Source organism: Bombina bombina, chromosome 5, assembly GCF_027579735.1.
Source record: "Bombina bombina isolate aBomBom1 chromosome 5, aBomBom1.pri, whole genome shotgun sequence".
Classification (NCBI taxonomy): domain Eukaryota; kingdom Metazoa; phylum Chordata; class Amphibia; order Anura; family Bombinatoridae; genus Bombina; species Bombina bombina.
Window position 1 is genome coordinate 626,793,887 of NC_069503.1, and position 72,089 is coordinate 626,865,975.

Genomic DNA, 72,089 nt, shown 5'->3' on the forward strand with positions numbered 1-72,089 from the left:
CTCCTTTTGCATATGTCCACCATCACAGTATGCAGGGAACTGTAGTTCCCCGGCTGCAGAGCAGCTAACAGCTTCAGATATTGCATGCCATAGTGCTGTGATGGATATAATAGCAATACCAGCACAAGTGTTGCACATATATAATAAAAAAATTAATAAGTAAACAGTCATGAAAAAAAAGGGACATCTCTTCATAAAGTTCTGGGGACAAAGGGACAGTGTGTTAAAAAAATGGGACAATCCCATTAAACATGGGACATCTGGTCAGCCTAACTTAAATACCCTGATGAATGTACTCATACTCATTAAGTTGTATAGCCACTATACAAAAAGAGTTTATACTTTCGGTTATTCTAGAAATTATTCTTATATAAAAAAAACATCATCTTAGAAAGGAATAACTGCATATGAGTGCACCAAATAACGACACCAGAAACCACTGCAGAATGATAAAACTTTTGCTTGATTACTGCTTTTTTTTTTTTTTGTAATTGATGCCTGCTGTACAGCATTTATAGACAATTTTGAAACTCTATAAATGACCAGTTAATCTTTATTATGGGAAAAGTGAGAGCATTATCAGTAAGCTTAATGTTTCCACTAAATTCTTATTTTCCAGTACCTCACTCTAAAGTTCATTTGGAATTGGTTTGGGCTCAATTGAAATCTTAATTATGAAGAATTTTTGCTTGACAAGATATGACAGCATTCTGCCTTTGATTGCATCTTCTCAATGTTACTATATATTGATCTTAGTCCATCAGTCCATTTAATGTGCGCTATTACCATACCTATTTTTTTTTTTAGATGACAGAGTATTACTGGGACTAAGCTGTAATGATAATATTTCTGAAAGCCAACAATTCTATGGGCAGACATTTCTGTGAATATGAAAGCAGTATGATATGTTAATTTAAATTAGAATATTCTAAAGGAAAGTCATACTGGGGAGCCTCAACACAATTAGCAGGACATTTGCCAGTGATTGAAGGTTACATGTGTATGTCACTCCTTATAGGCTCATGGACCATATTCAGATGTTACAATGTGTTACAGCTCTAGGGTTGGAGTTATTTAAAGGGACCTACATTTCAAATTTTTTCCCTTTATGATTCAGATAGAGCAATGTTAAAAGTAAGGACAAAGTGCATGTATATTTTAACACTTAAAGGGATGTGAAAGTCAAAATTAAACTTTAATTATTCAAATAGAGCATGTAATGTTTAGCAACTTTACAATATGCATCTCCTATCAAATTAACTCTGTACTCTTGGTATTCTCTGTTGAAGAGCATATTTAAGAAGTAGTTTTGCAACAAGGCTATACATTGTGCAAACACTGCTGCCATCTAGTGCTCAAAATGTATAAGATCGTTAAAAACATTGTTATAAAATTCCTGCCATAAAATATAATTTAAAAATATAATAAACCCCTCCAGACACAATCACACTCCTGAACCTACCTAGGTATGCCCCTCATCAAAAGATATCAAAATATGTTTATAATAGCAGTAAAATTGTACATTTTTTTAATTTGTACACTCAGTCTGAATCATGAAAAAAATATTTTGAGCTTCATGTCTCCTTAACTCTTTTGTGTTAAAATAAACTTGTTATTATAGGAAACCTTTTACTTAAGCTCTTAAAGGGCCACTAAACCCAAAATTTTTCTTTCATGATTCAGATAGAGAATAGAAATTTAAACAATATTAAAATTTACTTCTATTATTTACAGGGCCGTCTTTAATATTGACTGGACCCTGGGCAAAAATGTTCTTGCCCCCACCCCATGCAATTTCGCTCTCCACCCCAACATCCCAAAAAACAACTAAATCAATTTATTTTAAAATTGTTTTCAAAATTATTAGCCCAGCAGTGGATCATCACTGCTGGGCTAATCATTTTAAAAAAATGAAATAAATTGCAATATGTGAAACTGGACCTAAGCAGTATTAATAAGTAAATAAATATATAAATTCCTCCACTGTGGAATCATTTAATATTCTTTTGAATGTGATTCTGGTGTGAGTTTAGCTGGTTAAAGAGATTTAGGGCAGCCAACAGGAGCAAAGCAAGTTAAAGACTGAGGAGGAAGCATGGAGGTGCAGACAAATATAAGTTTACTGACTGAAACAGCAGAACTACTATGGGATGCTGTAAAATCTGAGACAGAGAGAAAACAAAAACTATAAAAATAAACTTTACATTAATGTGTGAAGTATTAGCATGACACTATACATCAGCCACAGCAGCACATGTCACTTCTTTGCTAGGAACAAGTTCCCTCTCACCCTGCACTAGACAATGCTGCATGGGGAGGGGCGTGTGTGAACTCACTTATTCTTCCCACTGACACCTTTCTACAAAGCACTGTTCCCCTAACAAACTTCAGTTAGTTGATCTTAGGGCCACGGCAGAAAGAGCAGGGCTAATGGGACCAGCAGACTGGATGCTGTCTGCCCAAGGCTGCATGGATACAGTGAGAGATGTGTCATACAGCCTCAAGACCGAAGAGAGCAGTGTATGCAGCTGCACAGATGCTCAAATCCTCATGTGTCTGCTGCTCCAGCTTTCTGCTGCATGCGCCTACAGTCAGCCCTACCCAGAAACAATCCCCACCACCAGAGCAGTTGCCTGGTAACAGTGGTAACCCCAGTAGGACCTTTTCTGATGCAGTGGGAATGGCTGGATGCCAAGTTAGGGCTTTGCATTCAGTGCTGCACAGTGCACATCTAAAACAGCACATGGCAATAGCTTGGCATGTCACATGACACTGGCACCGTTTTTTAGGACTCTTTTTTTTTAGGACTCTTAGGACCCTCAACAGAGACTGGGCCCTGGGCAGCTGCTCCTTTTGCCGTGTGTTAAAGACGGCCCTGATTATTTATTTTGATTCATTTTTTAGATATCCTTAGTTAAAGAAAAGGCAATGCACATGGTGAGCAAATCAAACAAGGCTTCTATGTGCAGCAACCAATCAGCAGCTACTGAGCATATCTAGATATGCTTTTCAGCAAAGAATATCAAGAGAATAAAACAAATTAGATAATATAAGTAAATTAGAAAGATGTTTAAAATTGCATTCTCTTGAAGGGTGAGGTTCCGGAGGAGGAGTCTGAGCACAGGTCTGCAGGTCGTGCTCTAGCTCTAAGCTCCTACTACTGCTGTTGGCGGGAATAGCCGTGCTCAAACCCTGAGACCTGGGGTGGCTAATATTAGACCATTAAAGTGTCACTGGAACCGTGCTGGTGCCCTAACAACGCGCCAAAGGAGTACCCTAATAAACCTAAACCAAGAGTGCAATTTCCCTGGTCGGTGTAACTAAAGAGACTCCTCTCTCTCCCTGACTCTCCCCCTTCTCCCACCGGTGTTGCGCGGGAAGGGGGTGTCTGCCGCAAGACATGAGTAGTCTACAGGAGAGGGTTGACATCTGAAGGCTCCCAAACCCTGTTGCAGAGCTTAAAGAAGGCAGAAAGAAGGAAGAGCTGCTCGTGGGGCAGCGACCCGCTCACCGGACCATCTCCATAACAGGTGGCTGTACGGAAGCATAAATCTTACCTCATTGTCTGAGGGAGCTCCTGCCGTTTATCTTGCTTTCTGATCCTTGCGGCTGACTTGAAGAGGGAACCCGCCGGGCGGACCCGGCCGCTAACTCTGTATCCCTGCAGTGGCTGTCTGCGGCTCCTCAAGTTCCCTGCGCCCTAAGAGTGACGTGGGTTAGCTGCGCCGACGTCCAGAGCAGATTAAGTCTGAGCGCCTGAGTTGCGCGGCCACGGAGAGGCTCCACAGTATTCCAGAGCAGGCACAGCAAAGTCGGGAAAGTAACGGACGGCGTCTCGGATCCTCCCCCCACCGGTGCTGCGAGGGGAGTTCCGAGGGAGTCCCAGAGGGGGTCTTTCTGTTTCCTTTATCTATTCGGACAAAGTCGTGTGAGGCCCCTTCCTTCTCTGCCCTGAAGACTTGCTGTCCTGGGAATCAGGAGTCATCTTGCCAAGGTACCTTTGGGAAAGGGAAGCAACAAAAGTCTTTTCTCCTTTTTCTGCCATACTAACAGTAAAAGCTGATTTTTGCCTCAAAAGTCCATTTACTTACTAAGGGGGCTCTTAAGCTGCTGGGAATAAGGGAAGAGAGAAGTTCTGGGACTTTGGCTGTTCTTGACCTCTACCTAAGGAGAGGGTGGAAAGAAGAGTAAAAGACTAACTCTGTTCTGCAAATAAAAAGTAGTTAACCTTTTGTCCCCATTAGGTTTCTTGTTGCGAGAGGGCAAGAAAGGGAAAACTGAAGTAACTACAGCCAAAACTTTGATATAACTTTTGCCATTAGTGATAACAAATCGTGTAGAGCTATTATTTTGCTACAGTGTATATTGTAATTTATTCTGCCCTCTAAGATTCCTGTAAGTGCACTATCCAAAGTGAGAAGCTGAAACAAAATCAGTGTTATTAACATCAATGAGAGGTTTTGGATTGTCTGGCTATATTGTACAATATATTTCTGCTAACCAATTCTCTGTTTAACTATAATCTACACTTGTGAAACCCTGAGTAGAGTAAGTGAATTTCTTAACACTCTAGTTCCTATTTCATATGTTTAGGGGTTAAAGGTAAAAGATACTGAAGGGGCTATTTAATTTTAAGCCATGCCTTATGTGAAGCAAACTATATTTTTATAAAACTGTAACATTTACCTAAGAACATAGGTCTGTTCAAGTGAAGGGAGGGAAGGGGTTGGAAGCTAAGACCCCAGGAAGAGGGATAGGGGAGAGGGAGGGAGAATTATCTCCTCTTCCTCTTTCTTCATCTTTTTTTTTTTTTTTTTTTTTTTTTTTTTTTTCCCTTTTTCTCCTTTTTTTTTTTCCTTCTTTCTCCTTTCCCCCTTTTTTCCCCTCCTTCTCGATACATTTTCTCTTGACAACCCTTAGTTAGAGTTTACAAACAGTTAATTGTAACTTAGGAGATTCCACGCAGATGCACCTGTGGCTGGTTTAGTGATTCCCTAAACTAGTGAATTGCGCACTTCACATCACGTCAAATTGTAAGTATCTGATTTAGGCACTCGATATACGTTTCCTTCACCCCCTCCCTCACTGAGGCTTTCTCCCCCCTTTTTTTTTTTTTTTTTTTTTTTTTTTTTTTTTTCACGGCACATTGTTTTTTTTTTTTTTTTCTTTTTTCCCTTAATAGGTTTGTCACTCATTTTCCAATTATTTTTGGTCATTCACTTAAACTATCACGGTATATGGATAAATTCCTTCACAGTCACTCCCGGACTCCCTCACCAGCCATGGCTGCAAAGCCAAGAGATAGAAGAACCAAAATCACAACAGATCCCTTGATAGACATCCAGTCAGTTCCTGTAAATGTATCAGCTGCCAACGAGATGACTAACATACAGGTACTGGTAACAAGTATTTCGGAGGCCCTAACTCCTAAATTCGACGCACTTAGAACAGAGATTAAACAAGATATCACTTTGCTAACACAAGAAATGAGACTCTTCACCAACAGAATCAACGAGGTAGAACAGAGGGTTTCTGATCTTGAGGATCTCACAGTCACCCATAGCTCAAGTTTAGAATCTACTAATGCAACTATATCCAAAATGCAGATTAAAATTGAGGATCTTGAGAATCGCGCTAGAAGAAACAACATACGAATCATAGGAGTCCCTGAGGGGAAACAACGGGAAGATCTAAGTCTATTCATTTCAGAGACATTAGTACAGCTCCTCAAGATCCCCTCTACTGATCATAAGATAGTCGTGGAGAGAGCACACAGGATAGGGAAACTGCAGGATGATAATAGAGGAATTAACAGACCTAGGCCAATTATTGCAAAACTTCTTAATTTTCAGGACAAGGTAACTTTACTCCATCATTTTCGTAAGAATCAGCCCATCATTTTTAAGGAAGGTAGGATTCTCCTTTTCCAGGACTACTCAGCTGAAACAGCGTTTAAAAGAAGGAACTTGGCCCCAATCTGCACCAAGTTCATTCAACAAGGCTTTCAGGCACTAATTATCTATCCCTCTAAACTGAAGGTCCTGGTTAAGGGAGAAGCCTACTTCTTTGAGAATGCTCAGGATGCAGAAAAGCTCCTGCGGCAGCTAAACTCTCCTGAGTAAAGATGGGTCAGTTTAAAGAATTATTGCTCATCTCTTTTTTTCTTTTTTTTAAATTTAATAACAAACTGCAGGGACTTATATTAGATAGTTCAGGGGGTAAATTTTTCTGTCTGGGTTTTTTTTTTTTTTTTTTTTTTTTTTTGTTTTTTTTTTTTTTCTCCTTCCTTTCTCTCTCCCCTCCGCCTCTCACCCCCTCTTTTCTCCTTTCCTCCCCTAGATAAGATAAAACCTTATGGCTAATTTCAAAGTAGTATCGTGGAATACTGGAGGTATCACCACCCCCATTAAAAGGAAATCGATTCTTACTTATCTAAGGAGAATCAACACAGACATAGCATTCCTTCAGGAAACACATTTAAACATGGGGGAAACTCTAAAACTAAAAACATCTTGGGTTAAAGAGGTCTATGCTTCTCCAGGCCCCGGGCGAAAGAGAGGGGTGGCTATTTTGTTAGGGAAGAAGCTTAACGCAGAAGTGCTTTATGTGAAGACGGATCCGGAGGGGAGATCAGTGATTTTAAAAATAAAAATAGATAAAACGATTTTTACGCTTTGTAATTTATACGCACCTAATATCTTGGATCTCGAATTTTGGGACCAGATGCAGACTAAAATCCTCTCTGTTTCTGAGGGCTTCTTAATTCTAGGGGGAGACCTCAATATGGCCCCACACTGTCCTCTTGATAGACTAAGGCAAGACGCGAAGCAGAAAAAACATAAAAAAGATCATTTGGAAACCAAACTACTTGCCAGAATTATGAAAAACCTAGGTATTAGAGATATTTGGAGGATACAGAATCCTGACTCCAGAGATTTTACATGTCTATCTAAAGCCCACAAAACACTATCAAGAATCGATTTGTTCCTAATTGATGAGAGGCTATGTACACCAAAGGTTAAAGCAAAAATTTTGCCTATCTTTTTATCAGATCATGGGCCAATTTCTTTAGAGCTCCAACCGAATGATTTTAATTTAAAAACAACGCGGTTCTTTTTCCCTTCTTTTCTAGCATCAGACTTAAAATTTAAGAGCTGGCTTAGAAATAAATTCAATGATTATAATCACTATAATCACGAATACAGAGATCGCCCTATTCTATTCTGGGAAGCCGCAAAAGCAGTGCTAAGGGGCGAAATTATTGCATATACCGCCATCCTAAACAAGAAATTGAAGCGGAGAGAGAAAGAGTTAACAAACGCAGTAATTAATTCATATAACCGACTTCTTCTGGATAAAAATTCGGTTAACTGGGCGAAATATATCAGGGCTAAAAGCAATAAAGATGCGTTTGCTTTATATCGAGAAACACAGAAAGACTTAAAGCTACAGTCGAAATTATATAAATATGGAAACAAGTCCGGGAAACTACTGGCCAAATTGGTCAAAAATGACAAAAAGTCATCGTTAATTGAGAAACTATCCTTGGGAGGGAAACACCTTTCTAAACATGAAGATATAGTTGAGGAAATGGTTAAATACTATCAAGGAATCTACTCTTCCAGAAATCTTGATCCAGCCCAGGCGGAAGACTTTTGGAGCAAAATTTCCTGCCCTAAAATACCGTTGGACTCAGTGGAGCTTCTTAATGCTCCAATTACTGAAGAAGAAATAAAAAAAGTGATTGCCGATTTAGCTTTGAATAAGGCATCTGGCCCGGATGGGCTACCTAATGAACTCTATAAAATCTTATCTCCAGAAATCATAATCCATCTGTGTAATTTATATAATTATATGTACATCCAAGGAGAGCCTGTGGCAAAATCTTTTTCAGCCTCACATACAGTCTTAATTCTTAAAAGCGGGAAAGATCCAAGTCTTAGAGAGTCATATAGGCCAATAGCCCTATTAAACTCTGATTATAAGATCTTTATGTCAATTTTAGCTCAAAGACTGCAAACACTATTATCTAATATCATCCATAAAGACCAAGCAGGGTTTTTAAATGCCCGGAATTCATCAGCAAAAATAAGAGAGGTGCTGGTTATATCAGAATATTTTTACAATGTGGAATTGGCAGGACAGGGGAGAGGAGAGTCAGTCCATGATTTAGCTGTGATCTCAATCGACGCTGAGAAGGCGTTCGATTCAGTTCAACATGAACACCTTCTCTCCACGTTAGTTAACTTTGGGTTTAGTGGAAGATTTCCTAGTTTCATTGAAAAACTATATTATCAGCCCTACACGAAATTAATTGTTAACAACATACTGTCTCCACAAATCACGCTGGGTAGAGGAACACGTCAGGGCTGTCCTCTCTCCCCTCTCCTTTTTAATCTCTGTATTGAACCACTAGCAATTATGATCAGGCAACAACTAGATGGTATTAAAATAGGCAAATCGGAGCTTAAAATAGCCCTCTACGCTGATGATATCCTCATTTATATGTCAGACACTGAGGTAAATATACCTAAACTTCTTCAGATTATTAACCAATTTGGCTCATTCTCAGGCTACAAAGTAAATACCACAAAATCAGAACTTCTATGGCTTAGAAGAACTAATAGCTCTTCTTCTCATATTCCTTTTCGAGTGGTCAAAGACTCATTTAAATACCTAGGGATTTTTATCCCAAGTAAACCAGAGGACCTGTATAATCTTAACATACCTCCAATCTTATCAAACTTTAAGGATAAGCTTAGAACCTGGGAAAACTTACCACTGTCTATCTCGGGGCGAATAGCGTTATTTAAAATGGTGCTTTTTCCTAAGTTACTCTACATTTTACAGAACACTGCACTAATGCTGTTAGAGAGAGATATCCGAGCATTGAATAGTATGCTTAGTAGATTCATATGGCAGAATAAAAAACCTAGGATCTCTCTTGCTAAGCTATCACTCGCAAAGAACTTTGGAGGTTTTGCTCTTCCTGATATCCGCCGGTATAATCTGGCTTTCTTGGCAAGAATCGTGGCAGACTGGATGTTTGGCAATGATTATGTCTTGAACAACGCTCTTGAGGAGAACATCTGCGATCCATATCTGCCACGAGCACTGATACATTGTGAGCCAAAAGAGTGGCCGGCTGGCATCAGAAAACTTAAAATGTTTTTTAACCCATTAAAGGCCTGGCGGAAGATAGGAAAGCTTTTATCAATTAACTGTCAGGCTTCGCAATACCTACCTCTCATTGGGAATCCAAAATTCCAGGCAGGCTTGGACTCCCCAGTTTTTAAAAACTGGCATTTAGTAGGATTGAATAGGGTTGTAAATCTTGTTGACCGGGAGAGAAAATGTATTAAAACATTTGAGGAACTCAAGAATAATTTTAACCTTGCTAACAAGGACTTCTTTGCATATTTGCAGGCAAGGCATTTTACTCTAGAGTTAATGAGGGCAGCAAAGTGGAATTGGGAGATAGGCAGCCTAGAGGGTTGGCTAACTCTGGTAAAAAAAGGGCTCATGTCTATCACTCCATGCTACCATATCTTGGGAGCTGGAAAAGGGAACCTCTTTTTGGAAAAAATTACTCAGGAGTGGAATTTAATGCTACCACAAGAGAATCTAGAGACCAAACTTATACAAACTTCTATTTGCAAAGTGTCACAGGCTACTCTTTCAGCCACCTGGAGGGAAGCACATCTTAAACTTCTTCATAAATTCTATTACACCCCCGAAAAAGGGTATAAATTAAGTAATCCAAACTTTAATAAGTGCCCTAAGTGTTCTCTTTTGGCTGCAGACTTGGTGCACATGCTTTGGAAATGCCCACTGATTAGGCAGTTCTGGAGTAAATTAGAATTTTGGATGAAAATATCACTCAAGATCTCTCCTCTGGACCTTTCACTGGGCCAGGTTGTGTTTTTTTTAAAAGAACAGGAAGCATATCAGCCCAATGAAAAATTAATAACTGTATCTCTCCTGGCAGCCAGGTATGCAATCTTCAAGAAATGGAAACTAAGAGACCTACCAACCATTTCAGAGATTAAAAACTTTCTTAAAAGGCAATGTATAATAGAACAGCGTGATACTAATATAGATAAGGAGTCTGATATTAGACAATTCTTTAGTAAATGGGCAGCATTTATTAAATCACTCCCGGCCCCAGAAATTGACTCTATAATATTCCCTTTCCAAAATTCAGAACTAGTACTTTTGGGGATGTGGTGAGAGGGTCGGGAGGAAGGAGGGGATGAGGGTGGAGGGGAACTTTTTCCCCCCCTTCCCTCTCCCTCATTTTTTTTTTTTTTTTTTTTTTTTTTGTTTTGTTTTGTTTTGTTTTGTTTTGTTGGTTGTTGTTTTTGTTGTCTTGGTTTATGGTTTATAGAAGGGTCAGGTAGGTATGAGCAGAGGGATATTTTGGTAGGGAGGTAGGTTCAGTAAGCACAAGCTATAATTAAGGATATAATCAAATAAAATTTAGGCTGACTATAAGCGGGGAAACGTCGAGAGGAAGATGAAGGGATTTAATTGGCAACTATTTAATTAAGAATTTTTCTTTGTATCTACAAGATAGCCAAGCAGAGGGCCGAACTTGTTTTTTTTTGGTAAAAGTAATAATCGGCTAGATGATAAGTTACATATACCAATAATCTCTTCTCTCTCTTCTTTCTTCTTCTTTTTTTTTTATTTATTTATTTTTTTTTTTTCTCTTCCCTTTTTTTTTTCTTCTTTTCCTTGCGATTTAACTTAATCAGGTTTAATTCATATTGTACTTAACTCTGGATCTAAATAATGTTTATGATTAAAATGTGTCTTGTATGATGTAAATAATTGTTTGAATGTAAAAGTAATGAACATTAATAAAAAAGAATATAAAAAAAAAAAAAAAATTGCATTCTCTTTCTAAATCATGAAAGAAAAAATGTGGGTCTCATGTCCCTTTAAATATATATATTTCTTTAGCAAATAAGCTCTACAGAATAACATAAGAATGGACAAAACTAAAAAAGATGATATATGAGAAGAATGTGAGACAATAGCCATTTTGGCCGTATTATTTTTTTTCTTTTTATTTTGACTTAGATGATCTAGTAAGAAAGTACAAACATCAAGAGTTTAATGCTACCCAATAACTTCACAAGGATCCAGCCGTATGGAAATGGTCCCTAAATGAGTCCCATAGAATCCTTTCAAATATAAATATGATTGACACCCCCTGCTAGTGGTCGATTGGCCGTGAATCTGCAGGGTACACTATTGCACCAGCAGTTCACAAGAACTGCTGGTGCAATGATAAATCGCTGTCGGCATTTATCGATGTGCAGCGGACATGATACGCTACATTGTATCATGTCCGCTAGCACATTAATAAATTGACCCTAATATCTGAACTAGAGCACAGGTGAAATAATCAGCTGACAGGAGAGTGCATATTTGTAACCATGATTACTGATCAGCTGATTATTTCATCTGTGCTCTAGTTACAGTATCCTGAAAATTTGTCATGTTAGCTTACTTAAAGGGACACTGAGCCCAAATTATTTTCTTTCTTGATTCAGATAGAGCATGTAATTTTAAGCAACTTTCTAATTTGCTCCTATTATCAATTTTTCTTCATTCTCTTGCTATCTTTATTTGAAAAAGAAGGTATCTAAGCTTTTTTTTATTCAGAACTCTGGACAGCACTTTTTATTGGTGGATACATTTATCCACCAATCAGCAAGAACACCCCAGGTTGTTAACAAAAACCTGGGTTATGCTTGCTTATTGGTGGGTAAATGTAAGCCTCCAATAAGAAAGCACTATCCATGGTGCTGAACCTAAAATGGGCTGGCTGCTAAGATATACATTCCAGCTTTTAAAATAAAGATAGCAAGAGAATGAAGAAAAATGATAATAGGAGTAAATTAGAAAGTTGCTTAAAATGTCATGCTCCCTTTAAGGACTGGAGCTGAGAAACACTGTTATAACCCAGCTACATTACATTCCAACAGTTTTATGTTGTATCGTATTGAAAAGTCACATTCAGAATGTAGCGAGCTTTAAAATTTTGGAATCAAAATGGGCTATAATTATCCAATGGCTGCCAAAAAAAGATGCTGCACAATTCATTGCCACCCTCTCTGGCAGCTGAGAGTTAACACAAATTTGACACATTTTAAATATGACATTTGGAAGAATATGTTTGGCTACATTTTTTTTTATGAATTAAAACAATAGGAAGGTAAAAAAGAAGGCTAAAATAAAATGAGACAATATATTAAAGTGTGTTAGTATGTGTTAAAAATGTTCACCATTTAAGAAGGTGTGTGATAATAAAAGTAGATATTATATGTATTACAGGTTCTTTTATGGGCCTATACAATAACACACAGTTACAACTTCTCTTAAAGGGACATAATACTCATATGCTAAATCACTTGAAACTGATGCAGCATAACTGTAAAAAGCTGACAGGAAAATATCACCTGAGCATCTCTATATAAGAAAGGAAGATATTTTACCTCACAATCTCCTCAGCTCAGCAGAGTAAGTTCTGTGTAAAAAGTTATTCTTCACCTGCTCCCAGCTGCAGGTAAAAATAAAAAAAAAAATGAAGAAATGAACTGCAGCCAATCAGCATCAGCAGTGCTGAGGTCATGAACTCTTACTGTGATCTCATGAGATTTGACTTAACTCTCATGAGATTTCATAGTAAGCTTCCTTTACCTGATTGGTGAAATAATATGAGAGTTCACGAGGCTCATCCTTTCAGCTGTCCTAGGACAGACACACTAAAATGCTGCTTAGAAATCCTTTACAATGGGAGGTGGCTACTGAGGAACTTTTGAGGTAAAATATCTTTCTTTTTTACATAGAGTTGTTCAGGATATATTTTCTAGTCAGCTTTTTACAGCTATGCTGCATCACTTTCAAGTGTTTAAACATTTGGGTATTATGGCCCTTTAAGATTGAGGCAATCCATTTTGAAAGATTTGTTAAGTCATTAATACCACTTTTTTCATTGTGGGATGTAGATGTTGCAAACTTAATTATACAAATTTCTATAGCTGGTATTTTGTCCAGCAAAAGTTGTAACTCTTAGTCCCAGCAAAAAGGGACCATCTTTTGTTTTCTTCTAAAAAAGTAACTAGTGGTAAACTTAATGTTGTGACATGTAAAAACTATAAAAAAAATTAAAACAATTATCAGTATTCTCTAATTAAATTTGAGGAAAGCCCATTTGTGCATGCAGTTTCATTACTGTAGCACCCCCGATTAGGTTCCATTTGCCTTGAATCTGATAAGGTGCTGCCTTTTATGCACCACTGTTTTAACCCATTTGCAGGGGTTCAGCCATTGATAGTGCTTCCTGGGCTATAGGAGGCAGTCAGGCATGTCGAAATAGTGTGGTCTCACTACTGTTGGATAGACCCTCACTCTTTCAGCCATGGAAGCACAAGCGCTACAGATGGCCGGCGTGTGAGATACTTCACCATTGTAGAGCAAGGAGAGAGGTAAAGGAGGGACAAGATAAGGTCCCCCACTTGCACTTAGATGGAATGCTGTAGTGTGGGACCTAGAGTATAACTATGATGGCTATACACATACAAGGCTGCTCTATAAAGGAATAGATGGGTTTGTCACTTCCTTTGTTCTAATGCATGCTGTCAGTCACATTATGCAAGTCACACTCCTATGTTCCTTTGCTCATACTAACACTGTAAAGAGTTTTCAACTCTCTATAAATCAACTATTAAACTTTGACTACAATTGGATAATGTCTACATATAGTTAAATATAGTTATTTGTACTAAATGGGCATTTCTTAAACAGATGACTATTTTTAATGTATAAATAATTCGACTTATAAGGTTTATATTGAAGGTTTGGATTCATGTAGGGAGACACACAGCATTTTTTTGTTAATTCATTTGTTTACTGTTTTTAACAGTAGTCTTTTAAATTAAATAAGTTAATATCACTTTGTAGGTTGTGTAATCCCTAGCTTTGAGCACATTTTCTATTTTTTGTTATTCTTGTTATGTTTTCTATATCTGTGTGAAAAATACAGGTATTGAGAACATAGGCAGTAGGGTTTACTTGTATTGAGCACAAAACACGAGTAGTTCACTTATTTCATTACTGTACTCTCAGATGACATAATGGTTTTATGTTACTTGTGAGTGTTCAATTTTATATTGAATGCTACTTCCCAGATACCAAACTCTAGTGTATAACTAAAGCTTTGATGTAGTAATGATATGCAGAAAGTTATATTTTTATTCTTCTTCTACATTAGTTCAATTGCACTTTAATTCCACTGAATGCTATTTCTTTTGAAGATCAGAAACACATCATTGATTCACCAGACTTTCCATGTTGTGCATTGTGCAGTTTTCTTTGAACGTGAAATACTGTTTTTTTTATACATTATTAATTATTATTATTTTTTCTGATGTCATATGAATTGTGTTTAGCTATCATGTTATCTTTGTTGAATAAGCCAATAGAACCATGTTGCTGTATTTTCACCCAGCTCCAGCTCAAGGCATTCTGGATCCAAAAATGAAATGTGGCTCCCCCAACTCTACATGCACTACAATCTAAACCCAGCTACCGCCATCAATTCCAGCCTGGATCCCATGGCTTTATAGCCAATATTCTTAAATGCTGTTTTGTGTGTCAGATCAGTGCAAAAATTACAAAAAATAACTTGTTAAAAATATCTTACAAAATAGAAAGTTTATTTTTCAGTATAATTTCTTTTTAATTAGTAAGAAGCAGGAGCTAGCTAAAACAGAACAAAACGTAAATAATAATAAAAAAAATGGAATTAAAACATTATACATATACACTTTTGTGTAAAAATTGTGCTTGTCCCACACTCCCTAGAGAAGTCAAAAGAAGCAATGTCTGTAGTTTACATTTTCTTCAAAATATTATACATTCCCTGAATCAGCTATCTGATTTGCAGCATTTTGAATTTGCTTTTTGACTTCTCTAGGGAGTGTGAGAAAAGCACAATTTTTACAAAAATGCAGGGTGAGTTTAATATCCATTTAAACAGAGCATTTGATGATATACTACAGTGTTACATGCTGTGAAACATTCTTTTACTGAGGTAATTAATTTCTCAGTTCTCCTTTAACATAAATGGACGGGTCATATCTAAACCATCCCAATCCCAACATTACTTCCGAATATAACATTTTTCATTTATGATAAGTTTTTGAATAATTATTAGTATGTTCTTGAAAACCCACAGTCTCAAAAGATTTGATTCAATAGCAAAAGAAAATAATAGATGTTGATCATTAGCAAAGTAATTGTGTGGCATGATATTAAAAATTGTATTGAAATGAAAGTAAATTTTACTGAACATTCACAAATGCCTGACACTTTTCTTTGTCTAATAAATATCAACTATATTAGATCCCTCATTTAATATTTTTTTTACATGCATTCATTTTAGTCACGTCTTTGTCATCTTGCATTTAGTTTGAATACATTTATTGTAATGATTTAGCCTCCAAAATATAATTTTCTATTTGACAAACTGATTTTAACAATTAACTTCTTTGTCTCTTTCAATGGAATTGAATAATAGTTTTTGTGCTTTCAATTCAAACCTAATGACTCAAATTATATAGCGAAAATTGAACTCAAATTATATAGCAAAATTCGAACTAAAATTGTGCATTTTACGTATTAAGCCATTTGTCTCATATAAACATTGTTCTGTGACCCAGCACATTATCCCAAGTCCAAGAAAGGTAAACTATGTAAGTACATTTATAAAATGATTATTTCTTCATTCCATAAATCAGATTTCCATACTTACAGTTAATTGGCTAATCATAGTATCTATATTTAAAAGGATATTTAACCCTTTAAAGCAGTTATGGAATGTTAGTGCCACCCGTAGGATTATCAGAGTCTTGGGCAAGACAAATTTGTAAGGCACAATAACCCAGCCCCCTCACACCCTGTATGCCCATTCCCCTGTATGGCCCATCCCTGTCCCTAAATTCAGTATATCCTAAATAAAGAATAACACTATATATTACACCTCCTGATACTATAAACACTTCTTCATAAACTATATACAGGAGGTACATTGCACCCTCTTATATTCTCACCCCTACTGACAGTGCAGGGCCCCCTGATTCACAGGGTCCTGGATTGGTGCCTTTCTTGCACTGCCCAAGGTGTAGTCCTGTGCTGTGTATAAAAATATTTTCAAGCTACTTTAGCACATTACTGATAAGCAGCACAATTGGAATTATTAAGATGCAATGGTTGGAGCCAATGTACCCATTGGCAGGTATTCAAATCAAGAACCTACTTATAAAAGTGTCCTTGCTATAATGTTATTTAGCACACATTAATCTCCTGTATGAATATAGTCTGCTTTACCAATTCTAGGGCACCCTAATCCCCCATCTGCCGTGCACTACTTCCTGGTGTTCCTAGTATCAGCTTGCTGCACTAACTTTCCTGCGGGTAGCACTATTTAAGGCTACTTGTTGCTCCAATTAGCAAACATGCATTAGATTCAATTCTGGGTGCACTTTTTCTGAATGAATGAATTACCTTCATCTATACTGATTACTGCCTAAATTTCACGTTGATTTTGGACTGTGATTTTTCTGTTTTTACTGCCTGATTGATACTGACCTATGGCCTGAATCTCACCTCTCTATTGGATCCTGATTTTGTTTTTGTCTTTGCCTGCCTGTTGCTGACCCTTGGCCTGGACTTTACTATTTTCTTGGATACTGATTCTGTACCTGCTCTCCCAACCTGTTGTCAACTCTGTTAGTCAACTTTGCTATGGCCACTCTCCTGGTCACTTCCTGGGTCTCATACAAGGTCAGTGTTCAGAGTCACTTCCCAGCCATAAGGTCCCTTCTTGGATGGACACTATGGTCCCTAACATTAGGTATACACAAAGACTTACATTACCCTATTTGTCAAAAAGGATGTAAAATATTTCAGCATAAGCCTTGAAAAAAATATTTGCGATTTGAGCCTGTGACACACACTATAGGCGTTAGTTGCTCTATCTCTCAAGCTATCTTGTCTACATTAGTTTTCCACTTAATAATGGCCTCAAAAAATTAATTGTAAACTTGGCATAGATCCTATGGTTGTCACTAATAATAATAAAAGAGTTATAGCATAAATAAAAGCCTTTAGCAGCTGGCCAGAATCATTCTTGAGCCAAAATAAATTGTAGTACCAGGTGCATTGCCACTATTCCCCAGTAATAAAAACATTACTACTATCATGAAAGATAAGAAAACAAAGAGGGTGTCCCAATGGTGCAGGATCCCAACTATGGAGCATATTTATCAATGTGCGAGTGGACATGAAATGAAGTAGTGTATCACAGGGGCGGAACTACCGGGCATGCATCGGTTGTGACTGTGACAGAGCCCGTGAGCTCCCCCTTAAAGGAGGGGCAGCCTCAGAATTTTTTTTTCTTTTTAACTTTTATAAAAAAAACATTTTTTTTTTAATTTAAGCACAACGTTGACCTGGCTGCCACAGTGTGCACGTTCAGAATGTGTCCTCTCTCTGACTAGGGGTTTAGAAAGTGCTGTTAAACTTTTATGATACAGGCTGCATGGAACATGAATGATCCCATTCCCTAACTGTGACGTCTGGTGCATTGGCGGTTGGCGCCTCCTCCGCTTCTGACTGACTGCACGTGTAGTCAGTCAGTGAGAGAGAGCAGTGCAACCGTGCGGAGGCAGCAAGCTTAGCAATGAGGGGCCTGAGGGCAGCTATAGATGGTCACAGTGAGTAAAGTGCGAGTGCCTTACTGACCTGTACACTAATGTAACAACGCCCATACTTTACTGGTGCAGTACAGGAAACAGCCATAACTAATGGCTTATGGCACCGTGATTTAGTGTGTGAAACCATTAACTGAGCTCATTTGCTCAGTGCAACGCAGACCTGCAACTTAGTGCTAATTGATAGTAAACATGACTGGTGAGTGACGGTGTATAATAGTAAAAAGTCTTTACTATTATACACCGTCACTCACTGGTCATGTTTACTAGTAATTAGAACTAAGTTGCAGGTCTGTGTTGCACTGAGCAATTGAGCTCAGTTCAAATGTAAACATGACCGCTACCCGCATATTACCCTCAGAAGCCCATACTGGTAGAACCTACAGACAGCCCTTTGTATAACAGCAGGTTGCACAATGCCACAAACATAACCTGTGTTAAACCCTTTGTATATGTTAAAAGGGCGATCTGTAAATACTATAATACACATGAGCTGTATAAAGCACAGTGACAGGCTTGTACTTACCTCTGATGAAGAAGTAATCCAATACTTCGAAACGCGTAAGGAATAATTTATTAGTGGGTGTACAGTTTTAACTTCCACGACAGTGATACCGGCATTACTGGACTCTTTGTCACTTTTAAACAGCAAGCTTTCATACCGCAATCAGTGCCTAGCTTGATCTCTTTGAATACTGCTTAGGACTTGTTTGCAAGTGCACTGCATCACAGTCAATAGAAACAGGGTAATGAGAGATTAATTCTGAATGCATTGTATTGCTGTTAAGTTTGCACCCTTTTTAGAATAAGATATCTGCAGTTTTGTATAAACACAGAAATATGGTGCAAGTTTTATATTACTGGTTTTAAAACAAACTTGAATTTTAAAGAAGATACATGTGTTTGGGTCTGTTGCTACATTAATTGAAAAAGTGGAGAATTATCTGCAACATCAGTCAAGCATAACTTCATATATGTATATAAGTCTGAATGCTTACCTCATCAAGGATTGAGGGCAATAAATGTAAGTGCATATCGCTGCATTTTTTATAATAAATATTTTACTCAACAGAATTACGCTATGTGCCTTTTCTTTGTTTCTTTCTCTATATCTTGCTGAAAATTGGTGACCAGAGAATATCTATTAGAAATACCATACTCCTATGAGACACCAAGACAATACATCAGAGAGAAAACGGGAAGTTTCTACCAGCAAAGCGGCTTGAAAAAGACTACAGAGATATACAGATTAAGAGGCTCAGAAAAATGTCCTACTCAAAAGGTGCTACGGAGGATAACAACTACAGACCAAGGGCTGGACCAGTATTGGTTTTCCTATGAACATACATTACATCATATGATTGGGGTAATTTCTGGTAAGAAGAAAACCATCTACTAATAATGCTATTGTATAAATACATTTTGGACTCTATATGCATTACACACTCTTAAAAGTTTTTTGAGGATTTATATGGAACAATAATAATTGGTGATCTAATAACCTAACTGTATATTTTTGCGCTGAAGCATTATTGATTTGTTCTCTTGTTTACTAACAGGCTTATAAATGCCAAACAATCTGTGTAAAAACAACATTAGCTACTGGCATGGCAACTAAAGACAGGTATATTTCCTATTACTGCCCAATTACATGATCCCTCACCCTATAATTGCCCTGCCCTGTATCTATCACTGCCCTATTACATGACCTCTCACCCTATAACTGCCCTGTACCTATCACTGCCCTATTACATAACCTCTCACCCTATAACTGCCCTGTACCTATCACTGACCTATTACATGACCCCTCACCCTATAACTGCCCTGTACCTATTACTGCCCTAGAACATGATGCCTCAACCTATAACTGCCCTGTACCTATAGTTGCCCTATTACATGACCCCTCACCCTATAACTGTCCTGTACTTATCACTGCCCTATTACATGACCCTCACCCTATAACTGTCCTGTACTTATCACTGCCCTATTACATGACCCCTCACCCTATAACTGTCCTGTACCTATCACTGCCCTGTTACATGACCCCTTACCCTATAACTGTCCTGTACTTAGCACTGCCCTGTTACATGACCCCTCACCCTATAACTGTCCTGTACCTATCACTGCCCTGTTACATGACCCCTGACCCTATAACTGTCCTGTACATATCACTGCCCTGTTACATGACCCCTTACCCTATAACTGGCCTATTACACAAATCCTCTCCCTATAACTACTTGTACCTATTGCTGCCCTATTACAGGACCTGTCACACTATAAACTGTTCTAATAAACGGAGTAGCAACACTAAACAAAGACATTCTGGTATAAAAAAAAATACTTTAGAGAGCACAGGTCAAGCAAGGTCCATGTTATTTTCTCAAACAACAAGATATTACACACACACCACTTGCAGGAAACGTGGTGTCTGGTGGTGTGTGTCTGTGTGGGGGGTAACTATTCCAATAACAAACTCTTTACTAAGCACACAGGTAACACACTTTTGGCTCCTATAAACAAATGTGGAGTTTATAAATTTTGTCATTTAGGGTCACAGAGTGACAACTTCTGATTTTCTACAATTTTATGCGAAACAAACAGTTACTGAACTGCAGGCAAATCTATTATTACACAGTTTCTCCCACAGAACCTTTGCTAGATATGGTTCATGTTTCGGGAAGGTTCAACCAAATACCAAATGCTTTCTTTAAATTGGCATTGTAGGTTTAAAATTACAGTTTTTTTGTATGCATGTTCCTATCCAGAAAAAAAAAATTCTTCCCAGGCTTGCAAAGGTAGTATTGGTTATAGAAAAGCTATATACACCAGAGGCGGCCACTGAAATCAACCTCCCAGTGTGTGGAGGGAGAGAGCCCAGCCCATTTAAATGGGTGTTCTCAATACTTATGCTCATGTGCTATCTGCTAATGTTCATGTAGACATTTTCCTAATGTTGTGTGGCTATTTACCCACTAGTTCTTTCATTCTGGTCACTTTTTTGTGTTGTGATGCTTTTTTGTACTTCTGCTTCTGGTATGTAAATACAGTGCCAGTGTACCCAGATAATTGTATGTGCAGTGACCTTGGGCCCAGGTGTATAGTAATATTCTTGAGGGGAATGAGGTGGGTGCTTAGTGTACAGGCCTTGGGTTTTAACCAATAACCATCAGTTGGCTTTTCCTGGATCTAAGCCAGCAAACAAGCATTTACATTACTCTAAAGTGTGTGCGTATGCAGTGTGTATGCAGTATGTATGTAGTGTGTGTGTGTGTGTATGCAGGGTGTATGTAGTATGTATGTATGTAGTGTGTGTGTAAGTAAGCAATGTGTATGCAGTATGTATGTAGTGTGTTTGTATGTATGCAGTGTGTAAGCAGTATTTATTTATAAAATATTTTACCAGGAAGGATACATTGAGATTTCTCTCGTTTTCAAGTATGTCCTGGGACCACAAAACATTGCATTGATACAATAGGGTACAATAATAATACACAATAGATGCAAAATTTTTTACATAGAACAGGTAAGAAATATATAATCAACCATGACAGGTGCATTCTGTTTTGAGATATGTAGAGAGGGATCTCTTAAAGGATATTAGGCTTGGGGAAGGTTTGAAAGCGGGAGGTCATTCCATTACTGTGGTGCTCTGTAGGAAAAGGAGGATCGAGCTGCTTTCTTTTTGTATTGAGGCAAGCTAAATAATGTGCTGGTACTGGATTGGAGTTTATAGGAAGTAGGAATAGCCGGGGAGAGCATTCTGCTCAGGTAGGGTGGGAGCTTCCCAGAAAGGCACTTAAACACAAGGCAGGAAAGATGGAGGGTGCGTCTGGATTCCAGCGTCAGCCAGTTTAGTTCTTTTGCATGTCACAATGGTGGGTCCTGTAGTTACATTGTAGCACAAAGTGGCAGAACGAGTTATACAATGTATTAAGTTTATTAAGGTGAGTTTGCGCTGCAGGTGCGTATACTACGTCCCCATAATCCATGATAGGCATCAGCATTTGCTGTACAATCTTTTCCTTTACTGTAGGGCTGAGGCAGGATTTGTTTCTGTACAGGGCACCTAATTTTGGATAAAGTTTAGATGCAAGTTTTTCTTTGTGGAGGCCAAAAGATAGATTAGGGTCTAACATCATTACCAAGTATTTGAAAGAGTGGACTGCGGTAAGCGTGCAATCGGATTTTGTTTTGATGCGTAGATGGGAATTTTGTAATTTGTGTAACTTAGGCCCAGTTCCAAAGATCATTATGACAGTTTTGTCAGTGTTTAGGAAGAGTTTGTTTTTTGAAATCCACTTTTCTACCTCTGTGAACTGGTCTTGGAGCACTGCTTCAAGCTGCGGCAGATCAGATTTGTTTGCATAGATTATCGTGTCGTCTGCGTACATGTGTGCAGTTGAGGATTTGCAGACATTAGGCAAATCATTTATAAATAATGTGAATAGTAGGGGGCCGAGAATGGAACCTTGGGGAACACCACACATGACTGGGAGAGGGAAGGAGTCACTGTTAGAAACAGAGACATATTGTGATCGATCCGATACATATGATCTAAACCAGGTTAACGGACGATCAGCAATACCAGAGTTTTTTAGCTTAAGCAGTAGTATGTCATGGTCCACTGTGGCAAAAGCCTTAGCAAAATCAAGGAAAATAGCTCCAGTTAGGTCTCCTTGTTCCATGCCAGTTTGGATGTCATTGCAAACTTTTAGGAGGGCAGTTGTAGTGGAGTGATTTGGTCGAAAACCTGATTGATCAGGGGTCAGATAGTTAGAAAGTTGCTAATACTCGCATAATTGTGTATGGACGCATTTTTCTAAGATTTTTGACAATACTGGGAGCAATGATATAGGGCGATAGTTAGTTACCAAGGTTAACTCCCCACTTTTATGAATAGGCACTACTCTTGCAGTTTTCCAGAGTTTGGGTATGTATCCAGACACCAAGGATTAGTTAATTAGGGTTGTGACAGGCCTAGCAATTGCCGGCGCACTGAGCTTCAACAGCATTGCTGGGATTTGATCAGGTCCAGACTGGTTTTTCATTTTTAGATTATTAAGGTGTTTCTTAATGACATTGAGGTCTAAAATTGAACTTCTCTATATTGGGTCTTTGCTGTTTTAGTCAGGCCTGATCCACATTTGTAGCTTCAGGATACGTGCCATTTATTAGTTTGTCAATCAGGGTGGTGGAGCATCCAACAAAATAATTGTTAAAGGCATTTGCTACTTCTAATGGGAGTTTCAGGTTTTGGTTATCCACATTGACAGTCGAGGGTTGGGAGTGGATTGGTGGATTTTGTAAGTTATTTACGAGTTTCCAAAACATTCTAGGGTTAGATATGTTATTTTTCAGATTTTCACAGAAATATTGGGCCTTGGCCAATTTTGTTTGTTTAGTGCATATATTTCGCCTTTGTCTATATACACAGTGATCATTCATAGAGCCATGTATGCAGTACATAGATAGATACATGTATTTATAACAAAACCCAGTAAAATTAAATTTTGAGAAGGAGGAAGTATTGATTTTTTGAGATTGATAATAAGATTGATAATAAAACCTAGATTCTGGAGAAGGTTAATAGTAGTATTTAACTGGTCTGAAAGGATAATAGGATCCTGATGAAAGATGAGGATATCGTCCAAATAAATTATTAAAGGAATACCTCTCATTCTCAACCAGGAAACTACTGGTTTTAAAACTTTTGTAAAAGCCCAAGGGGCAAAAGATAGACCAAAAGGAAGACATGTAAACTTCCCAGTTTGATCACGCCAAAAGAAACTGAGACATTTTCTGAAATCTGAATGAATTGGAATAGTCAAATAAGCATCTTTTAGATCTAAACAAACTAACCAATCTCTGTCCAGAAGACAATCCCTCAAAAGATGATTTCGTTCCATCTTGAAATGATTGTATTCCAGACACAGATTTAACTGTCTTAAATTTATAACTGGGCGATAGGAACCTTCTTTTTCTTTACTAGAAACATATTGCTGATAAAAGAGTCTGTAGGATTTAGAACTTGTTCTATTGTTTCTTTACTTAATAGGTCTGAAATCTCTATGTCTAGAAGTCTGGAGTCTGACTGGTAAAAAACAATTGAAACAAGGAAGATAATTTTGTATAGGAGGGAAAGAAAAAACAAGGTGAAAACCTGAAATTGTTTAAATGATCCAAGGATCTCTCATGATTAAAAGCCAGTTTTTTTAAATAAAGAGCTAGTCTGCCTCCAATTTTTTGAGGGGAAAAAAAGAGTGTGAGAAATGAGTGGTGGCACCAGTGGGCAAGTGGGCCTAGCACACATGCTGGCAGGCAGGCAACTGCAATTAGATTACACTAGCTGACTGATGTTTCACAGTCAAAAATTTTTTTTTTTAAATATTTACACTACTGTTACAACAAATATGAGTCGTGCCACTAACTTGGCAAGTGGGCCTGGCACACACGCTGGCAGGCAGGCAACTGCAATTAGATTGCACTAGCAGACTGATGTTTCACAGTCAAAATTTTTTTTTTTTAAATATTTACACTACTGTTACAACAAATATGAGTGGTGCCACTAACTTGGCAAGTGGGCCTGGCACACATGCTGGCAGGCAGGCAACTTCAATTAGATTACACTAGCAGACTGATGTTTCACAGTCAAAAAAGTTTTTTTTTTTTTAAATATTTACACTACTGTTATAACAAATATGATTGGTGGCCCTAGTTGGCAAGTGGGCCTGGCACACACGCTGGCAGGCAGGCAACTGCAATTAAATAACACTAGCAGACTGATGTAAAAGTTTTTTTTTTTTTTAAATGTACACTAATGTTACAACAGATATGAGTGGTGGCACTGAGGAAGTAGGCACAGTATATGCTGTGAGCCTGACACACAGGCTGGCAGTGGCAGGCTGGCCTGGCAACTAAAATTAAATGACACTAGCAGACTGATGTAAAAAAAATGTAAAAAAAATTTACACTAATGTTACAACAGATATGAGTGGTGGCACTGAGGAAGTAGGCACAGTATATGCTGTGAGCCTGACACACAGGCAGGCACTAGTGGCAGGCTGGCCTGGCAACTAAAATTAAATAACACTAGCAGACTGATGTAAAAAAAATAAAAAAAAAATTACACTAATGTTACAACAGATATGAGTGGTGGCACTGAGGATGGAAGTAGGCACAGTATATGATGTGAGCCTGACACACAGGCTGGCACTAGTAGCAGGCTGGCCTGGCAACTAAAATTAAATAACACTAGCAGACTGATGTAAAAGTTTTTTTAAAAAATTTTTTACACTAATGTTACAACAGATATGAGTGTTGGCACTGAGGAAGTAGGCACAGTATATGCTGTGAGCCTGACACACCGGCTGGCACTAGTGGCAGGCTGGCCTGGCAACTAAAATTAAATAACACTAGCATACGGATGTAAAAGTTTTTTTTTTAAAAAAATTACACTGTTACAACAGATATGACTGGTGGCACCGAGGATGGAAGTAGGCACAGTATATGCTGTGAGCCTGACACACAGGCTGGCACTAGGGGCAGGCTGGCCTGGCAACTAAAATTAAATAACACTAGCAGACTGATGTAAAAGTTTTTAAAAACATTTTTTACACTAATGTTACAAGAGATATGAGTGGTGGCAATGAGGATGGAAGTAGGCACAGTATATGCTGTGAGCCTGACACATAGGCTGCCACTAGTGGCAGGCTGGCCTGGAAACTAAAACTAAATAACACTAGCAGACTGATGTAAAAGTTTTTTGTTTTTTTTAAATTTACACTAAGGTTTCAACAGATATGAGTGGTGGCACTGAGGATGGAAGTATGCACAGTATATGCTGTGAGCCTGACACACAGGCTGGCACTAGTGGCAGGCTGGCCTGGCAACTAAAATTAAATAACACTAGCAGACTGATGTAAAAGTTTTTTTAAAAAAAAATTACACTAATGTTACAACATATATGAGTGGTGGCACTGAGGATGGAAGTAGGCACAGTATATGCTGTGAGCCTGAACACAGGCTGGCACTAGTGGCAGGCTGGCCTGGCAACTAAAATTAAATAACACTAGCAGACTGATGTAAAAGTATTTTTTTTTTAATTTACACTAATGTTACAACAGATATGAGTGGTGGCACTGAGGATGGAAATAGGCACAGTATATGCTGTGAGCCTGACACACAGGCTGGCACTAGTGGCAGGCTGGCCTGGCAACTAAAATTAAATAACACTAGCAGACTGATATAAAAGTTTTTTTTTTAAAAAATTACACTTATGTTACAAAAGATATGAGTGGTGGCACTGAGGATGGAAGTAGGCACAGTATATGCTGTGAGCCTGACACACAGGCTGGCACTAGAGGCAGGCTGGCCTGGCAACTAAAATTAAATAACACTAGCAGACTGATGTAAAAGTTTTTTAAAAAAAAATTTACACTAATGTTACAAGAGATATGAGTGGTGGCAATGAGGATGGAAGTAGGCACAGTATATGCTGTGAGCCTGACACATAGGCTGCCACTAGTGGCAGGCTGGCCTGGAAACTAAAACTAAATAACACTAGCAGACTGATGTAAAAGTTTTTTTTTTTTTTAAATTTACACTAAGGTTACAACAGATATGAGTGGTGGCACTGAGGATGGAAGTAGGCACAGTATATGCTGTGACCCTGACACACAGGCTGGCACTAGTGGCAGGCTGGCCTGGCAACTAAAATTAAATAACACTAGCAGACTGATGTAAAAGTTTTTTTAAAAAAAAATTACACTAATGTTACAACATATATGAGTGGTGGCACTGAGGATGGAAGTAGGCACAGTATATGCTGTGAGCCTGAACACAGGCTGGCACTAGTGGCAGGCTGGCCTGGCAACTAAAATTAAATAACACTAGCAGACTGATGTAAAAGTATTTTTTTTTTTAATTTACACTAATGTTACAACAGATATGAGTGGTGGCACTGAGGATGGAAGTAGGCACAGTATATGCTGTGAGCCTGACACACAGGCTGGCACTAGTGGCAGGCTGGCCTGGCAACTAAAATTAAATAACACTAGCAGACTGATGTAAAAGTTTTTTTTAAAAAAAAATTACACTAATGTTACACCAGATATGAGTGGTGGCACTGAGGCTGGCAGTGGCAGGCTGGCCTGGCAACTGAAATTAGATTACACTAGCAGACTGATGTAAAAGTTTTTTTTTTTTTTTTTTTTTTAATTATACTAATGTTACACCAGATATGAGTGGTGGAACAGAGCAATTAAGCACAGTATATGCTGTGAGCCTGATACACAGGCCTGCTGGCAACTGAAATTAGATTACACTAGCAAACTGATGTAAAAGTTTTTTTTTTTTAAATTTACACTAATGTTACACCAGATTTGAGTGGTGGCAGTGAGCAAGTAGGCACAGTATATGCTGTGAGCCTCACACACAGACTGAGAGGCAGGCAAATGCAATTAGATTACAAAAAAAAAAAAAAAAAACGACTGAAGTTCTAGCCCTAAAAATGGCTTTTTGGGGTGCTGTCCTTACAGCAGAGATCAGATGAGTCCTTCAGGACTGTAGTGGACACTGAATACACTAGCCTAGCTATCAATTTCCCTATAAAATCACCAGCAGCAGCACTATCACTCCTCTCACTAAGAATGCAGGATCAGAATGAATCTAAAATGGCTGCTGCCCAGGAGCTGGGAGGGTCTGGGAGGGAGTGTCTGCTGCTGATTGGCTGAAATGTGTCTGCAGACTGTGAGATACAGGGTCAAAGTTTACTCAATGAACGTGAACAAGCTAAGATCGCCGGGAACTGTTCTCCGGCGAACTGTTCGCAACATCACTATTGATAACTTGATTCAAATACAATAGGGCATATTTCTGAATTTGATATGTTTAAAATTATACACAACACAGTCATTATTCATATAAAGGAACATATTGTTGATAAACATATTAAACAAGATGGACTATATCCATGGATTCGCACTTGCCTCAAAATATCTTATGCAGGAAAACATTTTGCTTTCATTCGTTTATTCAACGAGACAGCCATCAAAAGAGAATATAACACAAAATGAGGTGTGTGTACACACACACACCAAAGCAGCGCAATGAACCTGAAAGTTACCAATTGAATGTCATATATTAAAAATATATAGCAATACCTAACATAAATATGTAGATTCACAAAATAAAAAATAACATAAAGTCCAGTAGTGTAAATACAAAGAAAGTTCTTTATACTGGTTCCAAAATAATCAAAATAAAGCAAAAGACTCCAGCAGCTCCTCTGGAACAGGTGATTCCACAGACCTTGATTGCAAACACGTTTTTCTCTGAAAGTAGAGAAGAGAAGAGCGCGGACTCAAATGCAGAGTAATAACAGTTTAATATAACACACATAACAAATGGCCACTCACAAGATAAAAGTATAAAATCAGCATATGTGTAACAATAACACCAAAGACTTATCGTCTCATGCCGGCATCCTTCTGTGTCACAAAGATGTCAGAGTTAGCGTGTTCCTCCACTGCCTTCCAAGTGTGGCCAAATCCAGGTTGTCAGAGTGAGTCCGTGAGGAGTATCTCCAAACAAAGTTCATGCGATAGCATCTGACATAAGCCACAGTTATTATGCCTGTGTGTGAACACTAGGATATGAAGCAAGGAGGATGGCAAGCTAAATGAATTATATGGCTGTATATTAACGTTCCTCTGCTCTTATACCTCCAGGCTCGTAGCTGCAGACTTAGAGCTGGGGCAGCTTCACAGGAACGGATGGCTCAGGGGGTGAGCGGTGGGCGGGTCTCTATGCGTTTCGTCACGTCTCGGCGTGACTTCCTCAAGAGTGATAAGTAAAGAGGAAGGAGAGGCTATATGAAGGGGAGTGTCACTACACACACCCTCTTCTTTGACCAATCCCATAAGGTGAAAAACGGCAGTGTTTAGTATGTAATTTAAAAGCATTGTGTTAAAAAGAGAAACATTACATTATATAAAATATCACAATGATGAATACATTAAACATATACATATTAATTAATATATAATACAAACATGCTAGTAGTACGATAAGATAAAAAACGGGGATATAAATAAGTTAATATCGATATACTTGAAATAAATAAACATTCAAATACTAAAAAACTATATATATAGAACAAAATGTGAACCTATACATGTGAAGCCGCCCCAGCTCTAAGTCTGCAGCTACGAGCCTGGAGGTATAAGAGCAGAGGAACGTTAATACACAGCCATACAATTCATTTAGCTTGCCATCCTCCTTGCTTCATATCCTAGTGTTCACACACAGGCATAATAACTGTGGCTTATGTCTTATGCTATCGCATGAACTTTGTTTGGAGATACTCCTCACGGACTCACTCTGACAACCTGGATTTGGCCACACTTGGAAGGCAGTGGAGGGACACACTAACTCTGACATCTTTGTGACACAGAAGGATGCCGGCATGAGACGATAAGTCTTTGGTGTTATTGTTACACATATGCTGATCAAAAGAGAATGTTGTGTTCTTTATCAGCTATGGGTCAACAATGTTACAGGATTCACACAATCCATACTCGCCATGGTTTTAAACTTGTCTTCTCATTTACAAACGTGGGTTACGTGCAAAATCTAATATTGCGGGACTACGTAATACAATCAGACGGTTTTTCAACTTTGGCATGTGAAATCTTAATTAACATGGCTCATCCTTGATCGCGTAAAAACACCATCCAATCAAAGGCGCATCCTTGATCGTGTAAAAAGGCCATCCAATCAAAGGCGCATCCTTGATCGCAACTAAACTTTAGTTGGCCTGGCAACTAAAATTAAATAACACTAGCAGACTGATATAAAAGTTTTTTTTTTAAAAAATTACACTTATGTTACAAAAGATATGAGTGGTGGCACTGAGGATGGAAGTAGGCACAGTATATGCTGTGAGCCTGACACACAGGCTGGCACTAGAGGCAGGCTGGCCTGGCAACTAAAATTAAATAACACTAGCAGAATGATGTAAAAGTTTTTAAAAATTTTTTTTACACTAATGTTACAAGAGATATGAGTGGTGGCAATGAGGATGGAAGTAGGCACAGTATATGCTGTGAGCCTGACACATAGGCTGCCACTAGTGGCAGGCTGGCCTGGAAACTAAAACTAAATAACACTAGCAGACTGATGTAAAAGTTTTTTTTTTTTTTTTAAATTTACACTAAGGTTACAACAGATATGAGTGGTGGCACTGAGGATGGAAGTAGGCACAGTATATGCTGTGAGCCTGACACACAGGCTGGCACTAGTGGCAGGCTGGCCTGGCAACTAAAATTAAATAACACTAGCAGACTGATGTAAAAGTTTTTTTTAAAAAAAATTACACTAATGTTACAACATATATGAGTGGTGGCACTGAGGATGGAAGTAGGCACAGTATATGCTGTGAGCCTGAACACAGGCTGGCACTAGTGGCAGGCTGGCCTGGCAACTAAAATTAAATAACACTAGCAGACTGATGTAAAAGTATTTTTTTTTTAATTTACACCAATGTTACACCAGATATGAGTGGTGGCACTGAGGATGGAAGTAGGCACAGTATATGCTGTGAGCCTGACATACAGGCTGGCACTAGTGGCAGGCTGGCCTGGCAACTAAAATTAAATAAATGGTTCTCAGATAGAGTGTGCGCCGTTATCTGGAAGTGATCATTAAAAGGCCGTAGTTAGCTTTGCTTTGAAAGGCTTAGGAATTTAGCTTTTCCATTTAAAATGTATGAAATAACAAAGCTTTCTTATTTTGGTCCTTTTTAACTATGAACACATGTATTATTGAATAGGGCATCTTGCTGTATACAGCTTTAAGAGATTAGCAGGTGTAATAGCAAGTTGATCACCTGTGGAGCCACAGGTAGGTCTATATAAAGAGGATATCCGGTATGGAATAGTATGCCCTGATGAACCCCTTAGACACAAATCTTGCTGCAGGGGTGAAACGTGCGTTGGCATTTTGTGTAACTTTAGCACCTATGTGCTATACTAGCCAGGAGTGAGGTCGACCAACTCCTGTCTTTCTTGTAAGCAATTTTCAAAGAAAGCAAAGAAAAGACATCTTTGGTACAAGTTTATTTCTGCCTTGGAACCAACCCAATGTTGATACTGCATGCTGAGAAAGAGCGTGTTTGTCTAAAAGCGGCTAACTACTGGAGAATGTGGTTTCCTCTCTTGCGCTGGACTGAGCGTGCAACATCTACCTGAAGGTGTCTAAAGATAAGAGACCCCGTTGCTGAGAAATCGCTTGGTGTGTTGCAGTTTCAATATACTTTCCTGAGTATACGGTGCATCCTGGTATGTGCTCAGCTACATAACATCGGTGGAAGCCTGGTTTCTTTCACCTTGTGCAACTGGCCAATCCAGTGGACGAATTCTCGGCTTTTGGGACACACCTCCTGCAATTGAACCTATTGCCAGCAGGCTCATAACCACACCTTAGGCTGCAAGTGACGTCACACGCACTGAATGCTGCATCTCCTTTGAATCGGAATTACGGATCCAAACACAGCAGCTAAGTAAAACAAGTGAACTTGTACCTCCAGCAGCATCTATCTTTTGCCTGCTTTTCAGACGCTATAATAAGACATTTGCCGTTCATTTTTTCTGATCTGTTTGGTATAAATGAAAATGTCTTTGTTATGAGTTAACTTGTTACTAATTTGTCTATGCTTATGCTAGATTTCATTTACGCTTTTTGCTCACTATATGTTACCTGCCTATGTTATAGATACCTGTCTATGTAATAGATAGTAGGTTAGGCCTAACCCCTAGTCAATTAGCATACGTATGCTTAGAGCTTCCTGGCCGTTTAGTAGCAATTAGTCTTCGAATTTTGCTTTTTTAGTTAAGAATGCTCACTTTCAGAGTATGATTGACCTTGTCATTTGTGTGATCCACATTAATGTGGTTGGGGATTTAAATAGGAATTAATAAATTTTGATTTTTTACCAAAATTCTGTGTGCCTTGTTTTATCCCTTGCTTTTTTCACAACAGTATTATATGTTGTGACTACATTCTCTCTGTTTGACTTCTATAAAATTCATTATCAAGGGTGGCACCAGCGAATAGTTATTCATTTTTGGTTCAGCAATATTACCTACTCTCTCATATTCTTTTCATTAAAATTAAATAACACTAGCAGACTGATGTAAAAGTTTTTTTTAAAAAAAATGTACACTAATGTTACACCAGATATGAGTGGTGGCACTGAGGCTGGCAGTGGCAGGCTGGCCTGGCAACTGAAATTAGATTACACTAGCAGACTGATGTAAAAGTTTTTTTTTTTTTTTTTAATTATACTAATGTTACACCAGATATGAGTGGTGGAACAGAGCAATTAAGCACAGTATATGCTGTGAGCCTGATACACAGGCCTGCTGGCAACTGAAATTAGATTACACTAGCAAACTGATGTAAAAGTTTTTTTTTTTTAAATTTACACTAATGTTACACCAGATATGAGTGGTGGCAGTGAGCAAGTAGGCACAGTATATGCTGTGAGCCTCACACACAGACTGAGAGGCAGGCAAATGCAATTAGATTACAAAAAAAAAAAAAACGACTGAAGTTCTAGCCCTAAAAAGGGCTTTTTGGGGTGCTGTCCTTACAGCAGAGATCAGATGAGTCCTTCAGGACTGTAGTGGACACTGAATACACTAGCCTAGCTATCAATTTCCCTATAAAATCACCAGCAGCAGCACTATCACTCCTCTCACTAAGAATGCAGGATCAGAATGAATCTAAAATGGCTGCTGCCCAGGAGCTGGGAGGGTCTGGGAGGGAGTGTCTGCTGCTGATTGGCTGAAATGTGTCTGCAGACTGTGAGATACAGGGTCAAAGTTTACTCAATGATGATGAATAGGGGGCGGATCGAACATCGCATATGTTCGCCCGCCGTGGCGAACGTGAACAAGCTAAGATCGCCGGGAACTGTTCTCCGGCGAACTGTTCGCAACATCACTATTGATAACTTGATTCAAATACAATAGGGCATATTTCTGAATTCGATATGTTTAAAATTATACACAACACAGTCATTATTCATATAAAGGAACATATTGTTGATAAACATATTAAACAAGATGGACTATATCCATGGATTCGCACTTGCCTCAAAATATCTTATGCAGGAAAACATTTTGCTTTCATTCGTTTATTCAACGAGACAGCCATCAAAAGAGAATATAACACAAAATGAGGTGTGTGTACACACACACACCAAAGCAGCGCAATGAACCTGAAAGTTACCAATTGAATGTCATATATTAAAAATATATAGCAATACCTAACATAAATATGTAGATTCACAAAATAAAAAATAACATAAAGTCCAGTAGTGTAAATACAAAGAAAGTTCTTTATACTGGTTCCAAAATAATCAAAATAAAGCAAAAGACTCCAGCAGCTCCTCTGGAACAGGTGATTCCACAGACCTTGATTGCAAACACGTTTTTCTCTGAAAGTAGAGAAGAGAAGAGTGCGGACTCAAATGCAGAGTAATAACAGTTTAATATAACACACACAACAAATGGCCACTCACAAGATAAAAGTATAAAATCAGCATATGTGTAACAATAACACCAAAGACTTATCGTCTCATGCCGGCATCCTTCTGTGTCACAAAGATGTCAGAGTTAGCGTGTTCCTCCACTGCCTTCCAAGTGTGGCCAAATCCAGGTTGTCAGAGTGAGTCCGTGAGGAGTATCTCCAAACAAAGTTCATGCGATAGCATCAGACATAAGCCACAGTTATTATGCCTGTGTGTGAACACTAGGATATGAAGCAAGGAGGATGGCAAGCTAAATGAATTATATGGCTGTATATTAACGTTCCTCTGCTCTTATACCTCCGGGCTCGTAGCTGCAGACTTAGAGCTGGGGCAGCTTCACAGGAACGGATGGCTCAGGGGGTGGGCGGTGGGCGGGTCTCTATGCGTTTCGTCACGTCTCGGCGTGACTTCCTCAAGAGTGATAAGTAAAGAGGAAGGAGAGGCTATATGAAGGGGAGTGTCACTACACACACCCTCTTCTTTGACCAATCCCATAAGGTGAAAAACGGCAGTGTTTAGTATGTAATTTAAAAGCATTGTGTTAAAAAGAGAAACATTACATTATATAAAATATCACAATGATGAATACATTAAACATATACATATTAATTAATATATAATACAAACATGCTAGTAGTACGATAAGATAAAAAACGGGGATATAAATAAGTTAATATCGATATACTTGAAATAAATAAACATTCAAATACTAAAAAACTATATATATAGAACAAAATGTGAACCTATACAAGTGAAGCCGCCCCAGCTCTAAGTCTGCAGCTACGAGCCTGGAGGTATAAGAGCAGAGGAACGTTAATACACAGCCATACAATTCATTTAGCTTGCCATCCTCCTTGCTTCATATCCTAGTGTTCACACACAGGCATAATAACTGTGGCTTATGTCTTATGCTATCGCATGAACTTTGTTTGGAGATACTTCTCACGGACTCACTCTGACAACCTGGATTTGGCCACACTTGGAAGGCAGTGGAGGGACACACTAACTCTGACATCTTTGTGACACAGAAGGATGCCGGCATGAGACGATAAGTCTTTGGTGTTATTGTTACACATATGCTGATCAAAAGAGAATGTTGTGTTCTTTATCAGCTATGGGTCAACAATGTTACAGGATTCACACAATCCATACTCGCCATGGTTTTAAACTTGTCTTCTCATTTACAAACGTGGGTTACGTGCAAAATCTAATATTGCGGGACTACGTAATACAATCAGACGGTTTTTCAACTTTGGCATGTGACATCTTAACTAACATGGCTCATCCTTGATCGCGTAAAAACACCATCCAATCAAAGGCGCATCCTTGATCGTGTAAAAAGGCCATCCAATCAAAGGCGCATCCTTGATCGCGTAAAAACGCCATCCAATCAAAGGCGCATCCTTGATCGCGTAAAAACGCCATCAAATCAAAGGCGCATCCTTGATCGCGTAAAAACGCCATCCAATCAAAGGCGCATCCTTGATCGTGTAAAAACGCAATACAATCAAAGGCGCATACTTGATCGCGTAAAAATGTCAGCCAATACAAAGACTCATTGGACAGCCTGGCAGGTGACGTCTTAAGCAACATGGCGCATCCTTGATCGAGCAAAATCATCAGCAAATACAAGGACTCATTTGAAAGCTTGGCATATCAATAAGAAACTTATTTATATGTTAGAAACTAGTATGTGCTATATTGCTAGCTATGAATGTCACGCGAGATAACGTAATACTGTGATATATGAAATAGAATCCATTATTGAAAATAAAGAGATATTTCAGTAGAAGCAGAGGATTATGAACTCAACTTTTTGGCAAGCAGCATGGTTTAAATAGACATGAAAACAACATTTTAGGTTACACGATTATGTACGACATTGCAATTTGAAATACATTTTCGCAATAAATGTAAATCTTTGTATTGTTGTGTTTCATGTCACTTTAACTGCTTTATAATGCTAGGAGATGCATTCGGAAAATAGGGATGTGTTATAAATTATATGTTACCTATAGGTATGGTGTCCATCTTTACCATTTCAAAGGTACACATGAGGAATACATATGTCATTGATGTTTTCAGATATGTTTATATTTTTAAAAAAATAACAATAATGACATGTACTGATCAAACGTGTCACTTATTCAAGTTTAGATATGGTCAGCCTATCTATGACCATATATCGTTGCATAATTAAATATAAACATTAATAAGAGAAACATATTCATCATCTCAAATATGTACACGCAGTGATAGATTTTGTTACACTACTACAATAGGATATAAGTGAAATTGTAATACATCTGCTGTCAACATTCAAATATTAATTTTTAAAAAATATTCGATGTCCATGTTCATGTAAAAATGAAATAAACGCATTCAAAATGCATATCCATTACTTAAAGGGACACTGAACCCGAATTTGTTCATTTATAATTCGGAAAGAGCATGCAATTTTAATCCACTTTCTAATTTACTCCTATTATCAATTTATCTTCATTCTATTGCTATCTTTTTTTGAAAATGAAGGCTTCTAACCGTTATTTTGGTTTCAGTACTTTGGACATCACTTTTTTATTGGTGGATGAATTTATCCACCAATCAGCAAGGACAACCCAGGTTGTTCAAGAAAAATGGGACGGAATCTAAACTTACATTCTTGCATTTCAAATAAAGATCAAAACAAAAAAAGAGAGTCCCAACTAGACTTTATATAAAGCCCCACTAAGGTTTAGACCGGAAACACAAACTTTAAATGTGAACCTCTGGATTTTATCAAGTAGTTACACCTTAGGATTCATAAGTAAACTGTTGACATATTCCAATTCATGCCCAATTTGCATTTCTTTGATAGAGGTTAAATGTCTTTATACCTACAACCGCCAGATGATAGTGAGAACGAATATAGATAAAGTATCCAGTTCTATAAACCTTTCCGTAATGCACACTCCCAATATAACAAAATTTCTTCAATCAACAGTTCAAACACCACTCCACGGCTTTATATCACCCCAGAAATAAAACAGGAGAAGCTAAACATATCTCACCAGTTATTCGCACGCTCTTCCAGACCTCAGTCTGTCCACCACCGCGGATCGAGCGGTGTCCTCCTGCAGACGGGGAGTACCTGTGGCTTGTAGCGCTCGGTTGTTCAAACAAACCAGTTCCGTGGCGTATCCAGCGTGTCACACCCGGCTCCTGTCCAATGAACGCCCAGTATAGTGACGTATCCTGCGTGTCACCACCGGCACGGGCCAGGGGCGTGTTCAAAGTATCAGGGGCATACTGGAGTTATCCTGCAGTACCCCAAAGGCTGCGACTGATCCCCAAAGTCAAGGAACTTGTATTGACAGTAAAAGGGGGGGCATAAATGGAAGGTTTAAAAAGTCATATTTTACTGGCAAGGTTGTGTAGGCAGGGTTTCAGATTACCATAGGTGAAACTTCCGAAGAGGGAAAAAACTTTCCTTTACCTCCTCACAGATAGTAGATCCGGTGGGCTTATGCAGAAAGTGCTGGCTAGTGGTAAAATGGCATTATCAAAAAAATCAGGAAACAAGCCAAGCACCAAAGGGTAAAAATAAAACTTAGAACTTTATTTATGACATTTAAAAAGAGAATTTAAGCGGTAGAGAGTATGGGTAACCCCCAAAAAAAGACTAACGCGTTTCGGCTAGGAGAGCCGTACTCATAGTCATAAATAAAGTTCTAAGTTTTATTTCAAATAAAGATACCAAGAGAATGAAGAAAATTTGATCATAGGTGTAAATTTTAAATTTGATTGAAATTTCATGCTCAATATGAATCACGGAATAAAGTTTTTGGGTACAGTGTCCCTTTAACAATTGTGCTCAGCATCACTTAAAGGGACATGAAATAAAAACTATTCAGTTTTCCGGATTCACAGAGAGGATACTATTTACATAAAATTTATAAATGTAAGAAATTATCTTATTGTATCAATCCGGGGATCATTTGTTAAAGGTGCATCAATTCACGAATAGTTTACAAATGAACACATGGATGTGAAAAAAAAAAAATATATATATATATATATATATATATATATATATATATATATATATATATATATATATATATATATACAAAAAGAAAAAGAAAAATATATATATATATATATATAAATTCATTCCTATGCTAAGCATAATCTTGAAAAGATAAACCTTGATGAAAAGTATATCAAGAAAATGATTCACATTAAATTGGAGATGTAAATATTAAAGTCTTTTACAATTGTATTATATTTATGAATCAGGAAAGACCATTATTTGGTTTCAGGTCCCTTTAAGGATTAACCACATAAACTAGAGATTTCAAACAATGACATGAATAAAGAGGACAAAGAATAGTGGAATGACATGTATTTTATTATTATTATGTCATAAAACATAAACAAACAAGATAACGTTGACCAAAAACATGTTGAAACATTGGAAACATTTGAGCCATTTGACAAGGTAAAAGAGTGCATCACAGTCCTTGGAGGGAGTTGACAAGGGCCAACAAAGGCCAGCATAGCCCCATTGGAGCCATTTGCCAAGGTAAAAGAGTGCATCACAGTCCTTGGAGGGAGTTGACAAGGGCCAACACAGCCCCATTGGAGCCATTTGACAATGTAAAAGAGTGCCAACACAGCCCCATTGGAGCCATTTGACAAGGTAAAAGAGTGCATCACAGTCCTTGGAGGGAGTTGACAAGGGCCAACAAAGGTCAGCATAGCCCCAATGGAGCCATTTGACAAGGTAAAAGAGTGCATCACAGTCCATGGAGGGAGTTGACAAGGGCCAACACAGCCCCATTGGAGCCATTTGACAATGTAAAAGAGTGCATCACAGTCCTTGGAGGGAGTTGACAAGGGCCAACATAGCCCCATTGGAGACATTTGACAAGGTAAAAGGGTGCATCACAGTCCTTGGAGGGAGTTGAGAAGGGCCAACAAAGGCCAGCATAGCCCCATTGGAGCCATTTGACAAGGTACAAGAGTGCATCACAGTCCTTGGAGGGAGTTGACAAGGGCCAACACAGCCCCATTGGAGCCATTTTACAAGGAAAAAGAGTGCATCACAGTCCTTGGAGGGAGTTGACAAGGGCCAACAAAGGCCATCATAGCCCCATTGGAGCCATTTGACAAGGTAAAAGAGTGCATCACAGTCCTTGGAGGGAGTTGACAAGAGCCAACACAGCCCCATTGGAGCCATTTGACAAGGAAAAAGAGTACATCACAGTTCTTGGAGGGAGTTGACAAGGGCCATCAAAGGCCAGCATAGCCCCATTGGAGCAATTTGACAAGGTAAAAGAGTGCATCACAGTCCTTGGAGGGAGTTGACAAGGGCCAACACAGACCCATTAGAGCCATTTGACAAGGTAAAAGAGTGCAACAGGCACAACAATAAACAAAAAAGACTTCCAAAAAGGTAATTACAATCTTACGGTAGTAATGAACAAGGAGAGAAAAAGTATGGAATATAAAACTTCAATTTATTGAATCATTTTTAAAAGCAGTAACAGAACACAGCAATTCACTAGTTACAGCTGACGCGTTTCCTGCCTCCACGGCAGTTCATCAGAGCTGATGTACAAGCGTCCTAGGCAGCTGTTAAATTGCCATAGAGGAGTGTGGGTGTAACCAATCAAAATACATTCTCTATCCACACCTTCATTTAACTCTAACACTCCCTAAGTGCAAAGATATATTCATTTTGTGTGAAACACTAACCTAAATATATAACAGCTACATGGTCACTTGCTAAAAACATAATAAAATTTGTTAAATCTAATTTTAGAATTGGGAAAGATTGCAAATAACTAGACGTTATTAATACATAGTAGTTCTACACAATTATTTCAAATTTGTGACACAGCTAATATGCAATAGAACACGTTTCAAACAAACAACGATATGTATACTGTATATAAGTTAAATGCAATTAATTCATTATCATTGTTATGTTCATGTGATAAATTACACATCAGTCTCATTCACATAAATGTGTACTAACCTAGGTTTCAACATAAGGTTATTTAAGTTCAGACATAAAGATAGAATTATATTATTTGTAATTGGAACTTTAGTCATTATCTGATAAATAGTGAAGTTTGAAGTGTATATAGACTATCTTTAACTTACATTCAAGTATTATATCTTGAACAGCAAACTAGTATTGGATAGTAAAATTTATCAAGTTCTAATCTCTATCAATAAACAGTTTTACGTCACTGATTTTATTTATACCTATTGGGAAACCTGTTTTCAGAATATAAAGCCAATATATTTCTTTCCTGCTCAATGCATGGTACCTGTCACCTCCCCGTGGTCCTAAGGAAACATATTCTATTCCCTGGAAGCTGAAATATCCCAAGTTGCTGTTATGTAGTGCAAAATGTTTTGCAACCGGTGTTTTAGGAATTTCAGCCTCTATGGAAAGAATATGTTCCCTAATCCTGTCTTTCAATAATCTAGAGCTAAGTCCTACATATTGAAACTTGCAACATTGGCAAGTAATGAGATATACCACATAAGTGGAATTACAATCTATTCTATTCCTAATCTTATACGTATTGCCTGTATTGGTTGAGGTGAAAGTATCACCCATTTTAGCAAATTCACAACATTTGCAGGGTCTGCCTCCACATCTATAGAATCCAACTTTTTTGGAAAGCCAATTCTTTTTTTTCTCTTCTCCAATTTTTTGGCTTGGTCGGTCCTCCTACTTCAAATTTGGGGCACTGCACATGCAATCTACTGTGCCACCAGATATGAGTGTTTTTTTAAGTAGTACTATTCTTATCAGTTTAATCCCTGTTACGTCCCCTATCAGGGGACGTGTATATGGCATGGATTTTAGGAACCGGGTGATGGAAAAAGATGCTTGGTCGGTCCTCCTACTTCAAATTTGGGGCACTGCGCGTGCAATCTACTGTGCCACCAGATATGACTGGTATGTTAAGTAGTACTATTATTATCAGTTTAATCCATGTTACGTCCACTATCAGGGGACGTGTATATGGCATGGATTTTAGGAACCGGGAGATGGAAAAAGATGCTTGGTCGGTCCTCCTACTTCAAATTTGGGGCACTGCGCGTGCAATCTACTGTTCCACCAGATATGAGTGGTGTGTTAAGTAGTACTATTATTATCAGTTTAATCCATGTTACGTCCACTATCAGGGGACGTGTATATGGCATGGATTTTAGGAACCGGGAGATGGAAAAAGATGCTTGGTCGGTCCTCCTACTTCAAATTTGGGGCACTGCGCGTGCAATCTACTGTTCCATCAGATATGAGTGGTGTGTTAAGTAGTACTATTCTTATCAGTTTAATCCCTGTTACGTCCCCTATCAGGGGATGTGTATATGGCATGGATTTTAGGAACCGGGAGATGAAAAAAGATGCTTGGTCGGTCCTCCTACTTCAAATTTGGGGCAATGTGCGTGCAATCTACTGTGCCACCAGATATGAGTGGTATGTTAAGTAGTACTATTCTTATCAGTTTAATCCCTGTTACGTCCCCTATCAGGGGACGTGTATATGGCATGGATTTTAGGAACCGGGAGATGGAAAAAGATGCTTGGTCGGTCCTCCTACTTCAAATTTGGGGCACTGCGCATGCAATCTACTGTGCCACCAGATATGAGTGGTGTGTTAAGTAGTACTATTCTTATCAGTTTAATCCCTGTTACGTCCCCTCTCAGGGGACGTGTATATGGCATGGATTTTAGGAACCGGGTGATGGAAAAAGATGCTTGGTCGGTCCTCCTACTTCAAATTTGGGGCACTGCGCCTGTCTTTCAATAATCTAGAGGTAAGTCCTACATATTGAAACTTGCAACATTGTCAAGTAATGAGATATACCACATAAGTGGAATTACAATCTATTCTATTCCTAATCTTATACGTATTGCCTGTATTGGTTGAGGTGAAAGTATCACCCATTTTAGCAAATTCACAACATTTGCAGGGTCTGCCTCCACATCTATAGAATCCAACTTTTTGGAAAGCCAATTCTTCTGGTTATAAAATTTATACCAGTATTCCTTACATTATTTTTGGAGTTATCTTTCAGTAAGTTTTCTCTATTAAAATGTGAGACTTGTTCAGATATCTGTCTAAGCTTGTTTCCTTCATAGCCTCTATTTATCAGTCTTGCTGTTAGATCATTAGCATGTTTCCAATAGTTATCTAGATCTGTACAGTTGCGTCTTAATCTGATATATTGTCCCTTGGGTATACCTTTCTTTAAATGAGATGGATGTAATGAGTCTGCTCTCAATATGGTGTTAACCGTTATTTATTTTCTGTGTACTTCTGTAAATACTCTACTACCTAAATGATAGATTGACACATCTAGATAAGATATTTTATTTTCTGAGGCTTCATTTGTAAATTTTAGATTACCTAAGTTGTCATTGAGATAATGCAAGAATTTCTCTAATTGCTGACTAGAACCATCCCAAATTATCAGGATATCATCAATGAATCTGGTGTACATTTTGATGTTATATCTACATTCATTGTCCTGATTAAATATAGTCTCCATTTCAAAATTGGCAAGATAGAAATTTGCATGCGATGGCGCGAATTTCGCCCCCATCGCAGTGCCCCTAAGTTGTAAAAAAAATTCTCCATTAAAGATGAAGAAATTATGGTCCAGTAGAAAGGAAATTGCTTCCACAATATAAGTAATCAAATCAGTATCATACTCAGAGTATTTCTCCAACATTGTCTTAACTGCAATAATCCCCAACTCGTGTGGAATACACGAGTATAGGGAAATAAAATCAATGGTTACAAACTTGTAACCATCTTCCCATGTACAGTTATTTAATTGTCTCAAAAGGTGTTTTGTATCCCTTAAGAAACCAGGAAGTGATTGTACTACTGGTTGTAATTGTGCGTCCACCCATTGTCCCAGTTTCTCCCCCAGGGAGCCAATAGCTGAAATAATTGGTCTCCCTGGGGGATTCACCAAAGATTTATGTATCTTGGGCAATATCTTGAATACTGGGACTCTGGGTGATTCCACATAGATAAATTCTCCAGTTTTTGTAGTAAGTATAGAATTTTCCATTCCTATATCTAAGAGATGTCTTAACTCTTTTTGGTATTTGTCAGTTGGATTAAATGTCAACTTTTTGTATGTTTGGGTATCTCCCAATTGTCTATATACCTCTGTTAGATACTGTTTCTTATTCAACACCAATATTGATCCACCTTTATCCGAATTGACAATTACCAAATCAGAGTTATCTTTTAATGTGCTAAGTGCATCCCTCTCTTTCTTAGTCAAATTACTGTATTTGTATTACTCAGTGTGATTTCTTTTATTGACTTCTTCAGCCAATGTTATAAGATCTTGTTCTAATATAGAATGAAATATTTCTATTGTTTCATTACGTGAGTTTATTGGGTAGAAACCGCTTCTTTTACTGTCTTTAATACGCTGTTGTTTACCTACACCAACTGCCCTTGAGCTACCATCTTGTGGATCACACAAAGCAACAATATCACATAATGTTTCAAAATCACAATTATCATTAAGACTTGGCACATTATCACAATTCTCATTCACATCATCTAAGGCATTATGATCTTTAAAATGCTTTTTGAGAGTTATTTTTCTTATAAACTTATTTATGTCCAATATAGTATCAAATAGATTGATGTCCTTAGTGGGTGAGAATCCCAAACCTTTGGACAATACACTCTCTTCATGATGATTCAAAGGTATACCAGATAGATTAATTATTTCTAGTTCTTGTTTTTATTTTTCCACTGTGTCCTGCGACTTGGATAGCGGGGCATCTGTGTGGCATTGTCCTCTGGGGGTACTTCTTTTATCCCTCCATTTATTTTTTCGGTTAGTTTCTTGTGACTTATCTCGTTTTTTGACTTTGCTCCCAATTCTATCTGTGGTCTGATTGGTGTTGAGGTTGTAGGATTGATAGAAGTAGACATACTTGGTGTTTCTGTGGCAGTTGTAATTTCTGCTGTTGATTCATTAGTGTCTGTAGTATTCTCAAAACTTGAGAATGTCACCTTCTTTTGATGTTTTTTATTCCCTTTGCTCTTGTTCTTTTTCTGTCTTTGTTCTCTTCTTTCAATATTCCAGTTATATACTATGCCTAGATCATAGTCTCTACAATCTCTTTCATATTTTTTATACTTATTATCAGATAGTTCCACACTTATTTTTTCAAGTGTCTCATCTAGTTGTTTCTGATATGATGGCATTCTCTCATCCTCAGTAAATTCCTCCAATTGTTTATCCATTAATTCAATTTCACTCAAAACTCCATTTCTTTGTTCTTTCTTAAATTTTACTAGTTTCTCCATAAGTGTTAGTGAGCAATCAGACAATGATTCATTCCAATCTGTCATGAACTCTGGATATTCTTTATAGAATGCTGGAAACTTTTTCAACCTTAGACCTGGCGGTACTTTTTTTTCCTCTAGGTAATGTTCCAAGAACTCTATGTTCCACCAAAGTTTTAATTCTTTAATGTGAATTTTTTCTTTATTTGCAAAAAGTGTTCCCAATTCCAAATTAACATGTTCCCTTGCTGTGCCTTTAAATAGTTGCTGAAACCTCTCTCTCCTGCTCTTATTATCCATTTTAGCCATAGACAAAAAACGTACTTGGATATAAATCTTTAACACAGTAAATGACCAACGGAGTAAAACAAATGCAAATAATGTCCAAATTTGTTAATCATTCAAAGTGTATTTTGGTTAATATGTGGTTATCCTGTGTGCATTCCTCAATCTAGAGTTCCACATATGCGGTTACACACAGTATCCTACTTGTAATTAGCCCCACAAGTAACACTCTCATTGGAGTCCCACAATCACGGGTTCACATATGGGGTATAAGCGAAAGTTCAAATAAATGTTAATTCCAAGTGCATTGAAAATATATAAGAACATAAGGCTTACCATTTCCTTCGCTTGTTACCGGGAGTACGGACTGTGCCGCAATGTAATCCTCCTCTGGTAGTGTGTAATTCTCAAGCACTTTGGTTGTGGCGTGCATCGCCAAACTTCCCTGTGTAATACGTCATCCAGCACGGCTGAACCTGTAAGATCGTGGGGATCCTCCACACCCCCAGAGCAGAAACTGATGCAGAAAAGACTTCCAAAAAGGTAATTACGATCTTACGGTAGTAATGAGCAAGGAGAGGAGAAGTATGGAATATAAAACTTCGATTTATTGAATCAATTTAAAAGCAGTGACAGAACACAGCAATTCAGTAGTTACAGCTGACGCGTTTCCTGCCTCCACGGCAGTTCATCAGAGCTGATGGACAAGCGTCCTAGGCAGCTGTTAAATTGCCATAGAGGAGTGTGGGTGTAACCAATCAAAATACATTCTCTATCCACACCTTCATTTAACTCTAACACTTTAAGGAGATAGCCCAGGCGCCTACCAAAAGGAGGCGGGTACTAAAACAATCGAGGGTGTTGAAACTGATCTGATTATAAATTCAATTTAATTACAAAAATGACATAAAATACATACTAACATGGATCCATGAAAGCTAACAATAATAAGTTGAGATAGTAGACAATATAAAAACATAAACAATAAAAGCGACAATTTGCAGAATTCAATATAAAATCATCACAGTGTTGGTGGCTGGTGAGAGGTAGGTACGCTAACTGAACTGTGTAGAGCTCTGGTGCGGTGCAAGGTAATGTGGATAAGGAGGGGGGTGTGCTTCCGCCCTTGTGTATCAATAAGTGTTGGAGGATAATGAGGAAATTGTGTAAAAGAAATAGAAATGGGAATAAAAATAGAATCCTAAGGGTGATGCTAAATGGTCAGATTTACTTAAAAACAGACATGAAGTGGCATAGAAAATCAATCTCAAATATAAAAAATAATAAATAAAATCGTGTACGTGGTTAAACGTATCTAACTTGGTCCAAATACAATGGTGGAAACGTTATAGCTCCAAAGTGAAAAATGGTAGTGTCCAAATAAACAAAAATTGAGTGGTAGTCTCCAAATGAAAAAATGTAAAAATGTAAAAATGTAAAAAAAGTGAAAAAGTGTGAAGGTTTCCAAAACAAAAAAATCCAAAACTCAAATAATCGAATAGTCAATCCAAAGTGATGGTATCAAAAAGAAAAAAAGGATAAAAAAGATAAAGTTACGTGCACTGTCCACAACAGACAGTGTCTGCTGTGTAACTTGATTGTAGGGATCACCACTACGGTGTGTGTTGCTAATAGGGCTTGGGGTGTGACGATCTCTTCCTAAAACAAGAAAATAAAAATAGTGTAGGTTGTATAACAATGTGGAAAAAATAGAAATAAGGCTTACCAGTGTCTACGCGTTTCGGCCCGTATCAGGCCTTTCTCAAGACTGGTTTTTTCATTCTGGAATGGTGCCTTATAAAGGAACTTTGCCCCGGATGTGATCTTTAATTACTTCTGGTTGGGGAACTAGCGGCATTCGTTTGTTTTTACAAACCCTTGCACTTGTTTTTATATATATATACATTGTATCTATTGTGTGTTTCATTCCAATTATTTCGATTATTTTTTCTTGTATATTTGTACAGATTAGGTACAGGGAGGGCATAGTTTGTCTCTCTCAAACATGTAAGCCGTGACGTCACTTCCGGTTAGAGACGTTCTTGAGCTTCAACTTGTAATAATCTCCTTAGAGTATTTTTTACTTGTATTTTAAATCCGTATCAAAGATTCACTATGTTGGTACTTGTGTGATAATTAAGATGGAGCTTTTTGCATAGGAAAAACCTATTTACTGCTGTTCCGTAAATGACCAGCTCTGATTGGTCATGACGTCACGAGTAGGTGCACCTTTAATTGAGCGAGGAATTTCTTCAGTTTAAAAATATAAATAATGTTAAAATAATGTTAAAAGATGTAAAAAAGTAATAAAATTGCCTAAAACAAACCTTGCTTAAAAGGTGTTTGTCATTATTTGTTACCATTTGTGTTTAAACGTAAATTATTCGAGGAAAAAAGGGGGGAGTATTACTTTTAATATATGAATTAAGCACGGGTATTTTAAATTTTAAATAATAAATAGACCAAAATCAAAAATCAAAAAATTTTTCTTGTGGGGAGTTTAAATCTGGTCGTAAGCCTTCGCTGTTTATCTATCTATAAAATATCATTTCTATTTTTTCCACATTGTTATACAACCTACACTATTTTTATTTTCTTGTTTTAGGAAGAGATCGTCACACCCCAAGCCCTATTAGCAACACACACCGTAGTGGTGATCCCTACAATCAAGTTACACAGCAGACACTGTCTGTTGTGGACAGTGCACGTAACTTTATCTTTTTTATCCTTTTTTTCTTTTTGATACCACCACTTTGGATTGACTATTCGATTATTTGAGTTTTGGATTTTTTTGTTTTGGAAACCTTCACACTTTTTCACTTTTTTTACATTTTTACATTTTTACATTTTTTCATTTGGAGACTACCACTCAATTTTTGTTTATTTGGACACTACCATTTTTCACTTTGGAGCTATAACGTTTCCACCATTGTATTTGGACCAAGTTAGATACGTTTAACCACGTACATGATTTTATTTATTATTTTTTATATTTGAGATTGATTTTCTATGCCACTTCATGTCTGTTTTTAAGTAAATCTGACCATTTAGCATCACCCTTAGGATTCTATTTTTATTCCCATTTCTATTTCTTTTACACAATTTCCTCATTATCCTCCAACACTTATTGATACACAAGGGCGGAAGCACACCCCCCTCCTTATCCACATTACCTTGCACCGCACCAGAGCTCTACACAGTTCAGTTAGCGTACCTACCTCTCACCAGCCACCAACACTGTGATGATTTTATATTGAATTCTGCAAATTGTCGCTTTTATTGTTTATGTTTTTATATTGTCTACTATCTCAACTTATTATTGTTAGCTTTCATGGATCCATGTTAGTATGTATTTTATGTCATTTTTGTAATTAAATTGAATTTATAATCAGATCAGTTTCAACACCCTCGATTGTTTTAGTACCCGCCTCCTTTTGGTAGGCGCCTGGGCTATCTCCTCAAATTGGTTTGCCTCTCGGTGTCAGCTAGGTGCACCTTATCCCGGGCTGAGGTACAAAGTAGGCGCTTTCTCCACTTATCACGTTTAACTCTAACACTCCCTAAGTGCAAAGATATATTCATTTTGTGTGAAACACTAACCTAAATATATAACAGCTACATGGTCACTTGCTAAAAACATAATAAAATTTGTTAAATCTAATTTTAGAATTGGGAAAGATTGCAAATAACTAGACGTTATTAATACATAGTAGTTCTACACAATTATTTCAAATTTGTGACACGGCTAATATGCAAAAGAACACGTTTCAAACAAACAACGATATGTATACTGTATATAAGTTAAATGCAATTAATTCATTATCATTGTTATGTTCATGTGATAAATTACACATCAGTCTCATTCACATAAATGTGTACTAACCTAGGTTTCAACATAAGGTTATTTAAGTTCAGACATAAAGATAGAATTATATTATTTGTAATTGGAACTTTAGTCATTATCTGATAAATAGTGAAGTTTGAAGTGTATATAGACTATCTTTAACTTACATTCAAGTATTATTTCTTGAACAGCAAACTAGTATTGGATAGTAAAATGTATCAAGTTCTAATCTCTATCAATAAACAGTTTTACGTCACTGATTTTATTTATACCTTTTGGGAAACCTGTTTTCAGAGTATAAATCCAATATATTTCTTTCCTGCTCAATGCATGGTACCTGTCACCTCCCCGTGGTCCTAAGGAAACATATTCTATTCCCTGGAAGCTGAAATATCCCAAGTTGCTGTTATGTAGTGCAAAATGTTTTGCAACCGGTGTTTTAGGAATTTCAGCCTCTATGGAAAGAATATGTTCCCTAATCCTGTCTTTCAATAATCTAGAGCTAAATCCTACATATTGAAACTTGCAACATTGGCAAGTAATGAGATATACCACATAAGTGGAATTACAATCTATTCTATTCCTAATCTTATACGTATTGCCTGTATTGGTTGAGGTGAAAGTATCACCCATTTTAGCAAATTCACAACATTTGCAGGGTCTGCCTCCACATCTATAGAATCCAACTTTTTTGGAAAGCCAATTCTTTTTGTTCTCTTCTCCAATTTTTTGGCTTGGTCGGTCCTCCTACTTCAAATTTGGGGCACTGCGCGTGCAATCTACTGTGCCACCAGATATGAGTGGTGTGTTAAGTAGTACTATTCTTATCAGTTTAATCCCTGTTACGTCCCCTATCAGGGGACGTGTATATGGCATGGATTTTAGGAACCGGGTGATGGAAAAAGATGCTTGGTCGGTCCTCCTACTTCAAATTTGGGGCACTGCGCGTGCAATCTACTGTGCCACCAGATATGACTGGTATGTTAAGTAGTACTATTATTATCAGTTTAATCCATGTTACGTCCACTATCAGGGGAAGTGTATATGCCATGGATTTTAGGAACCCGGAGATGGAAAAAGATGCTTGGTCGGTCCTCCTACTTCAAATTTGGGGCACTGCGCGTGCAATCTACTGTGCCACCAGATATGAGTGGTGTGTTAAGTAGTACTATTCTTATCAGTTTAATCCCTGTTACGTCCCCTATCAGGGGATGTGTATATGGCATGGATTTTAGGAACCGGGAGATGGAAAAAGATGCTTGGTCGGTCCTCCTACTTCAAATTTGGGGCACTGCGCGTGCAATCTACTGTGCCACCAGATATGAGTGGTGTGTTAAGTAGTACTATTCTTATCAGTTTAATCCCTGTTACGTCCCCTATCAGGGGATGTGTATATGGCATGGATTTTAGGAACCGGGAGATGGAAAAAGATGATTGGTCGGGCCTCCTACTTCAAATTTGGGTCACTGCGCGTGCAATCTACTGTGCCACCAGATATGAGTGGTGTGTTAAGTAATACTATTCTTATCAGTTTAATCCCTGTTACGTCCCCTATCAGGGGACGTGTATATGGCATGGATTTTAGGAACCGGGTGATGGAAAAAGATGCTTGGTCGGTCCTCCTACTTCAAATTTGGGGCACTGCGCGTGCAATCTACTGTGCCACCAGATATGAGTGGTGTGTTAAGTAGTACTATTCTTATCAGTTTAATCCCTGTTACGTCCCCTATCAGGGGTCGTGTATATGGCATGGATTTTAGGAACCGGGAGATGGAAAAAGATGCTTGGTCGGTCCTCCTACTTCAAATTTGGGGCACTGCGCGTGCAATCTACTGTGCCACCAGATATGAGTGGTGTGTTAAGTAGTACTATTCTTATCAGTTTAATCCCTGTTACGTCCCCTATCAGGGGACGTGTATATGGCATGGATTTTAGGAACCGAGAGATGGAAAAAGATTCTTGGTTGGTCCTCCTACTTCAAATTTGGGGCACTGCACGTGCAATCTAATGTGCCACCAGATAGGAGTGGTGTGTTAAGTAGTACTATTCCTATCAGTTTAATCCCTGTTATGTGCATTTTTTATTGGTTTGGTTTTTGAAGCCACAGTGCTGCACCAGAGGCCAGAAAAATTAGGCATGTACACATGCCTGAAAAATTAGGTATTGTTGCAGCCGCTGCTGTAGCAGCGGCCAGAAAAATTGATGTTTGTTTCCCAGGCAGAAAGTGCCCTAAAACATTGCGGCTTGAACCCTAGTTGGTGGCGGATAAGTCACGCAAGTCATCCGGCATTCAGAGATAAATAACAGCAGCGTGTAGACCATTTTTAGCCCAAGGCAGCTCATCTCATCAGGTCTTTTTTAGTCGAATGTATCGCCCAATGTCAGTCCCTTCGGGATCCATCCCTCATTCATCTTAATAAAGGTGAGGTAATCTAGACTTTTTTGACCTAGGCGACTTCTCTTCTCAGTGACAATACCTCCTGCTGCACTGAAGGTCCTTTCTGACAGGACACTTGAAGCGGGGCAGGCCAGAAGTTCTATCGCAAATTGGGATAGCTCAGGCCACAGGTCAAGCCTGCACACCCAGTAGTCAAGGGGTTCATCGCTCCTCAGAGTGTCGAGATCTGCAGTTAAGGCGAGGGAGTCTGCTACCTGTCGATCGAGTCGTTCTCTGAGGGTGGACCCCGAAGAGCTGTGGCGATGCATAGGACTTAAAAAGCTCAGCATGTCCTCCATCAACAACACGTCTGTAAAGCATCCTGTCCTTGCCGGCGTGGTCGTGGGAGGAGGAGAATTACTTTCACCTCTTCCCCTGTTAGATTCCCATTGTGCTGTGACATCACCCTTATACGCTGTGTAAAGCATACTTTTTAATTTATTTTGGAACTGCTGCATCCTTTCTGACTTGCGGTAATTCAGTAACATTTCAGGCACTTTATGCTTATACCGGGGGTCTAGTAGCGTGGACACCCAGTACAGGTCGTTCTCCTTCAGCTTTTTTATACAAGGGTCCCACAACAGGCATGACAGCATGAAAGACCCCATTTGCACAAGGTTGGATGCCGAGCTACTCATGTCCCTTTCCTTGTCCTCAGTGATCTCACTGAAGGTATCTTCTTCCCCCCAGCCACGTACAACACCACGGGTACCAGATAGGTGACAACGAGCACCCTGGATGCCTGTTGTGGTTGGTCTTCCTCTTCCTCCTCAAAGCCACATTCCTCCTCTGACTCCTCTTCCTCACAATCCTCTTCCAGCGTTGCCGCAGGTCCAGCAAGCAATGCTGATAAGGCTGTTTCTGGTGGTGATGGTGACCACAACTCTTCCTCTTCACGCCTGATCTACGGCCTGATCCAGCACTCTTCGCAGGGCACGCTCCAGGAAGAAAACAAATGGTATGATGTCGCTGATGGTGCCTTCGGTGCGACTGACTAGGTTTGTCACCTCCTCAAAAGGACGCATGAGCCTACAGGCATTGCGCATGAGTGTCCAGTAACGTGGCAAAAAAATTCCCAGCTCCGCAGAGGCTGTCCTAGCACCCCGGTCATAAAAATAGTCGTTAACGGCTTTTTCTTGTTGGAGCAGGTGGTCGAACATTAGGAGTGTTGAATTCCACCGTGTCGGGCTGTCGCAAATCAAGCGCTTCACTGGCAGGTTGTTTCGACGCTGGATATCGGACAAGTGCGCCATGGCTGTGTAGGAACGCCTGAAATGGCCACACACCTTCCTGGCCTGCTTCAGGACGTCCTGTAAGCCTGGGTACTTATGCACAAAGCATTGTACGATCAGATTACACACATGTGCCATGCATGGCACATGTGTCAACTTGCCCAAATTCAATGCCGCCAACAAATTTCTTCCGTTGTCACAAACCACTTTGCCGATCTCCAGTTGGTGCAGAGTCAGCCACTGATCCACCTGTGCGTTCAGGGCGGACAGGAGTGCTGGTCCGGTGTGACTCTCTGCTTTCAGGCAAGTCAACCCCAAGACAGCGTGACACTGCCGTATCCGGTATGTGGAATAGTACCTGGGAAGATGGGGGGGGTGCCGTTGATGTGGAGCAAGACGCAGCAGCAGAAGAGGATTCAGCCGAGGAGGTTATGGAAGAGGATGGAGTAGGAGGAGTAGAGGAGGTGGCAGCAGGCCTGCCTGCAAGTCGTGGCGGTGTCACCAACTCCTCTGCAGAGCCACGCATTCCATGCTTGGCAGCTGTCAGCAGGTTTACCCAATGCACAGTGTAGGTGATATACCTGCCCTGACCATGCTTTGCAGACCAGGTATCAGTGGTCAGATGGACCCTTGCCCCAACACTGTGTGCCAGACATGCCATTACTTCCTTTTGCACAATCGAGTACAGGTTGGGGATTGCCTTTTGCGCAAAGAAATTTCGGCCGGGTACCTTCCACTGCGGTGTCCCAATAGCTACAAATGTTTTGAATGCCTCATACTCCACCAGCTTGTATGGTAAAATCTGGCGGGCTAAGAGTTCAGACAAGCCAGCTGTCAGACGCCGGGAAAGGGGGTGACTTTGTGACATTGGCTTCTTACGCTCAAACATGTCCTTGACAGACACCTGACTGTGGGCTGATGAGCAGGAACTGCTCAAGGTGAGAGACGGAGTGGCGGATGGTTGAGAGGGGGCAAGGAGGACAGCAGTGGTTGACGTAGCTAAAGATGCTGGACCAGGAGGAGGATGGCGGCTTTGAGTTTGTGTGCTGCTTGTACTCATGTGTTGATCCCATAGGCATTTGTGATGTGCGATCATGTGCCGTCGCAAAGCAGTTGTACCTAGGTGGGTGTTGGACTTCCCACGACTCAGTTTCTTTTGGCACAGGTTGAAAATGGCATCGCTGTTGTCAGAGGCAGACACACAAAAAAAATGCCACACTGCTGAGCTCTGCGATGACGGCATTCTGGTGGTGGCAACAGCATGCGTTGATTGGCGTGCTGTCTGGCTGACCCCGGGTGCCGATGCATGCTGTCTGACTGTGCCACTAGCTCCTTGCGACGACCTCCCCCTGCTTCCAACTCGTCTCCTCCTCCTCCTCTCTGTCTCCCCATCTGAACTTTCCCCCTGTTCTTCTTCTCTTCTAGCGGGCACCCATGTGACATCCACGGATGCATCGTCATCATCAACAGCTTCACTTGTATCTGACAACTCAACAAAGGAAGCAGCAGCGGGTACAACATCATCACACCGTATGTCCATGTCTGTAATGCTGCCTGACTGAGACATATCACTGTTATCTACATCCTCTGTCAATGATGATTGCGCATCACTCATTTCTTCAAACTGATGTGTAAATAACTCCTCTGACAGATCAAGTGAAGCGGCTGTGGTGCTAGTGTTGGTGGTGGCGGCAGGCGGGTGAGTGGTAACTTGAGAGGTGCCCGAAGCTAAGCTGGAGGAGGATGGTGCGTCAAGGTTCCGAGTGGAAGCTGTAGAAGATTGGGTGTCCTGTGTTAGCCAGTCAACTATGTCCTCAGAACTTTTCGAGTTCATGGTACGTGGCCTCTGAACACTGGGCATTATTCTTGGGCCAAAGGGAATCACAGCACCACGACCACGACGGCACCTGCGGGGTGGCCTGCCTCTGCCTGTCATTTTTTTTTTAAAATTTACACTTACACTACTATTAAACAAGATATGAGTGGTGGCACTGGGCAAGTGGGCACAGTATACGCTGTGAGCCTGACAGAAAAAAGCAGACTGATGTTTAACAGTCCAAATTTTTTTTTGTTTTTTAAATGTACACTTACACTACTATTAAACAAGATATGAGTGGTGCCACTGGGCAAGTGGGCACAGTATACCCTGTGAGCCTGACACAAAAAAGCAGACTGATGTTTCACAGTCAAAAAAGTTTTTTTTGTTTTTAAATGTACACTTACACTACTATTAAACAAGATATGAGTGGTGGAACTGGGCAAGTGGGCACAGTATACGCTGTGAGCCTGACAGAAAAAAGAAGACTGATGTTTAACAGTCCAAAAAGTTTTTTGTTTTTTAAATGTACACTTACACTACTATTAAACAAGATATGAGTGGTGGCACTGGGCAAGTGGGCACAGTATACGCTGTGAGCCTGACACAAAAAAGCAGACTGATGTTTCACAGTCAAAAAAGTTTTTTTTTTTTTAAATGTACATTTAGACTACTATTAAACAAGATATGAGTGGTGGCACTGGGCAAGTGGGCACAGTATATGCTGTGAGCCTGACACAAAAAAGCAGACTGATGTTTCACAGTCAAAAAAGTTTTTTTTGTTTTTTAAATGTACACTACTATTAAACAAGATATGAGTGGTGGCACTGGGCAAGTGGGCACAGTATACGCTGTGAGCCTGACACACACGCTGGCAGGCAGGCAACTGCAATTAGATTACACAAGCAGACATGTTTCACAGTCAAAAACGTTTTTTTTTTTTTTAAATTTACACTACTGTTACACCAGATATGAGTGGTGGCACTGGGCAAGTGGGCACACTATACGCTGTGAGCCTGACACAAAAAAGCAGACTGATGTTTCACAGTCCAAAAGGTTGTTTTTTTTAAATGTACACTTACACTACTATTAAACAAGATATGAGTGGTGGCACTGGGCAAGTGGGCACAGTATACGCTGTGAGCCTGACACAAAAAAGCAGACTGATGTTTAACAGTCAAAAAAGTTTTTTGTTTTTTAAATGTACACTTACACTACTATTAAACAAGATATGAGTGGTGGCACTGGGCAAGTGGGCACAGTATACGCTGTGAGCCTGACATAAAAAAGCAGACTGATGTTTCACAGTCAAAAAAGTTTTTTTTTTTTTTTTAAATGTACACTTACACTACTATTAAACAAGATATGAGTGGTGGCACTGGGCAAGTGGGCACAGTATACAATGTGAGCCTGACACAAAGAAGCAGACTGATGTTTCACAGTCAAAAAAGTTTTTTTTTTTTTAAATGTGCACTACTATTAAACAAGATATGAGTGGTGGCACTGGGCAAGTGGGCACAGTATACGCTGTGAGCCTGACACACATGCTGGCAGGCAGGCAACTACAATTAGATTACACAAGCAGACTGATGTTTCACAGTCAAAAAGGTTGTTTTTTTTTTAAATTTACACTACTGTTACACCAGATATGAGTGGTGGCACTGGGCAAGTGGGCACAGTATACGCTATGAGCCTGACACACGCTGGCAGGCAGGCAACTGCAATTAGATTACACAAGCAGACTGATGTTTCACAGTCAAAAAAGTTTTTTTTTTTTAAATTTACACTACTGTTACACCAGCTATGAGTGGTGGCACTGGGCAAGTGGGCACAGTATACGCTGTGAGCCTGGCACACATGCTGGCAGGCAGGCAACTGCAATTAGATTATACAAGGAGACTGATGTTTCACAATCAAAAAAGTTTTTTTTTTTTAAATTTACACTACTGTTACACCAGATATGAGTGGTGGCACTGGGCAAGTGGGCACAGTATACGCTGTGAGCCTGGCACACACGCTGGCAGGCAGGCAACTGCAATTAGATTACACAGGGAAAAAAAACAGACTGATGTTCTAGCCCTAAAAAGGGCTTTTTGGGGTGCTGTCCTCACAGCAGAGATCAGATGACTCCTTCAGGACTGTAGTGGACACTGAATACACTAGCCTAGCTATAGATTTCCCTATTAAATCAGCAGCAGCTACACTGTCCCTCCTCTCACTAAGAATGCAGCTTCCGAATGAATCTAAAATGGATGCTGTCCAGGAGCTGGAAGGGTCTGCTGCTGATTGGCTGGAATGTGTCTGCTGACTGTGAGATACAGGGTCAAAGTTTACTCAATGATGACGAATAGGGGGCGGATCGAACATCGCATATGTTCGCCCGCCATTGCGAACGTGAACAAGCTATGTTTGCCGGGAACTATAAGCCGGCGAACTATTCGCGACATCACTAAATATAGGTGCAGTTGTGAATCGTTGTTTGAGATGATGAAAGGCTTCCAAAGTGGTATGAGTCCATGGAACGGAGTGGATGAACTAATGAGACATGTTAATGGTTTTGCTATTTTAGAATAATTCTTTATACATTTTCTGTAACAATTTGCAAAACCAAGAAAACGTTGCAGCTCTTTCTTGGTAGTAGGTTGTTTCCAATTGATCACTGTCTGAATTTTGTTATCCTGCATCTGTATTCCTGATGGGCTAATATGATATCTAAGGAAAGACACTTCATTAGTATGGAGTAAACATTTTTCCGGCTTGGCATATAGCTGGTGGGTTCTAAGTTGTGACAATACCTTCCTGACGTCCTTAATGTGTTGTTCCATTGCGTTAAAGTATATGAGGATATCATCCAGATAAATCACAATACTTATATCAAGGAGATCCCTGAATATTTCATTGATGAAATGTTGGAAAGTGGCTGGCACATTTCATAGGCCAAACGGCATGACCAGATACTCAAACAAACTGTATGTGGTCCTAAATGCAGTCAACCACTCGTCCCCCTTTCTGATACGAATTAGATTGTAAGCTCCATGTAAATTGAGTTTTGTGAACACCTTGGCTTCTTGTAGTCGTTCAATAAGTTCCGGTATCAACGGAAGGGGATACCTATTTTTGATTGTCATTTTATTCAATTCTCGATAGTCTATGATTGGTCTTAGAGATGAGTCTTTATTTCGGACAAAAAACATTCCTGCTCCTGCAGGTGAAGTAGACGGTCTAATTAAACCTTTCTTCAAGTTGTCTTCTAGGTATTCTTTGAGATGTACTAGCTCTGGTTGGCTAAGTGGGTAAAGATGTCAGAAGGGTATAGAAGACCCTGGTATTAATTCGATTGGGCAGTCATACTTGCGATGTGGTGGTAACGTTTCTGCCATCTTTTTACTAAATACGTCTTGAAAATCAGTATATTGTGACGGTAGACTCAAATTAGTTTCAGGAATCTGTACAAGTAATTCCCATGGATAACAGGTTTGTTGACAGTAGCTGGAGTCTAAATCGACGGTCAAAGTTTTCCAATTTATCTGAGGCTGATGTAACTTCAACCAGTCTAAACCTAAAACAACTGGGAACAAAGGTCAAGGGGCAGTACATCAAATACAAGATACTCTATATGACCACTGGGAGTAGTCACGAATAAGGGGATGGTGTTATGTGTTATAGGACCTGTTCACAATGGGGTTTTGCTTAACCACAAGTGGAATTTTATTATTTACAGTGAAATTACTATCTTTATAATTCCCAGAAGCTCCGGAGTCAATGATGGCTTCAGTTCTCATTCTGTTTTGGTCCCACTGAAAAAATAAAGATAAGTGACAGTGATTTGGTTTTAAGTCTTTAGTCAAAGCTGAATGAATAGTTGAAAACTTACTTCTTTTGGATCGTAACAGTAGTGGACAATCCTTCACGGTGTGACTGGGGTTAGCACAGTACATACATAATTGTTGAGACCTTCGCCGGTTCCTCTCTTCTGATGATAACGGTCCCCTGATAACCCCTATCTCCATTGCTTCAGGAAAGCTTTTAGTAGTGCCATGAGTGACAGGAGAGTCTGAATAATGGGTTTGTGACACCCGGAGAGTGTAATCAGCTGATATATATATATATATATATATATATATATATTTTTTTTTATATGGTTAAAAAAGGGAGAAGTAACTAGGAATGTAATCCTAGTTGTAAAAAGACATGGATTTCAGCACTCTTTTGAGAATAAAGCTCATTGGACCAAAGTACGTGTTTAAACAGTGAATTTTTTATTCAATTGTGAACGGGAAATTCTCCCAGCTGTATGTGCACCACTCCCCAGATGAAAAGATACAACACACTGAATCACATTCGTAGTCAAGAATTAATAAGGAACCATTAGTTATCTATATACATACTAGAGTTCGTATTCAAAACCTGACCGGTCAGGGGTACATATCTTGCAAAGATACAAAAAACAGCCAAAAACTTTGTAGAGTAATTTTTGATACCTCTAAAGAACCTCTACACCCTGCTGCACACAGAACCCCTTTTGAAGAGGTATTTCCTGGGCAGGTTATGATGAGTGGGATCTAAGAGGTCAAATAGGGGTACCACAGACAGACCGTATTACGGAACATCGTGACGATGTAAAAAACAAAAACCAGAAGAGTAATGTTGCAAAACACTATGAACTGGTGCATGACTGCAATCCTGACTCTCTAAGATTCATTGGTATAGATAGAGGAATCACCAATGGCAGAGGAGGCGACAACGACAGGATCCTCCTGCAGAAAGAATGCAGGTGGATCTTTGTGTTGGGGACTCAACTGCCGGAAGGTCTAAATGATAAACTTGACATGGCCTGTTTTCTCTAGGACAGCAAAATTCTAGAAAGCCCACTGAAAAGGCATAATTTTCTGAACAAATGTATATAAATTGTTTTCCTTTTAATAAAATAACAAAAATAAGTGTAAAAAACTTAATATATATACAGATATGCTAATTAATTATAGAAATATTTATCTAGAGTTAGTTATTATTTGTAAGTGCAGTATTTTTGCACTATGATTTATGTTCTTCTTTCAATCAGAGTAATCTTTATACAGATATGCAGTAAACCTTCACCTCCAGCAGGGGCGCTATTATAAAACGCTATAAAAAGGGATAAGTTAGTCCCCTCCATATACCGCCCTGACGAAGCCCGGTCTGTCTATCAGCCCTGCGGGTGAAATGCGCGTCGGCATTGGCTAAGCCGACCGGCCTACGTGGTGCACGCTACTAACACAGCCTCCAGACCGCATGGTTGACAATACCTGCGGCGAACACAGAAGCATAACAAATTTAACTTGAGGATCCAACAAGTTACGAGGACGCATCTTGCCACAGCGATATGTCTGAATGAAATAGCAAGGTCGTATATGCTCTATAATGGTTCACTAATATGGACTGTATAACGGTCATACATAATCACGGATATCATTGCCTTATACTTTTGACTGTTTGCATTTCAATATGTTCCGCAAGCAATATACTCACAAAGAACGCTGATTCTGGGCATTTTTTTAAACAATTGCTGAGGATAGCAACATTATTGCTTATATGTCATGCTGGCTCTGTGATAATAACACCTTGAACTGCTTTCTTGAAATCTTGCCTGCTACAATCTCCCTTGCATGCGGCTTTACTTGCTAGCATTTCAAGATCCCAGAGACACTGAGGAAACACTATCATCTGTGCTTTATGCTTTAACCTTATAATTGCTTTCTTTTCTTACTGCAAGCTTTGCATGAATAGCTAACATAAGAGCACTAAAATGGCACATATTGTCTGTTAGTTTTGCTTATATATGTTTTTGTACACGCATACTGTTAAACTCAAGGAAGCCTAACTTAGAGACCACTTAGATCCTGGTGATACTTACCACTTTATGTACTGCCCAGTAGTATATTCTCCTCGTTTGGAGTACTGTGAGCAGTTGGGTGTAGTGAGTCTAAGAATAAGGCTTTTTTCCTTGACTAAGTACAACATCATTATTCACTGCATACCATATTGTGACTGTGACTAAAACTTGTGAACTGCTTCTGTCTGTGGTACCCCTATTTGACCTCTTAGATCCCACTCATCGTAACCTGCCCAGGATATACCTCTTCAAAAGGGGTTCTGTGTGCAGCAGGGTGTAGAGGTTCTTTAGAGGTATCAAAAATTACTCTACAAAGTTTTTGGCTGTTTTTTGTATCTTTGCAAGATATGTACCCCTGACCGGTCAGGTTTTGAATACGAACTCTAGTATGTATATAGGTAACTAATGGTTCCTTATTAATTCTTGACTACGAATGTGATTCAGTGTGTTGTATCTTTTCATCTGGTGAGTGGTGCACATACAGCTGGGAGAATTTCCCGTTCACAATTGAATAAAAAATTCACTGTTTAAACACATACTTTGGTCCAATGAGCTTTATTCTCAAAAGAGTGCTGAAATCCCTGTCTTTTTACAACTAGGATTGCATTCCTAGTTACTTCTCCCTTTTTTAACCATATAATACTTTTTATAAGGGTCTGCACCACTTCAATTACTATTCTGACAAAACGAGTTGCGTTATTGTCAGCTTGTAACTTTATATAAAAGGCTCATGAACAGCAGTTGCGCTCCCTCTGTTACTTTTTGTCTATATATATATATATATATATATATATATATATATATATATATATGTTCAATTGAGCTCAGTGTGAATGGTAAACTGAGCTAAAGAAGAAATGTGTTACACAAAATATTCAGGCAGAAATCTTCTGAGGATTTACTTGCCGTGACAAGCAAAACTGCTGTTTGGTAACAGGTGAGTATTGGAGCCAAGTGACGTGTGTCTGACGTCACTCGGAGGTGTGGCTTAGTTCCATACTTGCAATACAGAGAGAATTTGAGTTGAAACAGCCACAGTTTATCTGGTAAGTAGCAGATTTCTCGCTGAGATGCCCCAGGCTGGGAGGATATGCGGCAGGCAACGTAGGACTGCGGAATGAAAGTCTTACGATGTGCTGATACACAGCTGATAATTGAGCTTGCATTCTATTGGCTAATTGGAACAGGTAGGATTTTTCCTACCTTAATTCCGATTGGCTGATAGAATCCTATCAGCCAAACAGAATTCAAGGGATGCCATCTTAGATGACGTCATTTACAGGAACCGTCATTCATTAGGTAGTCGTCGGTCTGGATGTATGCTCCGCATCGGCTGGCTTCAAGATGGACCCGCTCCACTCCGGATGGATGAAGATAGAAGATGCCGCATGGATGAAGACTTCTGCCCATCTGGATGTCCTCTTCTGCCCGGATCGGATGAAGACTTCTGCCCCTCTGGAGGACCACTTCTGCCCGGCTGGGTGAAGACGCCTCAAGGTAGGGTGATCTTCAAGGGCTTAGTGTTAGGTTTTATTAAGGGGGGATTGGGTGGGTTTTAGAGTACGGTTGGGTGTGTGGGTGGTAGGTTTTAATGTTGGGGGCCCCACAAAAGGCCCTTTTAAGGGCTATTTGTAATTTAGTATAGGGTAGGTATTTTTTTATTTTGGGGGCTTTTTTATTTTATTAGGGGATTAGATTAAGTGTAATTAGTTTAAAATTCTTGTAATTATTTTATAATTTTTTGTAATTTAGTGTTTTGTTGTTTTTGTACTTTAGTTTATTTAATTTAATTGCAATTAATTGTAGTTAGTTTAGGTCATTAATTTAATTATAGTGTAGTGTTAGGTGTAATTGTAACTTAGGTTAGGGTTTATTTTACAGGTAAATTTTTACTTATTTTAGCTAGGTAGTTATTAAATAGTTAATAACTATTTAGTAAATATTGTACCTAGTTAAAATAAATATAAACTTGCCTGTAAAATAAAAATAAATATTAAGCTAGCTACAATGTAACTATTAGTTATATTGTAGCTATCTTATGGTTTATTTTATAGGTAAGTATTTAGTTTTAAATAGGAATAATTTATTTAATTGTAGTTATTTTATTTAGAATATTTAAAATTATATTTAAGTTAGGGGGGGTTAGGGTTAGACTTATGTTAGGGGTTAATAAATTTATTATAGTGGTGGCAACATTAGGGGCAGCAGATTAGGGGTTAATAAGTATAATGTAGGTGGCGGCGGTGTCCGGAGCGGCAGGTTAGGGGTTAATAATATAATGTAGGTGTCTGCAATGCCAGGGGTGGCAGATTAGGGGTTAATAAGTGTAATATTAGGGGTGTTTAGACTCTGGGTTCATGTTAGGGTGTTAGGTGTAGACATAAACTTACTTTCCCCATAGGAAACAATGGGGCTGCGTTATGAGCTGAACGCTTTTTTCTTGCAGGTGTTAGTTTTTTTTTCCGCCAGCTCAGCCCCATTGTTTCCTATGGGGAAATCGTGCATGAGCATGTTTAGCCAGCTCACCGCTACCGTAAGCAACGCTGGTATTGAGGTGAGATGTGGAGCTAAATTTTGCTCTCCGCTCACTTTTTAGAGGCTAACGCCGGGTTGAAAAAAACCCATAATACCAGCGTTGTTTGTAGGTGAGCGGTGAGCTGAAACTGAGCATTAGCAACGCACAGCCTTACCGACAAAACTCGTAATCTAGCCGAATGAGTTTTAGACTCATATACTTTCAGACAAGAAACAACACACAGATTAGGATGTTCGAAAAATAAGGATAGAAAATAGAAGAAGTCAAAGTTTTAGTATGTCTGGACAGAGAAAAAATTACACCTTGAGGAGAAAATAAAAGAGATAAAAGGCATAATAAAGTTGCAAGTTTACAAGTAAGCTGTTTGAGAGATAAATCCTTATTATCCAGCCAATTCCTGAAAAAATAAATTAATAAATCTGCATCCCAAAAATAATTATATTTAGGAATAGCAGGTCTCTTGATACGAATAGCTTTGAGAAGTTTACAATTAGTAAAATGTTGACCAATACGTACATTATGTAATAACTCATGACATGCCGAAATAGCAGAGTGAGCAACATTGATAGATCTGTAAGCCAAGCCAGCTTCAAAAAGATAAGTTAAATAATTAATCAAATTAACCAAATTCTTGTTACTGCACCAGCTAGTCCATTTAGTCCAAGTGGATAAATAATATTTCCTGGTTCCTGGTGCCCAAGAGTCTTGAAGGAGGAGTTTAACCCCTTCCGAAAGACCTTCGGAAGACCAGGATCCCCTGACATTTTCCAGACAATTAGTAGAAGTTCTTGTTGAAGAGGTAAAAGAACTGGTGGAAGGAAGGACATTTCTAGGAGAATCGGGAACCAAGATTGTGCAGTCCACCAAGGAGTAATTAATAGGAGAGAGATCAAGTTCCTCTTCACATAAGAGATTGTTCGAGGAATCATTGAGAATGGAGGGAAGGCATAAGCTCCTGTCATTGGCCAATTATGAATAAAGGCATCCGTCGCTAAAGCTGTCGGATCTGATCTCCAACTGTAAAAAGGAAGGATCTGGTAATTGAGATGAGAGGCGAAGAGATCTATTGAATAAGGACCTCTTAGTTCTTGAAGTCTGAGAAACAAGGTGTTTAATTTCCAATCGCTGTTGTCTTTTAAATGACGGGATCCCCAATCTGCTGCGGAGTTAAAAATACCAGGAAGGTATTCCGCTTGAATCAATATAATGTGAGAAAGACAATGATGAATAAAGTCCTTGGTCATTTCTGATAACATCTTTGAAGAAGCTCCTCCTAAACTATTCAAATAACAAACTGCAGAAATGTTGTTCATACGAAGAAGAATAGAGACAGGGGAAACATTTCTGATAAAACTTTTGATTGCAAATGAACCTGCCAGAAGTTCTAGACAATTTATATGAAGCTTCTTTTCTGAAATAGACCATTTGCCTCCAGTAATAATAGGACCAAATCTTGCACCCCAACCAAAATTGATTGCATCTGATTCTAGGATAATGTCCAGAGATTTACCAAAAATAGTTCTCCATGTTGGATAATATCGCTTCTTCTGATAAGGAGATCATCTGAAAATAAGAATAACCTAAATGAAGATAATTAATTCTCAATCTCTGTTAGGCTCGATAATGAAGAGGCGCAGGAAATATTGCCTGAATTGAAGAAGAAAGAAGGCCTATAATCCTTGCCAGAGCACGAATAGGAAAAAAATGTTTCTTGAGAAGATAATTTATTTATTTCTTGATCTTCTTGATATTGTCCATAGGAAGACTCAAAGTAGAGGAAACAGTATTTATTTATTTATTTATTTATAAAATATTTTACCAGGAAGGATACATTGAGATTTCTCTCGTTTTCAAGTATGTCCAGGGATCACAAAACATTGCAATTGATACAATAGGGTACAATAAAATACAAAAACAATAATAATACACAATATATGCAAACATTTAACATAGAACAGGTAGGAAATATATAATCAACCATGACAGGTACATTCTGTTTTGAGATATGTAGAGAGGGATCTCTTAAAGGATATTAGGTTTGGGGAAGGTTTGAAAGGGTGCGGGAGGTCATTCCATAACTGTGGTGCTCTGTAGGAAAAGGAGGATTGTGCTGCTTTCTTTTTGTATTGAGGCAAGCTAAATAATGTGCTGGTACTGGATCGGAGGTTATAGGAGGTGGGAATAGCCGGGGAGAGCATTCTGCTCAGGTAGGGTCGGAGCTTCCCAGAAAGCCTCTTAAACACAAGGCAGGAAAGACGGAGGGTGCGTCTGGATTCCAGCATCAGATATATGTACATAGATACTACATAGAGTATATATGTAGTGTGTGTGTATGCAGTATGTATGTAGTGTGTGTGTGTGTGTAAGCAATATGTATGTAGTGTGTGTATGTAAGCAGTGTGTATGCAGTATGTATGTAGTGTGTGTGTATGTAAGCAGTGTGTATTCTGTATGTATGTAGTGTGTGTATGTAAGCAGTGTGTGTATACAGTATGTATGTAGTGTGTGTATGTAAGTAGTGTGTATGTATGCGGTATGCATGTAGTGTGAGTGTATGTATGTAAGCAGTGTGTATGTATGGGGTATGCATGTAGTGTGTGTGTGTATATAAGCAGTGTGTATGTATGTGGTATGCATGTAGTGTGTGTGTATATAAGCAGTGTGTATGCAGTATATATTTAGTGTGTGTATGTAAGCAGTGTATATGCAGTGTGTATGTAGTGTGTGTGTGTATATGCATGAAGGCCTTTTTAAAGGAAAGAAATGGTTTGTGCTTAAAAAATCAGACTTTATCACTATTGCTGAGAGTACCTGCCAAGTGCCAAGTAATATCCAAAGTATTCTAGGAACAAGTACAGTTTACATTACTTGCCTTATAGGGACACTAAACACAATTATTTTTTCTTTCATGGTTCAGATAGAGCATGCAAATTTAAACAACTTTCTAATTTACTCCTATTATCGATTTTTCTTCGTTCTCTTGATATCTTTATTTAAAAAGCAGGAATTTGATGCATAGGAGTTGGCTCATTTTTGGTTGAGAACCTGGGTTATGCTTGCTTATTGGTGGGTAAATGTAAGCCTCCAATAAGAAAGCACTATCCATGGTGCTGAACCTAAAATGGGCTAGCTGCTAAGATTTACATTCCTACTTTTAAAATAAAGATAGCAAGAGAATGAAGAAAAATTGATAACAGGAGTAAATTAAAAAGTTGCCTAAAATTGCATGCTCTATCTGACTTGTGAAAGAAAATATTTGGGTTCAGTGTCTTTTTAACAAGAAAGTGTTTGTGTGTGTTTTTAATGTCAATGTATCAAAATCATGCTTTTTGTGCGAGGGGGGGGGTAGTATTCTTGGATTCTTGCACCGAGGCCCTGAGGTTTAGTTACGCCTCTGCTCATAACTTCTGTTTCTGAAACAAGGGGCATCAAGATCCATATGGAGCTGGATATATATGCCCCTAAATCTTGTCTTCAGAGTACTAAATGCAATACTCAAAATTCACAATGCACTAGATAGTGCTGACATCGCAGGCTGGGCTTGTGGTAGCCATCCAGCTGGTAATTACACCGGTATCTTATTTCTTCAGATGACCCTTGTATCTCTCAATCCTTAATTCTAGGTATGGTAAAGTTTGCCCATAACCATTACAAGTACTGGTATTCTCAATATGATTGCTCGACCAGATAACCAGCAACAAAAACTCAGATTGTCACCATGAAGTAAAACACAATTGTTTTATTAAAAGTTTAAATAAAAACAAGTAAAATATTTATATACATTTTTTTTTATAAAAAGTTAAAGAAATAAAATACAGGTGTAATAGCCAGCTGGACGGCTACCAAAAGCCCGGCATGCTTTAAATTGCTATAATAGCAGTTTAATATTGTAATACTCACTATAGTTAAAACGTCTTTATAGCATTATTGAAATATTTGAAGTATTATTGTTATTAAAAGTGTGTTTTATCTTTATAATTTAATATCTCATAGATGATTATCTTCTGAATAATATTTATATTGGCCTTAAGAAAATGTAATAGTGTAGAAAAAGGGGTTCTGTTAGTTTACTATAAGATATTTTAGAAATTGCATTTAAAGTTTAGCAAAATTGTATTTATTGCTGTTGTATTTATGGGTTAATATTCTCATAGAGCTTTACTAAAAATAATTTGTAACTTCCTGCTCATGAGTATATTTTTATTCCAGCTTGATATTTTACATCTGACTTCTGATAGCCGTCCAGCATAGACTACAATGTAAAGGCACTTTTCAGTGACGTTTTCTTTTCTAACACCCCACACCTGCTACTTTTAACCCCTAAAAACTGCATAGTGCAGTAGTTTTTTTATGAAAACAAACCCCTTTATTTTGGGGTATTTGGGGCACTTTTACAAAATTAACCAGAGATCTTATCTCTGGTTAATTGTCTGGGCGCTAATTGCAACAGCGAGCTCGCAAGCTCACTTTTAATGGCTGGTTATTTATCGCGCACCCCTAAGCAGGTGAATTTGCCCATTTGCGGGCTCACAATAAATTAGCGCTCCATTTGTAATCTAGCCCATAATTTCTACAATCTACGTGACTAATAAAGTATAAAAAATTTTTAAAAAAACCACTCCCTATTATTTTATATACAGTATTAAAATGATATGCATGGACATGTTTAATGCATTTTTTTTAAGTATTGTATATCATCTAATAGTAGTTATTCTGGCTTGTTCATTTTATTATTTTAAAGTTAAATATATAACTTAAAATATATATTTATGTTTAACATAATAAAATGAACAAGACAAAATAACTACATATTAAATTATATGCAATATTTGAAATAATATGCATTATACATGACAATACATTTATAAATGCAATGTTAAAATCAACTATTAACCCCTTATGCACCCTCACCCCAGTGCAAACTACACTATTTACCCCAAATCTGACGTAACTTAAAGACCTAACCTCAAACTAACCTATTAACCCCTAAAAAGCCACAACCCACCAATGCAATAAGCCCCCCTAACCTATTAACCCCTACACCCCCACAACCCACCAACACAAATTACCCCTACATTACTACACTTAACCCCCACCTCAAAGCTAAAACCCACTAAGTTACAAAAAATAACAAACACTAAATTTACAGAAAATAAAAAATCTAACATTACAGAAATTAAAAAACACTACCAAAAAAACAAACCCACAGTTATGCCTATTCTAAAACTAAAGCCCCCTTAAAAAAACACCCCAAAATTAAAAAAAAACTATACTAAGACTAAACTAAACTATAGTCCTTAGAAGGGTATTTTGTACAGCATTCCCCTAAAGTGATACAGCTCTTTTTCATTAAAAAAATACAAAACAACTTACAAGTTACCCCCTCCACACACACACCCCAAAAAAGGCTAAAAAAACTGCTCTAAAGGATTGCTCTGTAGTTAAAAAATAAATAAAGTTGAAATCCTTTTGATATGATGAATAATACATTTTGCAATGATATCTATTGAGTATAACCAACTGCTTAGTGCTTTGTATTACAACAATAACATATCTTTAATATGAAATGGCCTCAATACCAGTTGTGCCACAAAACTGGAGCTGCTGTTAAAAGAATAACCTTGCTAGCTATTTTTGAACATCTGCTATATACTTGCAGCTGTATCACAATCCCTTGGAAGTTTTTAAGGTTAGCACTCTATTTGACAACACTAAATAAGAGCAACTTAATAATCACCCAAACAATCCCAGGTACTAGTGTTATTTAAAAAAATCCCCTAGACTATCCACTGCCCAGCAACTATATTCATGAGCTCTGATTTCATTAAACTATATCTACTGCTACCTCTATTAACCCTGCCCCTGATTGCAATAGACCCTAACTATAACCTCAGTATATCACTACTAACTCTTAAAGGGGCAGTCTAGTCAAAATTAAACTTTCATGATTCAAATAGGACATGTAATTTTAAGCAACTTTCCAATTTACTTCTATTATCTAATTTGCTCAGTTCTTTAGATATCCTTTGTTGAAGAAATAGCAATGCACATGTGTGAGCCAATCACACAAGGCCTCTATGTGCAGCAACCAATCAGCAGCTACTGAGCCTATCTAGATATGCTTTTCAGCAAGTGATATCAAGAGAATGAAGCAAATGAGACAATAGAAGTAAAATAGAAAGTTGTTTAAAATGACATGCTCTTTCTAAATCACAAAAGAAAAATTTTGGGTTTCATGTCCCTTTAACTGTTTCTTAGGGGTGGACTTTTGTTCAGGGGTCCCTTGGAATTAATGGAAACACGTTTCACTGGGGGTTATAGATAAGATTATTTTTAGAGGGTATTTTCGGTTTATTTTTTAGGGGTGGACTTGTATTCAGGGGAATTAAGGGTGGTGGAGGTCCCTTGGAAAAAACTTTCACTGGGGGTTATTGAACTGGGATGTTAAATAGGTAGGGGATAGATTGTGGGATAGCATGTGGTATTCTAATGGTTGTTATATTTGAGAAGTTAATCAGATTTAAGTTTGCCATGAAGGGGAGGGAGGTAGGGGTTAATCCAACTGGCAATTAACAGCTCAGTTAGTTTTATTCAAGGGGAGGGGTTTCATGGCTAGGTTTAATCACTGGGTCACTAGCATTGTAAGAATATCTTAGGTAAAAAGAAAATAACAATGAGATTCTGGCTAGTATGATGTTAAAATCAATAAGATAGTCTGGAATTATTCGATTTCTTGGAGGAAAGGCGGTTACTAAAGAGAGATGGGTTCAGGTGATCAGCCTAATATAACTCAGTTTTATAGACAATGTATCTTTGATGACGGAATTAAGTTTAACTCCCAGTCTACGAAAAAGTGGTTTGGAGGAGCATAGTGATCGATAACTAAAAAGTACAACTGAATGATGATGCAGAACAAAATATTGTTGTTTTCTCCATTGGAAACACAATTTCTTATGATCCATGAGTATGGCAAGTTGATTTTTTTTATTTATTTTGTATCAGGGTTTTGATTGCAAAAGAATCATTATTGATAAACAGCATTGCTCTTATTCAGCAACTTAGTTGATCGCAATCCTTTTGACAAACTTATCAAATGATATATCTACTACATGATACATTTTTTTCTAAAGGATTGTTATCGACCCCTTTGTTGGACCTATGTCAAATATTTTAACAATGTTAATAATAAAAAAATAAAAATAAAAATATGACTTATTGTATTTTGTTTTTTATTTCAGTAACTTTTCACAAATGTAAAGAAATGAGAAATAAAAAAGCAAAACATAAATATGGTAATAAGATTTTAGCTCAAGTACTATTTCTCCATTTTTTATTTAAAACAAGGATGCTAAATATTTTTTGCCAATTTTAAGTTATAACAAAATGGCTAGCTAGCAAAAAAGAACAACTATGAGGAAATAACTGCACATCTCACAAAAAAAATGTTATAAGCATCAATACAATAGAGTTTATTTTATTAAAGAGACAATTTAAAAAAATAGGTTTTGTGTATCTGTCTTTTTATAACCAATCTTTTAATGATAATTAACAAGAATGTGTCATTATTAGTCATTTAAAACCAAAAACCATGCCTCTGGATTTGTGAAATTGGACCATAAAATGTATTTTATTTTGTTTGTTTTCCGAACTTGACATCCATAGTCAGTCATTTTTGTAATTCAAGCAATACATTGGTTTTAGTGGCACAAAGTATGCAATGCAAGTACTTGCTATTATTTTCTATTGGTCTCCCATTAAAGAAACATAATTGAATTGATACAAGACTAATTGATTTAAGAAAATAGGGTCCAACATGATTGAGGCAGTGGAAATGAATACTAAAAACACACTTAGGAACATCTAAAGAATACATTTTATTTCACTTACAAAAGAAATATAAGTACAAATTACATTTTGGAAGTTTTTTTTAATATCCAATGAATAGTGTGTATTAGCAATTAGATCATTCATAAAATATCATTTCCAGAGATAAGAAAGTGACATTTAGTTTCCCAAAAGATTATATGGATTTGCAGTAGAGAAAGTCTTCTTTTACTGTGTCTTGTCTAAGTTCCCATTCTTTGTTCATCGTCACCACTTGAATAAAAGAGCTAACAGAGCATAGCTAAGCTGAACAATAGCGAGAAAGTGGCACTAACTGAACTGCTCTGATTGAGGAGAAAAAAGGACCAATTCTGAAGAGTTTCAATGAACTTTACTGTATATGAAAAGATTGTAAGTATTAAATGAATATGTTTCTTGTCTCTGGAAATACTGTATTTCAAACTCCTTTTTTAAGTCATTGACTAGCCGGCTAAAACAACCTCATTTATTCTACTATATTTGGAGTTAATATAAAGAAATTGTGATTAATAGAAAAGCATAAATTAGTAGTCATTCTGTCCCCATCTAGATAACGATGTCTATGTTTATCTTAATTTGACAAATTATCTAGCGCCTAAAGCATCATTAAAGTTATATTTCTTTTTTAATTCTAAAAAGTGACATTTTAATACACATCACATATTTTTATTAGATTTTTTTTTTTATAAAAAAAAAACTATAATGGTTCTGTCTTTTGCTCAAGGAACTTGTCACTGTCCACCATGTCTATCCCATAGACCAGTTATGCACTTCATGATGGTTTTAGAATCAATATAAATAACTTCTTAACTTGTTTATATAGTGATCTTCATATTAATCGTAGAAATGTTATTTCTTTAATCTTTATTTAGATTGATTGAGCCAGGGAAGAGGTGACAAGATACCGCAAAAAAAAAAAAAAAAAAAAAGTAAATGTGTTATTTTGAAGCAAAATTTAAAAAAACACTGTGGCTACAACAGAAGAAAACACTAAACAGATTAGTAATAAAACATTGATCCATATTCCAAAATGTTTAACAGTTTTTTCAAGTAAGTTTTTTTTCACAGGATTTCAAAGACCTCTATGGAAGCAGAACATTTGTGGAGAGAGAGCAAATAAAACATGACAGAAAATTAATTCAATTTTGATTATGACTGCCTAATATACCTGAATACAGGTTTTTCCAATTAACTATTAATTGCACATCAAGCACACAATTAAGAATTTTACATAATTTGGATCATTTAATCATTAACATGGTTAAATCTCCAAACACTTTATTTCAATTATGAAAGAACATTGAGATGCTCATATTTAAATTGTATACAAGTATCACAGTTTAATTAGTTTAATAGATTTCATGTTTTGATTTGAACTTTATTTTATTTTTTGCTAAGGCACAAATGATCTCATTCATTTCATTATATATATATATATATATATATATATATATATATATATATATATATATATATATATATATATATATATATATATATATATATATATATATATATATATATATATATAAGGAAAAAAAATAGAGAGTGCCACTGATACTATATACAATAATTGTGTATATATGTGTATAATTTGTGTAAATTTGTGCATGAGCAGCTGTTATAAAGGATAAACAAAAAGTAAATAACAAATGGTAACTAATGTTTATTTAAATATATAAAACACAGTATGCAAAATATGCAAACATAGTTGCAACCTCTATACAGAGTGAATGATCACAGTTTTAGTAGCAATTTAAACACTTGAGAATGTTTTACAAGTGAATTGTATCTTAATACATCAATGTCTGCTGGCAGTATAGTGATATCTACTATCAATACAGTACAAAGGAACTGTTCATAATGTTATAATGTTACACAATAATAAAAACAAGTACATACAAAATAAAAATAGCTCAATAAAAATGAGCAAAAGTTAACAGCAAGTCGCAACCTACTGGTCCGGCCAGACAACTTAAACAATATACTCACTATGCGTTTATGGGTCACGCCCCTTCATCATGGTGTTTGCATATTTTGCGTACTGTGTTTTATATATTTAAATAAACATTAGTATCTACACTATAAGGTTGTTTTGCACAGTTATTTGCAGCGCTGTTATCACTTGTTATATATACAAAACACGGAAGGGGACACGGCACTCTCTGGGGCTGAATTATGTCTGCAGCACATCGATAAATGAAGATAACAAATGCTGTGAGCATTTATCATTGCACAAGCATTTCTTGTTAAATGCTTGTGCAATACTGCCCCCTGCAGATTTGCAGGGGGTGTCAATCAACCTGATTGTATCCAATTGGGCTGATTGCTGTCCGCCGCCTCAGAGGTGGCGGACAAGTTAAGGACCGCTGTTTCTTAACTCCTGTTTCTGGCAAGCCTAAAGGCTCGCATGGACACAGCTGCATATAGCTGCATTCGGGGGTTTATAAATCGGCCCCTCAGGCTGGACTGGGTACACAACCCACGACC